We start from the raw sequence: 70110 nt of genomic DNA, 5'->3' as shown, positions 1-70110 counted from the left end.
GGTCAGGAGTTTGAGACCAGCCTGGCCAACATGGTGAAACCCTGTCTCTACAAAAAATACAAAAATTAGATGGGCATGGTGGTGCACGCCTATAATCCCAGCCACTCGGGAGGCTGAAGCAGGAGAGAGAATCGCTTGAACCCGGGAAGTGGAGGTTGCAGTGAGCAGAGATGGTGCCACTGCACTCCAACCTGGGTGACAGAGTGAGACTCCATCTCAAAAACAAAATTTTTTTTTAAAAGGTACCTTGCAGATGTGATTAAATTAAGCATCTTGAGATCGGGAGATTTTCTTGGATTTTCACTGAATATAATGACACAGACTGAGTCAGAGACAGCGATATGATGACACAAGTGTTGGGGGTGTGGGTCCCAGCTCATGAAGTCCTTGCGCTGTTCATGGGAGTATATCCCAGGAGGTGAAATCTCTAATTGTTTGTGCACACCAGTCTGTGGTTGGCTGAATAAAGCATCCCTCAAAGATGTCCAGTGAAAGAGATATGACCAGGGAGCCCTAAATGATGGAAGGGAATGTGATGGTGGAAGCGGAGTCAAAGAAGGAGATGCCACAACAGAGGTAGACATCAGAGAGCATTTTGAAGATGAACTGCTGTCCGCTGTGAAGATGGAGAAAGGGGGAAGGGATGAAGGACTGCAGGCAGCTCTAGAACCCAGAAAAGGCAAAGAAACGTGCTCTTCCTTAGAGTCTCCAGAAAGAAGACAGCTCTGTTGACACCTGACTTTAGTACCCTAAGGCCCATTCTTGGGTTTCTGCCCTACACAGATGTAATATAATAAATAAATTTGTGTTTTTCACAGCACTAAGATTGTGGTGATTTGTTACAACAATAAGAAATGAATACTGTGTCCCAGGTGCATGATGTCTCTGTCTGGTTGTTAGTGCAAGATGTGAATCCCCAATCTGTTTGTGAGTGCATGTCTTTTATTTATTTACTTATTTATTTATTTTTGAGATGGAGTCTTGCTCTGTCGCCCAGGTTGGAGTGCAGTGGCACGATATCGGCTCACTGCAACCTCCGCCTCCTGGGTTCAAGTGATTCTTCTGCCTCAGCTTCCCCAGTAGCTGGGATTACAGGCATGTGCCACCACGCCTGGCTAATTTTTGTATTTTTAGTAGAGGACAGGGTTTCACCATGTTGGTCAGGCTGGTCTCGAACTCCTGACCTCAGGTGATCCACCTGCCTCGGCCTCCCAAAGTGCTGAGATTACAGGTGTGAGGCACCACGCCCCGCCGAGTGCGTGTCTTATGTGGCAGATCTTTCATCTGTGTGTGGGTGTATGAACCAGGGAGGAGGTCTCTGACCTGTCTGAGGGTGTCTATCCCTCAGTTTGTGTTCTCTGAGGTTTCTGCAGGTATATGTCTCAGGATATGAGGTCTCTGACCTGTTTGTGGGTGAATGTCCTAGAATGTGAGGTCTCTTGGCTGATTTGGAGTGTATGTTCTAGTAAGTGAGATCTCTGAGGTAATAATAATATATATAATAACCTATATAATATATAATGTATATGTTCACAATATTTATAATTGTGCATTATAATTATTATATGATTATATTATATCATAATATATCAATATATTAACATATAAGCATATGTTAAGTATATATTATATATACATAATAGTATATATAATATGTTAACATATTAACATGAACAGATAACTATATAGTATATATTATATTTATATATAATATACCATAATATATTATATATTGTATTATATTGTGTAGTAACAATATATATTATATTATGATGTATTTCACAATATACCATTCACAATAAATATTGTGACTACATTATGCATGGCTTGAGGTCTCTGATATTTTTGTGGGTTTATATCCCAAGGATATGAACTCTGAATTCTCTGTGGGTGTATTCTGAAGATGTCAGGTGTATACTCAGTCTCTGGCTGTTTGTTCTAGAATGTGAGATCTCTTCTTTGATTGTGGGTGTATGTTACAGGTTGAGATCTCTGTTCTGTTTGTGGATGTCTTGGAGTGTGAGGTCTCTGATCTGTTTGTGAGTAATGTATTGCAGGAATTGTGGTCTCTCATCTCCTTGTGGGTGTATTTCTCAGATGAGGCCTCCATTCTGCTTTTGCCTTTATATTGCAGTATTTAAGTTTCTAATCTCCTCATGTGTGTTTGTCAAGGGTGTGAAGTATCTTCTGTTTGTGATTATATGTCCCAGTGTGTGAAGTCCCCACCCTCTTTGTGGGTATATGACACAGAACATGTGCTTCACTTCTTTCTTGGATGCATGTCCAAAGGTGGGCGGAGGTCTCTGATCCCTTTGGAATTATATAACATAGGAGGTGGAGTCTTTTAGTTGCTTATGTGTGGATACCTCAGCAAATGATGTTTTTCATTGCTTGTAGATGTATATCTTAGGTTGGTGGAGTGAAGGTCCCCATCCTTATATCCCTGGAATGTGTGACTGTGACCTTACATGTTAAAGGGTCCTTGCAAATGTGATTAAGTAATCATCTTGAGATGCGGGGACGGTTCTGGATTTCCCAGGTGAGCCCAGTGTAATCACAAGGGTCCTTAGAGGAGAGAGGCTGGACAGTCCGAGTCAGAGAAGCAGATGTGATGCCAGAAGCAGATATCAGAGAGATAGAGATTTGAAGATGAAATGCTCCTAGCTTTGAAGGTGGAGGAAGGGGCCACAAGCCAAGGAACGCAAGCAGCTCTAGAAACTGGAAAAGGCAAGGGCACAGATTCTCCCCTAGAGCCTCCAGGAGTAATGCAGCTCTGCTGACACTGTGATTTTAGCCCTTTGAAACCCATTTTTTTCTTCTGACCTGCAGAAAAGTAAGATAATAAATGTGTGTTGTTTTATGACATTATGATTACGATTCGTTACACACTGATCTCTGTTTATTGGTACACATCCCAGGATGTGAACTCCATGATCTGTTTGTGAGTGTATGTCTGATGGTGGAAGTCTCTGATCTGTGTGCAGTTGTATGAACCACATTGAGAGGTCTCTGAATGTTGAGGGTGTGTGTCCCAGAATCCGTGGTCTCTGAGCTGTTTGTGTGTGCATGTACTAGGATGTGACATCTTTGAGCTGATTTTTGGGAGTACATTCCAGTAGGTGAAGTCTTTGAGATATTTAAGGATTATGTTCCAGGTTGTTACGTCTGTCATCTGTTTGGGGGGTATTTCCTGTGACATGAGGTTTCTGATTTGTTTGGTTACATATGTACCAGGATGTTAGGTTGTTACGTCTGTCATCTGTTTGGGGGGTATTTCCTGTGACATGAGGTTTCTGATTTGTTTGGTTACATATGTACCAGGATGTTAGGTTGTTAGGTGTCTGGTCTGTTTAGGTTTATTTGTCTAGGGTGTGAGGTTTCTGAGGTCTTTGTGGATGTATGTCTCAGGATTGAGGCCACTGACCTGCTTACTGGTAAAGAAATGTCCCAGTCCATGAGCTCTCTGATCTGCTCGTGGTTCTGTGTTATGAGATGTCGGGTCTATTTCTGGTGTTTTCCTAACCTGTGAGGTCTCTGACTTCATTGGAGTTGTACATTGAAGGATTTGAGATCTCTGTTTGTGGGTGTGTGTCTCAGGAGTGTATGGTCTGTGCATTGCTTGTGGAGTATATCCCAGAATGTGAACTTTCTGATCAGTTTGTTATATATGACTCAGGGCCTGAGGTTTCTGATCTGTTTGTGGATTGTGTTGCAGAGTTTGATGTCTGTGGTCTCTTTGTGGGTTCATGTACAGGTTGTAAGGCCTCTACTCTGTTTGTGGGTGCATATCCCAGGATTTCAGCTCCCTGACCTGTTTGATGCTGAATGGCACATAATCTGAGGGCTCTGCGCTATTTTTGGTATTTGAGGTCTCTGATCTGTTTGTGGTTACGTGTCCATGTTGTGAGGTCTGTTATCTATTTGTCAGTATATGTGCCAGGATGTGAACTCCCTGATATACACGTAGGGGTGTATCTGATGTGAATTCTGTGATCTGTTTGCAGGAGAATGAACCAGGGTGGAAGGTCTTTAACCTCTTTGAGGGTATGTGTCCCAGAATATGAATTCTCTGGTCTGTTTCTGGATTCATGTCCCAGGATGAGTGATCTCTGATCTAGTTGAGTATGTGTGTCCAGGGAAGAAAGTTTGTGAACCCTTTGTGGTTTCAGGTCCCGTGGCCTGAAGCCTCTGATGTTCGTGGATACATGTCCAGGTTGTTATGTCTCTGATCTGTTGGTATATGTCTCAGGATGTTAATTCCCTGATCTGTTTGTGGGTGGTGTCTGATGGTGTGAAATGTCTGATGTGTTCACTGGTGAATGAACCACTGTGTGAAGTCTTTGACCTTTGTTGAGGGTTTTAACATAGGATCTGAATTTTCTGATCTATTTGTAAAAGCATGCCCTATGAGATGTTTGATCTTTGAGCTCTTTATGGATGTACATCCCAGGATGTGAGTTCTCTGAGCTGTTGGGGCATACATGTTCTAATGTTCTAGGTTATCAGACCTCTGAAGTTTTTTTTTAGTTATATTTCCAAGCATATGTGATTTATATGCTGACATATATATTCATATATATATGTAACAATATAGCTGTCCCTCAGTATCTGTGGGTTGGAGGAATTGGTTCCAGGACCCCTGTGGATACTAAAATCCGTGAACACTCAAGTCCCTTATATAAAATGGTATGGTATTTGCATGTAACCTATGTAAATTCTTCTGTATACTTTAGATAATCTCAAGATTTCTTATAATACCTGATACAATGCTACGTAAGTAGTTGTTATACTACATTGTTTTTGTTTGTATTATTTTTACTATGTTTTTAAATTATTTTTTTCCTCAGTGTTTTTGATCCAGACTTGGTTGAATCCGAGGGCTGATAGTAGATATAACATATATATTGTGTGTGTGTGTGTATGTGTGTGTGTATAATATATATACCTGATTTGTTGAGGTGTGTATGTGTCCAAGCTGTGAAGTTATTGAGCTATTTGTGGGTTATTTCCCTTGGTTTGAAAACCTCTGACCTATTTGGGAGTATGTCTCAGAATATAAGCTCTCTGATCTCTTTATGGGTGTATGTTGCAAGATTTCAGGTCTGTGATCTGTTTCTGGCTCTTTTCCCTAGCATGTGAGGTCTATGGCTTGATTATGGGTCTGTACTGCAGGATTGAGACCTCTGATTTGTTTATGGGTATCTAGCTCAGGTTGTGAGGTCTCTGATCTGTTTGTGGCTTTATGTCTCAAGATGTCAGGTCTGTATACCTATTCTGCATATATATCCTGCAGGTAAGGTCTCTAGGCTGTTTGTAGTTTCATGTTGCAGGATTCAAGGTCTCTGATCTCTTTTTGGTTGTGTTTCTTACATGAGGTCTGTGATCTGTTTGCTAGTGAATGTCACAGTATGTGAGTGTCTCTTTTGTGTGTATTTGTCAAGGATGTGAGGTCTAATTCAACATGTCCTGGATTGTAAGATACCTAACCTGTTAGTGGGTTTATGTCTGAGAATGTTTCTTTCTGCAGTGTGTGTGTGTGTGTGTGTGTGTGTGTGTATGTCCCAGGTTTGGAGATTTGATCTGTTGGGGGTGCATTTTGCAGCATGTGGGGCCCCTGATATCTTCGTGGGTATATATCCTATCATGTCAGGTCCATGTTTTCTTTGAGTGTGTATGTCCCAGATGGTGAGTTCTCTTATGTGTTTGTGAGTTTAATTCCAAGTGATTGAAGACTCTGAGTATTTTTTGGTATATGTCCCAGAATGTGTCTCTGCTCTTTTTGGATGTCTGTTAGAGAGTGGAGGTGTCTGATCTATTTGGAAGTGTATGACTCAGGATGTAAAGTCTGTGAATTGTTTGTGTGTGTATGTAGGTCTCTGGTAGCTAATGGTACCCCAAAGATGTGCACTTCCTAATCCCTGAAACCTACGATTATGCTAATTTACATGGAAAGGGGGACTTTGCAGAGGTGATTGTGAGGGACTTTGCAGAGGTGACTTTGTGGAAGTTAAGCATCCTGAGATGGGGATGCTTATCCTAGATTAACTGGGCAGGCCCAATGTAATCACAGGTGTCCTTATATGAGGGAGGCGTGAAGGCAAGAGTCAGAGAGGGCTATGTAGTGATGGAAGTACAGAAAAGATGATGGACAACATATACAGAGATCAAAGAGAGCTAGAGATAGATGGATACAAGGAGAGACAGATGGAGGAGGAGGAAGAAAGGGGGGTGGGGAGAGAGACAGAGAGAGAGAGAAAGATTTGAAGGTGAAACAGACCTCTGGCTTTGAAGATGGAGGAAGAGGCCATGAGCTCAGAAATGTAGGCAGCCTACAGAGACTGGATTCTCTGGCCAGGCGTGGTGGCCCACGCCTGTAATCCCAGTACTTTAGGAGGCCAAGGTGGGCGGATCACGAGGTCAGGAGATCAAGACCATCCTGGCCGACATGGTGAAAACCTGTCTCTACTAAAAATACAAAAATTAGCTGGGTGTGGTGGCGCGTGCCTGTAATCCCAGCTACTCGGGAGGCTGAGGCAGTAGAATCGCTTTAATCAGGGAGTCGGAGGTTGCAGTGAGCCAAGATCGCGCCACTGCACTCCAGCCTGGCGACAGAGCAAGACTCTGTCTCAAAAAAAAGAAAGAAGAAAAAGAAAAAAGAAATGGGATTCTCCCCAAGGAACTCCAGAAAGAAGTCAGCTCTGCCAACACCTTGACTTTTACCCTGTAAGACTCTTTGTCAGAAATGTAAGATCATAAGTTTTTTTTTATTTTTATTTTTTTGAGACAGAGTCTCACTCTGTCACCTAGGTTGGAGTGCAGTGGTGCCATCTTGGCTCACTGCAACCTCTGCCTCCCAGGCTCAAGCGATTCTCGTACCTCAGCCTCCTGAGTAGCTGGGACTACAGGCGCCCGCCACCACTCCCGGCTTATTTTTGTATTTTTAGTAGAGACGAGGTTTTGCCATGTTGGCCAGGCTGGTCTCGAACTCCTCGGCTCAAGGGATCCACCTACCTCAGCCCCCCAAAAGGCTGGGATTACAGGTATGAGCCACCCCCAGCTGAGATAATAAATTTGCATTGTTTTATGACAAAAAGCTTTTAGTGATTTGTTTCAGCAGCAATAGAAAATCAATAGTGTGTCAGGTTGTGCTGTCTCTATCTGGTTGTCAGGATGTGAACTTCATGATCTATTTGTGAGGGTGTGTGTCTGATAGTGGAGGTCACTGATTTCTGTGCAGGGTCTCTGATCTGATGACCTATTTGGTGGTGTGTGTCCCAGAATTTGTGCTCTCAGCTTTTGTGGAGGAGCGTATGTTCTAGGATGGGACATCTCCAATCTGATTTTGTGTACATGTGCCAGTGTGTGAGTTCTCTGATCTGTTGAGGTGCGTATGTCTAGGGTATAAGGATTCCAAGCTCTGTGTGAGTATATTTCCTTTTGCTTGAAATTCTTGCCCTGTTTCTGGGTTTATGTCCCAAGATGTGAGACTCCCTGATTTGTCTGTCTCTGTGTCATGGTGTGAAGCCTCTGGTATGTCTGCTGGTGAATGAAGCAGAGAGTGAGGTCTCTCACCTCTTTTTTTTGTCTGTTTTTGAGATGGAGTCTCACTCTGTTGCCCAGGCTGGAGTGCAGTGGTGCGATCTTGGCTCACTGCAACTGCTGCCGCCCAGGTTCAAGCAATTCTCCTGCCTCAGCCTCCCAAGTAGCTGGGACCACAGGCCCGTGCTACTATGCCTGGATAATTTTTGTATTTTTAGTAGAGATGAGGTTTTGCCATGTTGACCAGGCTGGTCTCGAACTCCTGACCTCAGGTGATCCGCCCACCTTGGCCTCCCAAAGTGCTGGGATTATAGGCGTGAGCTACCGCGCCCAGCCTCTCACCTCTTTGAGAGGGTTCTCTCAGGAAGTGAGTTCTCTGATGTGATTCTGAATGCTTAGCCTAGGATATGAGGTCTTTGATCTGTTTGTGGGTATATATCCCTGGCATGAATTTTCTGAGCTGTTTTGCCAATATTTGTGGGTACTTACGATATGCATATAAAGTTTCTGGTTTGTGTGCTGGTATTTATAGTAGAAGTCAGGTTTTGTTGTGGTACATGTATCCACAATGTGGTTTTGGAGCACTCTGTGGGAGACCTGTGATCTCCTCTTGGGTCTATACCAAAGACAGCAGGTCTCTGTACTTCTTCAGGAGTATTTTCTGCATATGAGGCCTGTGACCTGGTGTTTCATGTCGTGGTATTAGAGGTCTCTGGTATGGTTTCTGGTTGTGTTTCTCAGATAGGTTCTCAGATAGGTCTCTGATCCATTTGTTCGTGTGTGTCATCGTATGTGAATGTGTCATCTCCTCAGGGTGTTTATAGAGGGTGTGAGTCCCATTCTTTTTGTGGTTTTATGTCCAGTTTGTGAGGTTCCTGACCTGTCTGTGGGTGTCTGTCAATGAATGTGTTTTTTTGTGTTCTTTGTGTCTGTGTCTCAGAGTCAGAGATCTGGTATGTTCGAGGGTGTTTGTCCCAGAATGTGGGGTCCCTGATCTCTTCGCTAGTGTATATCCCAGCGTGTCAGGTTCCGGTTCTCTTTGAGAATGTACTTGGCAGAGTGTGGTTCTCTTATGTCTTTGTGGGTTTAATCCCCAGGGTGTGAGGACTATGAGCATCATTTGGCGTATGCCCCAGAGTGTGTGGCTCTCTGATCTTTTTGGATTGATGTCCAGGAGTGGGAGTTCTCCTATCCCTTTGGAGGTCTATGACTCCAGCTGTGAGATCTGTGAGCAGTTCATGGGTGAAAGTCCCGGGATGTGAGGGTTCTCTTTGTGCATGTATGTTCTGTTTCGTCAGATAATAGATTCCCAAATATGTCCTCACCTCATTCCTGGAGCTTGTTAATATGTTGTCTTATCTGGAAAGGGGGCTTTGCAAATACATATTAGGTAAGCATCCTGAGATGGGGGCAGTTATCCTGGACAATCCAGGTGGGCCCACTGTCATCACAAGAGTCTTTATATGAGGAAGGTAGGACCTTCAGGGTCTGAGAAGACTGTGTGTGTCACATCAGAGAGGACCATGTGACAACAGAAGTAGAGTCACAGAAGGTGATGCGATGACAGAAGCAGAGGTCAGAGAGAAATTTGAAGCCAAAACTGTTGAATCATCTGATCTCTTGGGAGTTATGCTGTAAGATGTCATGTCTACCATCTGTTTCTGGGTGTGTTTTTCAGCACATGAAGTGTGACTGGCTTATGGTTGTATACTGCAGGATTTGAAGTCTCTGATTGTTTTTGTATGCTCCAGGATGTGAGAGCTCTGAGCCATTTGTCCATGTACGTTGCTGGAGTGGAGGTCTCTGATCTGTGTGGGTGCATGTCCACGTTGTAAGGTCTCTAATCCTTTTGTCAGTGTATATCCCATGATGTGAGCCCTCTGATCTGTTTGCAGCTATATTCGCAAGATAGTTATCTGTATGTTTCTGGGTATGCGTGTGTCTCGGGGTCTGTTATCTGTATTCTCTTTATGGGTGTGACCTCCCCTAGATGTGAGGTCTCTGATTTGTTTGTCATTGTATGTTCCAGGATGCAAGATTTGCGAATGGTTTGTGGGTGTGTTTTGCAGGATTTTATGTCTGTGATCTATTTGAGGTTGTGTATCATAGGATGTGAGGTTTCTGATCTTTTTCTGGGCAAATTTCCTAGCATGTGAGGTCTGTGAACATTTTGTCAGTGTCCCAGGCTACGTTATCTCTGATCTCTTCACATGTATTGCCAAGTGTTTAATGTCTCTGATTTGTTTCTTGCTGTTTGTTCCAGGACATGAAATCTCATACTGCCTGTGGATATGTGTCCCAGGGTGTGTGGTCTCTGATCTGTTTGTGGGTTTGTATATCCCAGTGTTTCATTACTGTCTGTGGATTTATTTCCCAGGATTTTTTAGCGTATTTCCTAGGATGTGCATTTCTCTGGTCTTTCTCAATGTATATCCCACAGTGGACAGTATCTGTTCCCTTTGTGGGTGTATATCCCTTGGTTTATGATCTCTGATCCTTTGTGGGTTTATATTTTAGGATGTGAAGTCTCTATTGTGACTGTGGGTGTGTGTCCCAAGACGTAAATTCTCTGGCCTCTTTTTGGGTTTATGTTCCAGGATGACAGGCCGTCCATCTAGCTCTATGTGTATTTCTAGCCTGCAAGGTCTATTACTTATTTGTGGGTGTAAGTCCAAGGGTATGAATTCTCTGATCTCTTTGAGGGTCAGCGTACCAGAATGTCAAGTCTGGTTTGGTTATGGGTGTATGTCAAGATGTGAGCTCTCTGATCTCCTTGTGGTTGTATGTCTCAGGATGTGAGGGTTCTGATCTGTTCCTGTATGTTTGTCAACAGTGTGTAATCTCTGATCTGTTTGTGGCTCTGTGTCCCAGGTTGTGAGGTTCTGACCTGTCTTTATTTCTTTGTCCCAGCATGCGAGATCTCTGAGGTGTTTGGGTTTATGTCCCAGGAATTGAGTCTCTGGTCTCTTTGTGAGTGTGTGCCTCAAGTAATATGTGAGGTCCCTGATGTAGTCTTTGGTTTATTTCCCAAGGTGTGAGTGCTCTGATCTATTCATGGGTATATGTCCTGGCATGTGAAGTGTCTGGTATTTTTATGTGTATATGTCTCAGGGACTGAGTTCTGTGATCTGTTTGTGGGTATAAGGCCCCAGATGTTAGTTCTCTGAAATATTTGTGGGTGTATATCTCAGCTTGTGTGGTTTTTGATCTTTCTGTGAGTATGTCACAGGATGTGAGGTCCCCGTTCTTTTTGGGTGTGTGTTTCCTAGAATTTGGATTTTCTGAGCTGTGTGTGTGTGTGTGTGCGCATGCGCACATGTCACAGGGTTGAGGTCCCTGGTCTGTTTGTTGGTGTATGTCCAGGATGTGAGGTCTCTGATCTCTTTGGGTGTGTACGTCCCACAATTTGAGGCCTCTGAATTAGTTGATACTCTGCATCCAGCATATTAATTCTCTGAAATATATTTTGGGGTCTATACCCTAAGTCTCAGAAGGATTCTGAATCCTGAATGCGAGGGTTCTGCGCTTTTTCTGGTCTACATTCCAGGGGGGTGAGTTCACTGGGCTGTTTTGCGGACTGTGTTTACCTTGTGAGGTCTCTGAGCTGTTTGTCCACTGGTGTCCTAGGATACGTGGTCCCTGAGCTCTTTTGGTTTCCAAGTCCCTTGACCTGTTTGGGATATATTTTCAGGCGTGAAGTCTCTGTTCCTTTTCAGAGGGCTCAGTCCCGGGGTTTGATATATCTGACTCATTAGGGGTTTGTTCCAGGGTTAAGGTCTCTGAGCTTGTAATGGGTGTGTGTGCGCCAGTGAGTGAGTTTTCTGAGTTGTTTGAAGGTCTATAGGTGTGAAATTTCTTAACTCTCTGGTGGTTCCTGTGCAGAGTATGATGTCTCTGAACTATTTAGCAGTCTCTCTTTTCAGGTGTGAGGTGTTTGTACCCTTGTATGAGAACTCTGATGTATTTGAGTATCACCGCCAAACTGTTTTGAGCCAATGTCCCAACGAATGAGTTCTCTGTGATGCCGTGGGTTTTGTCCTAGGGTTGATTTTTCTGAGCAGTTTCAGGATCTGTTTCCAGAGTCTGATGTCTTTGTACTAATAATGTCTTTTTACTGTTTCAAGCCTCTGGAGTGCTTCACCCTCTGTGTCCCAAAGTGTCAGATCTCTGATCTCTGTATTCCTTGGTGTTGAGGTCCCTCAACTGTTATGTTTCCAAGAGTGAGACAGTTCCTATTGAGGGAGTCTCAGTCCCAGGGTATGAGGTCTGTGACTTATTAGGGGTCTGGTTCTAGGGTTTGGGGTCTCTGAGCAGTTTGGGGTTCTGTTATCAGTTTCTGACGTCTCTCTAGTATTTGGGGGTCTATGCCCAGGTTGTATGTCACTGGGTCACTCGGCTGTTAAGGGGTCTGTATCCTAGGGTGTAAAGTTTGTCAACTCTGAGCATTTTTGCATTGTCTGTCTGCTGTGTGAGGTCTTTGGCATGTTTGTGGGTTTACTTTTCAGGTTGTGAGGTTAACTCTTTGAGGGTTTGTGTCCCATAATATGAGGTGCTTGAGCTGTGTGGGCATACTTAGCCAGGATGATATCTCTGAACTGTTTTCATGTCTGTCTCCCAGGTTAGAAGTTCTCTGAGTCATTTGGGAGCCTGTGTCCACAATGTGAGGTCCTAAGCCGTTTTGGGTCTGTGTTCCAGTTATGAAGTGTCTCTACTGTTTGTGGCCAACTTTGCACAAAGGTTTCAAAGCTGTTTGGTGATCTGTGTCCATGACTGTCAGCCATCTGAAATCTTTCTGGATAAGGACAAAGGGCAAGTTCCATGAATGGTTTTGAGGACTGAGTCCAGGATGTGATATTCCTTAAGCATTTAGAGGTCTGCGTTTATAGAGTGGGAAGACTCCGAACTGTTTGGGGGTCTGAGCCTAGGATATGAGGTTTCTAAGCTGTTTGGGGTCCGTGTCCAGGGGGTGTGATCTCAGTTCCTCAGGGTTTTTGTCATAGGGTGTGAAGTCTTTAAGCTCTACAGAGGGTTTGTGTCCACACTTTCAGGTCTGTGGGGCCTCTGAGCTGTTTGGGGATCTGTCTCGGTGTATAAAGGCTGTGAGCTATTTTGGGGAACTCTATGTCCAGTATATAACATCTCTGAACAGGAATCTGTGTCCAGGGTGTGAGCCTCTGAGTAGTTTTCGGGCCTGTGTTCCAGCATAAGTGATTTTAGGGCTCTCTAGCATTGTGTCCGTGGTGCGAGGTCTCTGGGCTGTCTGGTGGTCTGAGAAGAGGTTGTGAGGTCTCTGAACTGTTGGTCCATTTTTGTCCCAGTTTGTGAGTTCTCTGAGAAATTGGTGGATCTTTATCCCTGATTGTGAAGTCTCTGAGTTTCCTGGAGGTCTGTAATCAGATTTCCAGGTCTCTGAGCTCTTTGGGTGTGGGGTTACAAAGTGTGAGGTCTCTGAAGTGTTTGGTATTGTCTGTTACCAATAGAATAGAAATATATTGATTCCTAGGCTGCCTTGGCTTTGAACTGTTGAGGGGTCTGTGTCAGAAGGCGTGAGGTCATGTTTGAGCTGTAAACAGATTTGTTTCCCAGGTATGAGTCCTGTGAGCAGGGTCTGTTTCCAGGCTGTGAGATCTCTAAGCTCTTGGGGTCTGCTTCAAAGACTTGAGTCTGAGTTGTTTGTGGCACTATATTCACGTGTAAGGTCTCTGGGATGTTTACTTGTCTGTTTTCTAGGGTGTCTCTGAGCAATCTGTGGGTCCCTATACAAGGTATGAGTTTTCAGAACCATTTAAGGATCTGTTTTCAAAGGGCGAGGTATCTCGGGTGTTTGGGCAGTCTGTGTCCAGGGTGTGCCAGCTCAGTTGTTTGGGGGTCTGTCCCAGGATACTAAGTCTCTGAGCGGTTTGGAAGTCAATGATCAGGGTGTGGAGCCTCCAAATAGTTTGGGTAGTGACATCTCAAGTTGTAAGGTCTTTGAGATGGTTGTGCATCTCTGTCATCAAAGGAAAGGTCTCTGATGTGTTTGAGGTCTGAATCCCAGTATATGAGGCAGTATGTGAGGTCTAAGAGCTGTTTAAGGGTCTGTAGCCCATAGTTTCAGTGAAGCCTGTGTTACTTGCGGTGTGTCCAATTATGAGAGCTCTGAGATATATGTAGGTGTGTATCCCAGGGTATGAGGTTTCTGAGAAGTTTGGGGTCAATATTCAGGGTATATGGTCTATAAGGCCTTATACCCTAGGTGCCCTGTGTATGTCCTGGTTACCCTGTGTATGAGGTCTCTGGGCTTTTTGGGATCCTGTCACCTCTGTATGAGGTCTTTGAAATATTTGGGTATCTGTCACGGCACGTGAGGTCCCTGAGCAAAAACAAAGAGCGCTGGCTCCCTTTCAGGTTGAGAGATGATGAAAATGAGTAAGTATATCTGAAATGTGGTCTTCGTTCTCCACTTTATACCCTGGCACCATATAGGTGCTCAATAAATATTTGCAGAAAAAGTTTCCCCAGCACACACAAACTTTTCATTTTGAATGCTGGAGGCAGATTTTGGGTTCAAAGCCTTTAAGAGCAGGGAAGGTCCAGCTAGAATATTATCACATTTTAACCTTTCCATTGATGTATTCCTCTGGTTATTTTCGTTTGCTTATGGCAAGTGATTATGGTTTTTCCATTTAGACAGCAGTGGATTTGGTTTTCTCCCTCCCCACTTTGCTCCACTCCTCCTACCCTCCCCCCCACCCCCCCAGTGCTGTATAGTCCCTGAGGCCTGGGCACTTGGTCAGGCAGGAGGTGGCAGGGTCTCAGCCAGACACTACCAGTCATGGCTGGTCACCACCAATCATGGCCAGTCAAGACTGGTCAAAGCTGGTTATGGCTAGTCTAAGTTGGTCAAAGCCGATCACGGCCAGTCAAGGCCAGTTACCAGAGATCATGGCTGGTCAAGGCCAGAAACCACTGGTCATGGCTGGTCAGGATGGGTCAAAGCCAGTCATGGCCAGTCCAAACTAGTCAATTATGGTCACAGCCAGTCACAGCTGGTCCAGGTTAGTCACAGCAGGCCAAGACCAGTCAAGGCTGGTCAAAGCTGGTCAAAACCAATCCATTTCAGTCCCTGCTAGTCCAGGCCAATCCAAGCCAGTCCAGGCTGATCACAGCCAGTTTAAGCAGTCAAAACTGGTCAATCCCAGTCCAAGCCAGTCCTGATTGGTCAAGACGAGTTGAGGCCAGTCACAGCTAGCTACCACCAGTCACAGCCAGTCATGACAAGTCAAAGTCGGCCAACACAGGTCAAGATCGGTCAAGTCCAGTCAAAACCAGTTACGGCCAGTCTAAACCAGTCAATTTAATTGCATTGTTTTGAGACAGGGTTTGGCTCTTTTCTGGAGACAGACAGGCTGGAGTGCAGTGGTGAGATCTTAGCTCACTGCAACCTCCACCTCCCAGGCTCAAGCAATCTTCCCACCTCAGGCTCCTGAGTAGCTGGGACTACAGGCACATGCCCCCACACCTGGCCAATTTTTGTATTTTTAGCAGAGATGTGGTTTCACCACGTTGCCCATGCTGGTCTCGAATTCCTGAGCTCAAGTGATCTGCCTGCCTCGGCCTCCCAAAGTGCTGGGATTAAAGATGTGAGCCACCACACCCAGCCTTAAGTGCATTTTAAAGTTTAAGTATAAAACAAACTTATTTTAGGTCAAGATGTTATATAGATGATGGTGTAAGTGATATGCTGTGGGGGCTGAAATTGTGAGGATTAGAGTCAAATGGCTGAGGTTTGAGGAACATGTTCCTGGGCAAACCCAGCTCCCAGCCTCTATCCCCTCAACCCCCACCCACACAAGCACCTCACATCTTGGTTTGTTCAGTCGACAGTTCATTTTATTGATGCCCACTCCAGGCTGCATAGGGTTGAGGGGTGTACAAGAGGAGAACCAGATTCAGTCCATGCCTGGAGGTTAGTCTGGGGGGCCGGCGGGATGGACACACAGACAGACACATAGATCTGGCATCTGATAGCAGGGCATACAGTCTCATGTAGGGGCACTCTGGGCACAGGTAGTCAGGAAGGACTTCCTAGAGAAGTCCTCACAGGGGGTAGGGGAGCAAGGAGCAAGGCAGCCATCAGAACCTTCGCCTTTTGTACATTTGTAGGCAGGTGACTTTTGAGACCAGTGGAACCAGGGTGAGCACAAAGGGCTGGGGTCTGGGAATGGCAGGCAGCAAGGGCTTCCCTCTCGCCTTGTCATCCCATAGTGGGGAAGCCATCTCCCCCACCCCCAATTCTTGGCCTGTACTTTGCCTTCTGCCACATGGGCCCTTTCCTGGCATCCACCTCCGTGGTTTTCAAGGCTTCCCTGAGACAATCCACGTGGACCAGGTGCTCTACCCAGTGCCTGGCACCTCATCACCACCCCATCAATGCACATTCTTGTCCTAAGTGCTATCTATGGACTATCTAGATCTTGGTTCCAGCTCTGAGTGGTGTCAGCGGTCATGACACCCCAGGTCAGGGCCCCTAGCAACCGCAGAGCTCCCAAGAGCCCTAGGTACCTTCACTGCACTGTGAAGGCAGAGCTTGGTCCCAGCCCACCTCCAGGGCTGGCCAGCTCTGCACTGCCTTCCTCTCACTGCTCAGTGGGCCATGGACACCCACTTCCCTTCCAGTGGCATGTGGGCATCCACTTCTCAGATATGCAGCCCTGAAGAAGAGACCCTACAGCTCTTAGGGCCAACACTACCCAGCACTGTAAGCACGAGCAGAAACCAGCCTCAGCCCGTAGCCCAGGGACCCCCTTTCTTTCACTAGTACAAAGTTTCTGTGGTTGGGGAACCAGCTTCATGTCGGGCTAGGCACTCTGGCCTCTGATGTCTGCCTGCTCTGGGGTTGCTTCCCCATACCTTTGGGGCAGCAGGGAGGAGGCCTGCAGCAGACCCCTCAATCTCCAGGCAGAAGCAGGTGCAAAAACAAATATATTCTGGGGCTGGGCTGGGACTCACCCCTTGGACCTCCTTAATAGGCCATGAATCCCAACGACAGAGAGTCTTGATGTTGAAAAACTATTTCTGAAGGTGGGTGGGGGTTTGTAAGTGCAACCCACAGATGGGGCTGGGACAGGGAAAGGGGACTCCTGGAGTCGGTCCTCACCACGGCCACAGCCCTGAACGTAGAGCAGGTAGGAGCAGGTGGGGGCAGGTGGAGGCAGGCGAGGCCCTGGCAGTCATTCTCGACAGGAGGGCAGCAGTGGGGGAGGTGCATGTAGCTTCAGGCCCCCTCAGTCAGTCTGGCCTCAGACTTCTAAGGGCTAGAAGAGGTATTTGCGGCAGGACTCAGTCCCACACTTGCATTCAATACGGACCCGCTTCTTAGGGGAGCCAGGGAGCCCAGCCAGGCCAAAGTTGGAGTCCATGCGGGTGCTCTCCATGTCCACGGGGTCCACTGTGGAGTCACAGCCAGGGAGGAGAGGAGGGAAGGAGGCAGGGAGGGAGGGGGAGAAGGAGGGAGGGAGGAAGGTAGGGAAGGAGGCAGGGGACTTGTTAGAAGGCCTGGATGAAGGGTCCCACTACCCTTTATACCATGAGACCAAGGATCTTTGGGGCTGGGAGCAACTCTGGGATTTGAGTTGGGAGGAGATCTTAGGGTTGGTGGTTTGGGGCTAGGGCCAGGGCTCAGCACTGGAGGTTGTTCAGGCCAGGGGTTGAGGAATGCTGGGGGAGGCAGGGAGCCGTCAAGGAACCAGGAGGGTCGTTTTAGGTGTGGGGGGGGGCAGGGGCAGGAATAGAGGGCCACCTGGGCATCCAGAGGTACATCTGAACTCTCCTGCCAAAGACCTGCCCTTGAGGGTCTCAGAGGTGGCTAGCTTATCAAGGAGGGGACTGGCTGGAGGCCACAAGGCTGTCCAGAGGCTTGGGATGAAGAAGGCCAAAGGGAGCTAGGAGTGGGGAGGGGCTGGGGGATGAGGGAAACTCAGTCAAGACTGGAGTCAGGAGTTTCTTAACTCTCCAGGAATCTTGGGAGAAGTTGGTATGAATGCCTCAGGGTTAGGGTTCAGGGGCTGGGAATGAGGGGACTCGAGGGGTAGGCAGGGGTCTAGTAGTCCGAATGGGGGACTGGGAGTCAGGAAGAGCATCTTAAAGCTCCCGCTAAAGAATTTTCCTTGGTTCTCTGAGTGACTGGTGTGCCTTTGGGAGGGGTCCTTGTGTCCCAAGTCACAGTGCGCCCCTGCCCCCAGTCCCTTGCCACCCCCACCTTGCATGTTGTAATCAAAGGTGAGCTCCTCGCCTGCCCGGATGGTTCTTGTGGCAAAGAAAGCGATGCGGGGCAGCCGCTCGTCAAGGTTGTCTATGAAGACGTTGTACACCTGCAGGTTGGGGTCACACTGGGCGAGAAAGAACAGTTGGGAGAGTGAGGAGGGGCCCCAGCCTGCCCCTCTCGACCCCTTGCCCGCCTGCCGGGGGTACCCACACTGTGGTTGACAAAGTGGGAGATGTTGCCATAGTAGGCGGCATCCACGGTGTACACGTCCTCCACGTAGTCCAGGTCAAAGAGGTAGGTGGCGCCCTGACGGTCGTAGATCTGGCCCCGCCGCTCTGCCTCCTCTGAGGTAATGATCTAGGGAAAGGGCCATGGGTAAGGGGAGATTGGCCGCGAAGTCTCAGGAAAGCCAGCACTGCTCCTGACTTCCGAAGGACAGGGAGCAGGAGGCACCCCTACCCGTGGACACACATGGGCAGTGACGCAGAGAGTCTGTCGGCCCTTCCTGAGGAGCTGGGCCTCAGCTGGCAACTGCCCGGCCCGCCTCAGGCCTCTGGCTAGCAGGAGGAGTCCCTGGCGGTGAGTGCAGGCTGGCCTGGCTGCAGGGCCCAACTGAGGCCACGCGAGCACCTCCTGCCGCCACCCAGCAAGAGCTGCCCAAGAACCCCTGGAGCCTCCAGTGCCTTGGGACGGAGCAGGAAGGTGATCAGGAGAGACCAAAGCAAGGGCAAGAAAGAAAGTGACCCAGGGTGCCACAGGGAGAGATACTTACTGATCCAGGCAAGGGAGCCTGAGCCCATGCAGGACCCAGCAGGGAGGGCGTGGAGAGAGGGGAAGAAGAGACCCAGGCCATGGGGAAAGGGGGCAAGGGCCTCAGACAAGAGAGGTGGAGGCAGAGGCAGAGGGAGGCCCAGGTTCAGAGAGCCAGAAAGAGGCTGAGGCCACACACTTCAGAGACAGCAGCAGAGGAGGAGGAAAGATGAAGGGAGAGCACAGTGAGAGAAGCTCTCCCTCGGCCCAGGGCTGCGCAGTGCCAACTGGTGCTTCAGACGGCAGTGGGTGCCTCCTCCCCAGCTGGTTCCCTACCTGTCCTAGGAAATGGGAAGCTTTGCTGCCATCCTAGCGCCAGCCTGTCCTTGCCTCCCAATCCACCCCAACAAATCTCCGGCCCCATGGCCCCTCTTCCCTGAGGCCAGCAATGGCAGCCTCCTGCCAATCCCCAAGCGTAGCTGACCAGGCCCTTCCCTGGGTAGGGGTCCCACTGTACCCCAGCCAAGGACAGTGCACAGCACACAGGAGACACATGGGGACTGCTGTTTACTTTGATTCTGCTTCCTGGCTTAGCAGCCTGTCCTCTGTCCAAGTGGCGGCCCTCCAGGTAGCTCCAGTACTCCCCCGCCACACTTCTTCCTTCCCCTCCCTTCTCCAGAGACCCCTCTCGGGCTTCCTTCCTTGCTCACCCTCATGTGGGCCGGTGACCATGCCCTTCTGACTTGGGAATCCATCTCCTTAGCTAGGATGGCCACACTGGTATTCTCCCTGGCTGTCCCCTCAAGGCTGTGTTCCATGCCAAAGGCTGACTAACAATGCCTTGAGGAAACCAAGATTTACCCTGCCTCGGGCCACACTACCCACTGCCCCGTGCTCCAGTTCTGTTCCTTGAGGAACCTGGCTCCCTTGCCAGGGTTTTTATTGAGGCCTTCCTTGTGCCCAGTCCCAGCATGCAGGGCTCACGGTCTGATCAGGGAGACACAGGGACCAGGCCCGGTCCACTCTCAGGGGTCACAGGTGGGTAGGGGATACACAGGAACCAGGATTGGTCCCTGCCCTCAAGGGGTCAAAGTCTGGTCACAGAGAGACAGATTCACACACCCACAGTGTAAGACTGTGATCAGGAAACAGTGCTTAGGGCTTGAGGGGGAATGGAGAAGAGACGGATTCTCTAAAACGAGTTGCAGATCATAAAAGGGCTTTACCACCTGGTGGAAGAGTGGGGACTCTCTCCTAAGGGCCACAACATGAGGGTGGAATATGTCAAGATCAGTCTCCCTTCACCTCCTGGAGAACAGTCTTCCTTGTGGCATCAGCTCAAACAGATGGGACCTCTCTAGGCAGCCTTCCAAGCTTCCCGTTCCTCCCCTACCTCAGAAGCTGGCCACTTGTCTGATCAAGTCCTGGGATCAAAGGGCAGCCTCTCCCAGGCTCACAGGCCTAGTGGGTGGGGTATGAGCCATCTTTTTCACCGTAGGCCCTCCTTGAGCCAGGAGGAGTGCCCACATCCTTCCTAGTCTCCATCTTCATGCCTATTCTGCCACTACCTGCTCTCCCAGTCTCACCAGGAGTGAGTCATACTGCAGGCCCTCCAGGGCACAAACACTTCCTGGTTCCTTCTCATCTTCTTTTCAGTCCCATTCTCTAATGATTGGTCAACCCTGAAAGCTTGGGAACAGATGGGCCTGTCTCTGCTCCCTAACAGCTCTCCAGAATGAATGGAAAAGACAGGCTGTAAGCTGGCAGTTCCGAGAGGGTGCTGACGTGAATGGGAACTAGAAGACTTGGAGTCAGCTGCTGCTCTGCCCCCTCCTGGGTATGGGATCCTGAATGTTCTCTCTGTGCCTGTTTCCTCAGCTAAAAAAAAAAAAAAAAAGCTACAGCCTGGCAGGGTACCAGTTTTAGACATTATTTGGGCCTTTATTTTTTTATCCATTGTACTACTTTTGTGATTTTAATCAAGTTATTCTACCTCTCTGGGCCTCAGTTTTCTCATCTGCAGAATGGGAATGACAGTGACAAAATCCCAACCTGACAGGGGCTGTAAAGATCCATACAAGATCATGGACGTGAAAGGTGTTCCTGTTTCTGATAGGAGAGTGAGCAATGTTAGGAGTGGTTATGAGGACCAGTTATAAATGTAAGGCACACCCTTAATTTTATGTGCCCTTTACCAAGAAAGGAAAAACTGCTGTTAATTATAAATGATACACCATGATTTAATTAAGACATCTTCATTTCCGAGATGTTAAAATAGGAAGAAAATGCATGTTTTAGAATGGATAAAATAGGCTGGCATTGTCTCTTGGGTGAGGATGGGAATGTTCTGCAGGAACGTGAAAGTTCTGACCCAATGTGGGAGGCTGCAAAGGAGGGAAGGGCAGCTCCCGTGGAGGGAGCTCTTGGTACAGACTGTCAGTACATGTCCCAGCTGAAGGACAGTAGATAGCATGGTGTGCAGATAGGCCCTTGATTCCGTAACACCCTGGTAGCATCTGGGACGGCACTACAGAATCAAGTAAATTAGAACTGCTGCAACGAAATGTATGACTATTACCCCAAGTAGGATAAATAAAAACTACAAATAGGACCCTATCCGGTCAGGCTGGGTCCTGTAGCCAGATGGGTTACAAAAAAACTTGGTCTTCCAGACATTTTGGATTTGCTGAAGTTTGAACTATGCTGATAACGTTTGTATCAAACTTACTGTGTACTGAACACTGTTCAAGTGCTTTTTCCAAGTGCTTGATACATAGTAACTCATTTAATTTTTGTAACAAGCCTGTGAGGTGAGTGCTATTATCGTTCCCATTTTACAGAGTAGTAAATGCAGGCACAGAGGTTAGTGATTGCTGATGAGTAGTGGAGCTGGGATTCAGCCTCGGGCAGTCAGGATCCAGAGTCCACCCTCCTAACCATTTGCTATACTGTCTCTTCAGAGGGGGATGCGGGAAGATGAGTTTGGCTCTTTCCGGAGGCCTGTGGCACCATCAGGAGGACCCATGGGTCTGAGGGTGCTGGAGGGCGGTCAGGAAATAGTGCAGCAAGAATGTGTGGAGAGCAGGAAGGGTGAGGACAGGGCTGAGAGGATCCCTGGGAGGATTAAAGACACTGACACTAAGGAAGAGCAGCCAGAAAAGTCTCAGGCCCAGGAGGGTCTGAGGCTGCCCTTGGGGTGTAGTCTTCCTCCTCGACTGTCAGGACCCTGTGTGGTAGACAGTGTTTCCTCCAGATGCCAGTACAGTGAGGCTGAGATACTTCCTGCTCTGTGCAGCCCCTAGGACGGTGGACTGTCTGGGTCCTATGGGGTCTGGACATCTCCTCCAGAGAGTTTGGGTTCCTTCAACCTCTGGACACTTCCTCCAGAGTGTCAGGACATTGAGGGCATGGACACTTCCCCCGATACTGTCAGGGTGCCCTTGGGTGTAGACTAGATCTCCAGGCTGTCCGGATCCCTCTGGGGTGAGGACACTTCTTTTTCCTGTCATGACAACATGGGTGTGAACACTTCCTAAGTCAGACCACCAGGTCCTCTAGAGTGTGGAGAGCACAAGCTCTTCCTCCAGGTCACTGGGGTCACTGTGGGACATGGACTTCCTGCAGATTATCAGGACTCCTTCCCCTGCCCACTGTCAGGAGCCCTCAGGGTGTGGACACCTCCCCCCCTCCTCCTTCCAGATGGCCAGGTCCTGTGGCATGTAGACATCTCCTCCAGCAGGCCAGCAGGGTTATCTGGACAGGGTGTGGCTGTCTCCTTGCCCAGACTGTCAGGGTCCTCTGTGGTGTAGATTGTTCTACCCAAGATTGTCTCTGTCCCTGTCAGATGTGACCCTCTGTACAGTTTCTCAGAGTAGGAGCCTCTCCTTGTCATCAGTATCAGTGCTACAGTGTGGACACCCTCATGTGAGTGTTCCTCAGGCCAGTTTCTGTCACTTTCCAACTATATCACACCCCTAAGGGACCTATGGCTATATATAGAGGTATCTGGGGTTGTCACTATGACAGGGCACACTCATGGATTTAAATGGTCAAGGTCCAGGGATGCTAAATGTCCCCCAATGCATGAGACAGTTCTACATAACAAAAAATCATCTCATCCCAAATGCTAACTGCATCCCATCTTAGAATGTGACATTTTTCTGTTGTAGATACTTGCTAGTTATCTAGTTGCTAGTTATGGCTGTGCTTTAGCCTTGTGCAGCTGGGCGCATGGCTAAAGCACATCCTGTTGCCTCTCTTGCATGGAGGTAAGGCCAGTGACTCAGTTCCAGCCAGTGGAGCATGGGCAGAAGTGATGGGTGCTGCATCTAGGCCTGGCCCACTAGGATGGGCCCCTTCTATCCCCCACTTGGCCCGCCTGCCAGGCAATGCTGAGGATCTGGTAGTGACTCCAAGGCTTCAAGGCACAGCAAAGGCACAGGAGGGAAAGAGCCTAGGTGTCCCAGTTGCTGTGTGAAAGGATACCCACTCAAACCCCCACAATGGACTGTTCCATGAGCAAGCAAACTTGTAATGTGCAAAGTCACTAAGATGAGGGGGTTGTTTTTACAATGGCTGGCTTGCCTAATACACTCGGCCTTCCCCAGTGTCCTGAAAGTCTAAAGGAGTTAGCCAACCTTTGTCCAAGGCATGTCTCATCCTACTCCAGACTGCGTTCCTTCTGTGCAGACTGGTAAAACAATGCTCCTCAGGCAGATACTGCTTGGTGATAAGATGGGCCCTTGTGAAATGAGAAGAGGAAGTGCCTTTCCAGCTGATGCAGCCCTATGCCAGACCACATGGCCTGTTACAAGGAATGCTAAGGCTGCCTGGATCTCAGCTCCCACTTTTCTTCTTTGCTAAGTACCCTGATAAAGTCAACCCAGTGCAGAAGTATTTTGGTGTTCCTGTAACCACCAGCATGGCCATGCTGGTGTGTACCAGCTTGGAATACTAGCCCCTGCCCAATGTCCCTGTGACACTCAGATCAGTCTCCCAGGCCTTTCCCATAGGGAAAGCAGGGAGTTTCAGACACACAGTGAGGAGAGCTGGGTGCACACTGTGAACACAGGGTGGGAAGAGCTGCACACACACACCGGGTCCCATCTCCCTACCTCTCCCACGTACTCCATGACGAAGCTGTTCTTGCGAATCTTCTCCAGGGTGCGGACGCCCCAGCCGCGCCCATCATCCGTGCGGAAGATGCAGAGGTCATATCGGATGCCCTTCTGTACCACGCGATTTGGGCAGTCATAGCCGCAGCGGCAGCGGGAGTTGCACTCGTAGATGGGCAGCCCGGCTCGAAGCCGCACCTGGCCCTGGTCATTGTAGGCAAACTTGTGCAGTGACGCCCCCGGGCAGCAGCCTCCAGTGGGTGCCCACAGACAGTCCTGGCACTCGCAGCCCACAGCCACCTGGTTGAGGGTGATGCCCTCACCAACACGGTACTCATTGATGTACACGAAGGCCCGCGGAGGGCCGTCCAGGTCCACCTCATTCTCTACAGTGATGCGTCCCAGATGGCTGCGCTTGGCATTGAGCTCCTGCTCCCAGCGACGGAGCGCCCGCCTCTGCTTGGCCTTCTGCACCAGGTAGTTGGCCAAGCTTGGGTCCAGGTGCCGGGGGGTCTTTGACCGGTGGTGCCGCCGGAGCAGCTCCCTTTCTAAGTCCTTGTGGAACTGCTTGAGGATACGCACACACTTGAGATTCTGCCGTGGCTCCCAGGTGCTCTCTGAGTCTGGATATCCACGCCATTTCACCAGGTAATATTCCTGTTCCTGTTGGGGGTGGGTAGGGGGACGGGGGTACCGTAAGTAGTGAGATCTTTGGGCCAGCCTTCATGGGGCTTCCATCCCAAAGCTGATGGATAACACCTACCCCACCCCACCCCTTTTCTGGAATGACTTCATGCGGTGGTTAAAAAGCATGGGCTCTAGAGTGAGGATTACTAGGTTCAAATCCTCCTCTCCCCCTTACTGTCTGTCCAAACTGTTCCAACTTTTAATTAATCTCCCAAACCCACTCCTCTCCTTGGTCTTCCCCATCATCAGCTCCCTCCCTTCTAGCTGTTCAGACCGGAACTCCTGGAGTCATCCTTGACTCCTCTTTTGTTCACACTTCCGACACCCACCCTCTGCACATCCCGTTGGCCCCACCTTCAAAATACGTCCAGTGACAAACCATCATCACTGCCACCACCCTGGCTCACCTGGACCCTGACAAATCCTTGCCTGTTCTAGGCAGCTTACATGTATTATTAACTAACTTAATCCTCACAACCCCACATGAGGTAGATGCTCCTAGTTATCCCTCTTTTACGACAAGGAAAATGAAGTACTGAAGGTTTGGGTAGGTAGCCTGGGGTAACACAACCAGGACTGGAACCCAAGCATGCTGACTCCAGTTTGTTCTCCTAACCATCCTGCCACTCCCCCTTCTGGCAATAACTATCCCCATTTCAGTTGTTAGGGGATTAAATGAGTTTCCGAGAGGAAACGCCTGGCACACTGAAAGTGCTCAATAGCCATTAGCTATTGACATTTCCACTCCAGGGTTCAGCATCTCAATCTCTGCAATTACTTTGTATTCCTAGGGAGATGGGAAGAGATTTATTTGGGAATTCATTCCGGCTCCTGCCCAGAAAGCTACTTAGTTTCCCTATCTGTAACATAGGATAAAAGAGTCTATTCATCCTGTGTTTTCAGGGTCAAAGGAGAAAATTCCCTTTGGAAACAGATGTGGGCAGTTGGGGACAAGAGGGCAGGACACTAACTTCCTTGTGACCTGTCCCCTCCCAGAGCATGGTCACCCCAGACTCACGCGGATCTTCTTGTAATCGCACAGGTACTCGACTTCAAAGTCATAGAGGTTCCTCTTAGAGATACCGAGGGCAGGGCAGGAGAGCTTGGCCAGGCGGCACAGGTCCTGCAGCTGATTCCAAGAAGACTTGCAACACACGCTGCAGCCTGGATCAAGCGGGGCAGAAAGAACTATTACTGGGCAGCCTGACTAGGCCAGGAGTCAAAGGGGACCCCAAATCCTCCCTGGGACATCCCAAAGACTGCCTAAGAGTCAGGGAAATTTAATCCACAGGCCTTCCCCAGTGCTGAGACTGTTCTACAACAGAAATGTGCTTTGAACCCCAATACTCACTGCCCAAAGCCGCCCCTGGAGCAGCAGACCTCTAAGCGGGGTTTGCAACATGAATTGTCCTAAAGGAATCTATTTCCAGAGCTTCAAACTCCATGTCATTCCTAAAACTGCCTGCAAACCTGCTTTGGGTTCAGGACCTGATCACCCCTCTCTCCACTTTGCAAAAGAAAGAGAACAACCCCCCATCTCAGTAGGATGCAATGCCCCGAGGTGGGGCGGATAGGAGGACAAGATTAAAACCTCCAGGGCACCAAACAAAGGCGTAACTGGAAAGACTGGTCTTTAATCCCTTATCTCAAACTCCTGGGCCAGATGTGTTTTGGAATTCAAAATTTTTTGGATTTTACAAGACTAGTTCTAGGATATCCCATACATCACCTAACACCCCCAGCGTGGCCAGGGGACATCAAGCTATAATCAAATGCATTAACCGTCCTGCAGCAAAAGTATGAATTTCCCACATTAAATAGGAGAAACAGAGATATAAAATAGCCTCACAGAAGAGTTCCACTTTATAATCTACTTTTGCCATAAATGGTGCCAAATTTAAGAAAAGGATTTCAGTTTTCAGGACTTTTTAGATTTCGGAATTATGAGCAAGAGATTGTGGAATGATACTACATTACAGGAAGGCTCCTTAAATGATCAATCTGGGTGCCTTAAAACCACAAGGTATATTTTTTCACACTGCATTTGGACTTTCTGTCTCATCCATCTTTCTGTGAAGAGTAAAGCTCATCCAAAGGGTTATGCTCTGAATTTATACGCAAAGCGGTACAGATTAGTGACACTGATTCTTTTAAATATACCTGGTATATTTCTGGGACTGCCAAAATTTTGTAAGACACGGATTTTAAAAAACAGATTTCTTTCTGATTCAAGGCACATTCTTAATCAATGTGCTTTAGAAGCCATTTTATCAAATCATGTCTCAAAACACTCCAAGGGCAGTCAGTCCTCATCCTATATCATCTTTTTAAAATGTTTAATATTTTCTGCCTCCCATTGCAAAAATCACACCTAAACTTTAGATGTCAACCTAAAAACGTACAAGAGCTTTTCAAAATTATTTCGTGTGCAAGCCCTACCCCCCCTACTTAGGCAAGACCAAGTGGAGACTGAGCCCGCCTGTGCCCACGCTTTCCTCTCCCTACAGCCTGTCCTCGCAAACCCCTTCCTTCACTTGCATTTGAAACCCCACTTAAGTGGTCCCAATTAACACCCTCCAGCTGCTGGCTCCGGAACTGGCCACAGGTGGACTCTCCTGAACCCCTCAGAGGTCCTCCCACTTGTGGAACCCATCCTCCCTGCGGCTTTCGTCACATAGAGGGGCCCCCCAACATAACTGAGTCACCCCTCTTTCCCTGCACATGGGGGAGTCCAGCTGTCCTATTAGGAAGGCCCCATTTCTCTCTTCTGGGAGATCCTCTATTCCAAACCCTTCCCCCATCACGCCGAGAGGCGATACGTTCCCCCAGAAGAGTTCCCTGTCCCCGCACTCTGAAGGGGGGGTCTGTCCCCCTTATCTTCCCTCCCCTTCCGGCGTCTCGCGTGGACACCGAATGGGTAACGGTCACCAGGGGCCGATTTTCCCGCGCGCGGGCGCGGCCTCCCCGACAAGCCCCCGCGCGTGCGCGCGCCGGTCCGGCCGCGATCTGCAGCGCGCGCCCCCCTCCTGCGTCCCCACTTAGCCCCAGGCCCGCTGCGTTCCGAGGCGCGCGCCCCCTCCCCTGAGCCCCGCCCAGCCCCGCGCACCAGGCCCGCGCTCCCCGAGCCTCATCCCTTCCGCGCCGAGCTTCCGGCTCCCGGCGCCGGGGCCTCGGACGCCGGGGCCCCGAGCCGGCAACGCCACCCCTCCAGCCCACCCGGCCCGGCCAGCGGGCCCGCGCCTCTGCCTCCACTGCTTCACCTTTTAAATTTTCCGCCATCTTTCCCCACGGCTAACGACATTCGGGCCTAGCCGGCCTCGCGAGAAGAGCGCTCGCGCGGGCGTGGCCGGGAACGCGCAGCCTATTGGCCGCGGCTCGCGACTCGCAGCACCCGCGCGGACCAACCGGAGAGCCGTGACCGAACCCCTCCCTGCCGCCCGGCTCGGTCCCGGAGGCGGGTGCTCGCCGCGCTTTCCCAGAGTGCGTCTGGGCGGCGGCGGCAGCGGGAGCGACAGCGGCGGTAGCTAAAGTTGCCAGAGGCCCTGCCCGTGCGCTGGTCTGTCTGTCACACTGCTAGCCAATCACGTTATCAGCCAGTCGCAGTGGTTCCTCAGTCCTGTCATACTCCCTGTTATCACCGTCAGTCAGCCCGTCATCTCATTTTAACCCCAAGCAGGCCGGGGCTCCCAGGTGGACTAGTGCCGTATCCAACCGCTCAGGCGGTCGCCCCAGACAGGTGCCTAGTCAGACCCCCGGCCCCCATCCACACTGCTGGGCAGTCAGTACTGGCTTCCATTTGTGCCCTGGCCAGCAGCGACTCCCTGGAGGCAGGCAGACAGCACTGTTAGCCAGCCTGCCTTATCATTCCCTAAGACCATCCTGTCCTCACGTTGTCAGCAGATCAATCAGTCCTCCTCTCCACCCACCATAGCCCTGGGACCAGCTGCGATTCTCCCTGGCTAAATCCTCTCATAGACTGCAGCATCCAGCCATGCCCCCAGGCGGGCTGTGATTAGGTCGGGACAAGCTGTCACTGTCAGCATCTAATACAGCCCTGTCGGGCACTATCAGTTGGTCACTGTCTTTCCCTCAGATTACTTCTCATTCACACCACGATCAGTCACAACACCCAGCTAGGCCCTCAAAGCAAATAGTCACAGCAACTAGAGGTACGATTAAGCCTCCACACCACCTGTCAGTGGGTCAGCCAGTCTGTCATTTCTCAGGCGACTCATCCCCACCATTGGTCAGTCAGTCTCCTCTGATGCGTTGAAGCTGAGATTCTATCAGGGCAGACAGTCTGTAACCACGTACAGCCATCGAGTCAGACAGCTATGCCGATTTTGCTCCTGGCCAGCTGGCCTGTGACTCGTTCAATCCGCCCCTCATCACATCGTCAGTCATTCTCAGCATCCGACTGACCGCACCGTCTGTCAGGTGATCAGTCAGTCAGAGCACCCAGCCAGGCCCTCCAGCATGCTGTGATTCGAGCAGCGTGGATAGTTGATCACCAGATACAGCTGCCTAGCAAGCAGCCACGGATCTGTTGATCAGTTAGCCTGAAGTTTCCCCAGGTGGCCCTCCTTTACACGGTGCCAGACAGTATAACATCTAGACATTCCCCCGCCAGCTGTGATTCCTGACAATAGTCATTCACAACATCCGGCCACCCAGGCAGGCAGTAGCACCACGGGCCATCAGTCAGCCAGCCTGCAAGGTCCTCAGGAGGCTGCCTGTCTTTTCCACTGTCAGGCTACCAGCCCCAGCCAGTCCTAGGCAGGCTGTCATTCAGTTAGATGTTCAGGAAACTGCGCTGTCACGTTCTCAAATTGCGCCTTCTCCCTGTCACTCCATGAGTTCTGTAGTCAACCCAACAGTTATACAGTTAACCAAACGGATATTCTGTCTGCCTGCCAGTCCAGCTGTGAGCTCATTAAGAAGTGACTGGCTGGTCTGAGGTTCCGTCAGCCCCAGCTTGCCCTGAGGGGACAGACAGGAGCGAAAGTCCCACCATGCATCCCCTTCCCTCCCTTATTCCTTCTCGAGCAGAGTCAGGTGCTCATCCTCATGTACCCCCAGTCTCCTCGGGCAGCAGGGCTCTCCCACTCCCGGGTGTCCAGGAGACCTGTCCAACCCACAAGAGTGATTTAAGACAGGACCTCTGCCTGTCTGGATCTGAGGGGGAGACAAAAGGGTCTGTCGCCAGTAGTGCCCCCAAACACTATAAAGTAGTGGGCAAAAGCCTGGATTCTGGAGCCTGACTACCTGGACTCATATCCAGGCTCTGCCATTTACTAAATTACTTGATCTTAGGCAGTTTCTTAAACTGGTCTGTAAAACCTCCAGTAAGTGACCTTGGGGTGGGTGTCTCCTGCTCATCTGGAAAGTGAATCATTCTGGACTAGCACTTTTTCAGGAGACCTCAAAAGTTAAGAGGCCATCTTATTGCTACCGTGTCCCACTCCCAGCCAGTTGTCTGTTCATTCAGCATTAATTTAATGATTACTGCGTTGCCCAGTGCCGGAGCCAATATAAGGTTTTATTCATTGCAGGCTTCACAGGTTTGACCTATTGTAATGTAGACCTCAGATTGGAGTGTAACACAAATACAGAAGGGTACACAGACCAGGGGTGAACACTGTAATGAGTTTTCACAAGCAGACCTACATGTGGAACCAGAATGCAGGCTGAGCAACCATTAAGCCAGATCTCAGAAGCATTTAATTGTTTCGTATAAATTTATTGGGTACAAATATAACATTTTTTTTTTTTGAGACAGAGTCTCACTCTGTCGCCCAGGCTGGAGTGCAGTGGCGTGATTTCGGTTCACTGCAACCTCTGTCTCCCGGGTTCAAGCGATTTTCCTGCCTCTGCCTCCTGAGTAGGTGGGATTACAGGCGTGTGCCACCACACCTGGCTAATTTTTGTATTTTTAGTAGAGATGATGGGGTTTCACCACGTTGGCCAGGCAGGTCTCAAACTCCTGGCCTCCAGTGATCCACCTGCCTTGGTCTCCCAAAGTGCTCGGATTACAGACATGAGCCACCATGCCAGGCCACAAGTGTAATTTTGTTACACAGATACATTGTGTAGTGGTGAAGTCAGGCATTTTACTGTATCCATCATCTGAATAATGTACATTGGCCTCCCAAAGTGCTAGGATTACAGGCATGAGCCACAGCGCCAGGCCACAAGTGTAATTTTTTTACATGGATACGTTGTGTAGTGGTGAAGTCAGGCATTTTACTGTATCCATCAACTGAATAATGTGCATTGGCCTCCCAAAGTGCTGGGATTGCAGGCATGAGCCACAGTGCCAGGCCACAAGTGTAATTTTGTTACACAGATACATTGTGTAGTGGTGAAGTCAGGCATTTTACTGTATCCATAGCCTGAATAATGCACATTGTACTCGTTAAGTAATTTCCTCATCATGTACTTCCTTCCCACCTCCCCACCCTTCCAAGTTTCTGTTGTTTATAATTCCACATGCTATGTCCATGTGTACACATTATTTAGCTCCCACTTACAAGTGAAAAGATTCAGTATTTGTCTTTCTGTTTCTGAGTTGTTTCACTCAAATTAGTGGCCTTCAGTTTCATCCATGTTGCTGCAAAAGACATGATTTCATTGTTTTTTATGGCCGAATAGTATTCCATTGTGTATACCACATTTTTTTTTTGAGACGGAGTCTCGCTCTGTTGCCCAGGCTGGAGTGCAGTAGCGTGATCTCAGCTCACCACAACTCTGCCTCCCGGGTTCAAGCAATTCCCCTGTCTCAGCCTCCTGAGTAGCTGGGACTACAGGCGTGTGCCACTACGCCCAGCTAATTTTTTGTATTTTTAGTAGAGATGAGGTTTCACCATGTTAGCCAGGATGGTCTCTATTTCTTGACTTCATGATCCGCCCATCTCGGCCTCCCGAAGTGCTGGGATTACAGGCGTGAGCCACCGCGCCCGGCCAACCAGAACACTGGATTTCTAAGATTTCTGTGGGGGACTGGGAGTAGGGATAAATGATGCTGATGGATCCTTCCTAGGCTCAGTGCCCATCTGGGGACCTGGTCAGGGTGGGGTGGGGAGTGGTGTTGCGGTGTAAAGAATAATGAATTAAAGGAAACCTGAGACTCCCTCCTTCTCTAGCTTGGGGGAGTTCCCCTTTCCACCTAGAAATTCTTCCGTTGCTCTTGCAGACTGAAGAAGCCTGCCCTCTCTGGAGTCTCCCTCACCTTTATCTTCCTCCCCACTACCTTTCTCTTTTTCTCCTCCTCTAAAGGTAGGATGTCTGAGATCTCGAATTCACCAGATTTCAGAAATCGGAAGGGGCAGGGAGCTCAATTCTAGGCTTTGCTGTGCAACAGTTTCTAATTATGCCCTTGGAAATAGCTGTAAACGCCAAGGACGCTTTTGAGTTACTCCTTTGTTTCTGGGAGAGCAAGTCCTGAGGAGGCAGAGAGGTGACTCAGTGGGATCCCCGTTGGAAATCAGTTACCTCCGTTGTATAGATGCGGAAACCAAAGCTCAGAGGTGAGGCATCTTTCCCGGGTTCTAGAGCAGATCTGTCTGATTATTCAGTCTTTGCCTTTTCCATTGCAATTGGCCAGTGCTTGATTTGAACTGGGAACTGGGCAGAGCCAAATTTTAAAAATGAGAGGGGGATCCTGCCCATCAAGATCCTGGTGTGTGAGTTGTTATGGGCATGGAGAATGGGGAGGTCTGCTCATTGAGTATGCTGCTCTTAATCTAGTATTGTGTTGATTGAATGATTTTTTTTTTTGAGACGGAGTCTCGCTCTGTTGCCCAGGCTAGAGTGCAGTGGCACGATCTCGGCTCACTGCAACCTCTGCCTCCCGGGTTCAAGCAGTTCTCTTGCCTCAGCCCCCATTAGGAGCTGGGATTACAGGTGTGCACCACCATACCCAGCTAATTTTTATATTTTTTAGTAGAGACAGGGTTTCACCATGTTGCCCAGGCTGGTCTCGAACTCCTGACCTCAGGTGATCTGCCCACCTCGGCCTCCCAAAGTGCTGGAATTACAGGCATGAGCCACTGCACCCAGCCGATTGAATTATTTTTTAAAAAATAATTAAATGCATGACATCTGGTCTCATGCCAAGCCTTTTCTCACCTCAGGGCCTTTGCACTGGCTGCTCCCTCAGCCTGGAACCCCTTTTCCCCAAATATTAACTGGGCCGACATTTCTCTCTCTTTAGGTCCAGCACCACCATCACCTACTCCAAGTGACCGTCCCTGACTGCTCCATCTGAATGTTGTTTCATCTGTATCTCTGCCTTACCACTCCACAGCATTTATCATGATCTGCAACTATCTTTTATTTCTATTTGATTTCTTGTTTCTTGTCTGTCTCTTCCCCTAGAATGTGGATTTCACCCCCTAAGGGCAGGAATTCTTGTCTGTTTTTTTTTCCACTTCTTGATTCCTAGCCCCTAAAATAGTACCTGACAATAAATGTTGAAAGACAGAGGGGCAGAAGGAAACAAAGAAATACAGGCTAAATGACTGAGGGAATAAATGAATGAATGAATATATACATGTAAGGCTAAATAAATAAAATGGGATAAATGAATAAAAGGGACTTTGGGGGAAAGGGACCCCATTCCCACATTTGGAATGTAAACAGACTGAGATTTATAGAGAGACAGAAAGACAATTCTTTTATTTTTCTTTAAAAATCCTTGAGTGAAGAGAACTGAGAATTTTTGTATAAAAAGGGCCTTGGGATTGTTGGGTGAGTGTGAGGACCAGGCAGGGATAACAGCATTGGAGGGGTTGGTGGGGAAGAAATGGGGGGTTGGGGGCCTGGAAGAGGAGAGTGGAGGGTGGGCACAGAGCAGGTGGAGGGGGAGCCATGTCCTGCGGGGAGGAGCACAGGGCAGCAAGTAACTCAGCCACTCAGTCATCCCATTCATCATCTTCATCTTCATCGCCAGCCTGGTCCTCCCCTTCGTCTGGAGGGAAAGAGAAAGATAAGATGCCCTGGGAGGTTGGTGGGGGGCTTCATAGGGCCTGGGAGGTGAGGACTGGACCCTGGGGTTCTGAGGTCTCATGCTAGAGGAGGGCAAGTTAGAGTTTCCATTTGGGACAAGAAAGGGATTATAGTTGGGGTCTGAGTTCTAGTTGGAGTTGAAGTTTATGCTGTCAAAAATGTGGTTAGTCGAGATATTGTCAAACAAAGGGTTAATGTTAACCTATTTATCACATAATAGGGTGAATTTAAATAATATTAGCAAAGGTGTGATAATATATTATTGCTTCCTGTCTGGTTAACGCTAATATTTTTGACACATAATGGGGTTAATGACAATAACATCAAAATTAGCTGGGCGTAGTGGCGTGCCTGTAGTCCCAGCTACTCGGGAGGCTGAGGCAGGAGAATCGCTTGAACCCAGGAGGCAGAGTCTGCAGTTAGCCAAGATCGCGCCACTGCACTCCAGCCTGGGTGACAGAGCAAGACTCCGTCTCAAAAGAAAAAAAAAATCATTGTCGAAAGATGAAGTTCCTATAGTAGGTTGATACTAATATTTGCATCATATAATGGATTAGTGACAGTATTGCTGACAGATTAAGAGAGTAATAGTAACATTATTATAAAAAGATTAGGTTAACAGCCAGGCCTGGTGGCTCATGCCTGTAATCCCAGCACTCTGGGAGGCTGAGGCGGGGCAGATCGCTTGAGCCCTGGAGTTGCAGAGCAGCCTGGGCAACATGAGAGTAGTGAGAGCTTGGTAGTGAGAGCTCATCACTACCAAAAAAACACCAAAAATTAGCCAGGTATGGTGGCACACGCCTGTAGTCCCAGCTACTTTGGGAGCTGAGGCGGGAGGATCGCTTGAGCCTGGGAGGTTGAGGCTGCAGTGAGCCATGATTGCACCACTGTACTCCAGCCTGGGACACAGAGCGAGACCCTGTTTCAAAAAATTTTTTTAAAAGATTAGATTAGGTTATGTCATAATGAGTTAATGTAAATCTGTTAATACATGGAATTAAAATTAATATTGTCAACAATAGTGTTCTTCATAATATTGTCATCACATAATGGGTTAATTTTTTTTTTTTTGAGATAGGATCTCTGTCACCCAGGCTGGAGTGCAGTGGCACAATCATGGATCACTGCTGCCTTGACCTCCCAGGGTCAAGCAATCCTCCCACCTCAGCCTCCCAAGTAGCTGGGACCACAGGCACACACCACTATGCTTGACTACTTTTTTTTGAATTTAGTTTTTATGGAAACGAGGTCTCACTATATTGCCCAGGCTGGCCTCGAACTCCTGGGCTCAAGTGATCCTCCTGCCTTAGCCTCCCAAAGTTCCTGGATTATAGGCATGAGCCACCGCGCCCGGCCAGCTGATGTTAATAGTACTGAACATGTGGGAATGACATTAATATTGTGGACACACCCTGGCATTAATGTTAATATTACTGTCAAAGTTGGAGTTAATTATATTATTGTCACATAATGACTTAATGTTAACATTGTCAAAAAGGAGGCTGACACAAGATTCATGTTAATGCTGTCAAACAGATGGGGCTGATGTCACTATTGGTGGTGACTGCTGGGATTGTTTTGAGGCCAGTGCTAGCCCTGGGAGCCAGGTTTGAGGCCCCGGCAGGATCAGCTCACCGGAGGAGTGGATGGCTCTGCTTCTCTTCTGCATCACGTGCATCAGGGCCCCCACCAGTCCCTCTGAGCTCTGAGGTGGTGGCTGCAGCGCTGAGCTCTCTGGGGCCCCAGGGGTCTGCAGCAGGCAGGGATCAGCACAGAGGGCTTAGGGCCTGGGAAAGGAGCATTTCTCCCCGCCCCTCCATCAATATTTTCTCTCCCACACACTCCAGTCCCCTTCAAGGCTTCCCACCAACCTTTCAACCCTATCACTGAATCCCTAAGGCCTGGCACTCTCCTCAGTCCTGGCCTCAGCCCCCCAGTATCCTGACTTAGACGGGACACCCCAGAGTCCTAGACCCCCAATCCTCCATCCTGCCTGTCCTCACCTTGTTCAGCTGAATTCCCTGCCGGATTTGATCCAAAAGTGCTCCCCGACCCCCACCAGGGGCCAGGCCCCCGGCAGGCACCAGAGCAGGAGGGAGTGGGGGAGGGGCTGGTCCATTCCCGGAGCTGGGCGGCGGTGGCGGTGGTGGCGGTGGTGGTGGCATGGGTGGCCCACCAGCTCCAGGGGGTGGAGGGGGCAGTGGTCCAGAACGTCCAGTAGCTGGAGGGGGTGGTGGTGGAGGGCCCCCTCGGCCTGGGGGTGGGGGTCCCCGGGGTGTTGGTGGGGGTGGGGCAACCCCCAAAGGTACAGGGGGCAGTGGACCAGAACGACCCTTGTTACCCCCCACAATAGGGGGCCGGGGGAGCTGGTTCCCTCCTCGAGATGGCGGTGGGGGCGGCGGAAGTGGCTCTGTGGAGGGGGTATAACACATAGCTGTAACTCTCATTGATTTCTTCTGAGCCTCAGTTTTGCTCATTTGTAAAATGGGTACCCCCACTGACCAACTCCTGACTGAAGCAGTATAGGTGCTCCCATAAGGACTGAGTGACTTAGTGCGTATCTTAGCTATGAGCTGCTAGGGCTAGAGAAGGGAGCGTATGGAAGCAGGGGCTCACCCTGGCGCCTCATCTCCTGCCGCACAGCCTCCAGCCCACCCTGGTCCTCAATGAAGTCGTAGATAAGTTTAGAGGTCTCGGCGTCGGTGAGCTGGGCCTCGCTGATTCCTGCCCTGGAGAACAGACTCCGCAGATCCGGGTCGAGGTTGTTCACCTGCCCAGGAGGAAAAAGGCCAGGGGCAGGAGTAGAGGAATAAGGCGAGGAGACAAGCAACATGGATTGTCGTTGGGTCCATCCCAGCAAGGGATCTGAGAGGGGTGTGGGAAGGGCACGGTCTGGGGGTGGGGTCTCAGCAGTGGTCTTTGGAAGGGTGGGTGGAAGTTTAGTGGAGTCCAAGAGACTCTGAAGTTACTCACGTCAAATCCATTCTGGGGGTCCCACCCCACGTGGCTGACATGCCTGGGAGAGGTGAAGAGACTCCAGTGAATCCTCACTGCCCTTCCTTCCCTCCCTTCATAGTGAAACCCTCTTGCCCTCTCCTGCCCAAAGAGACTCTGAGGGGCCAGAATTAATGAATGAGACTGAATGAGTGAATGAGTATAGGCAGGAGTTATGGAATTAGAAGGGCTCCATAGTTTGTGGTGCTGATCCATCCACCCATCCCTCTTTCCCCATCTATTCACCCATGCATTTGTCCACCTATTCATTCACATTCATCTGTTGGACTACTGATCTGTCCATACATCTGTCTCTGCAACTACCTGCGCACATATGTCTGTTCACCCATTTGTCCACCAGTCTGTCCTCACACACACTTGTCCATCCACCCATCCACCTACCCATGTGCCCACCTTTCCATCTATCCATCCACTCATTTTTCTACCCATGCAACCACACACTTCTGTTCACTTATCCATTGAACTGTCCATTCATCCACGTATCTGTCCACCTGTCCATCCCCATCCACCTTGTCTGTGAGCCAATCAGCCTGCATATCAATCTGTCCACACACCTATCCACTCACCCATCTATCTATCCACGCACCTCCCATCAACCCATCCACCCATAAACTCGTCCATCCAACCACTTATCCATTCATTCTTCAGCCCATTCATTCATCCATTCATTTATCCATCCATCCACCCATCCACTCACCCACCTACCCACCAGCTCTTCTCATCCATCATCTACCTCATCTATCTATCCATTCATTCACCTGCCCACCCACCTGCTCTCCTAACAGCCCACCCAGAGTGGGCCCAGGGTGAGGCAAGTAAGGTGCCTAGGGTGCAAAATTTAAGTGAGTCACTCTCAGAGTCAGGAATTACAGTTGCATGCCTCTGAGAGTGAGTGCCTCCTTAAATTTTGTACCCTTGGTGCCTTATTTACCTCTCCCTAGACCCAGCCCTGCACCTACCTATCCAACCACCCATTTACCCACTCAGCCACCCAGCCATCTGCCCATCTGCCCATCCTTCCATTCACTCAGCTGTCCACTTGTTCATGTGCCCCTCCGCCCCCAGGAATCTGTGGGTCCACTGAGGAGTGGCTCTCACTTGAATCCGCTGGGTGCACCAATATCAGCTTTGCTGATCTTCTTCTTCCCTGAGCGTTTCTTATCAGCTGGGCTAGGTCCAGGTGCTGGGAGCCCACGGTATCGTGAACTCGTGATGTCAGGGTTCTGGATGTCCACTGTCGCCAGCCCCAGGGAGAGCGGACCCACTGGAGGGCCTGTGGGGAAAATAGGGTGGTTGGCTCATTGACCCACTTACCAACCAACCAAAGCACAGGGGCAAGAAATGGAAGCCTTGAGGGAAATCTGTGTGTGTGTTGGATGGTCATGGAGGTAGTGGGTGAAGGGTTCAAGTAGGGTCTATGGAGAAGTGGGTGGATCCCACAAACCATTCATACATTCACTGATTCATTCATGTTTTCATTCCCTCATGCTTTATCATTCACTGGCTCATTGACTAATGAATTTGTTAAAATATTCATTTACTCATTTATTCATTCAATCATGCTTTCTTCACTGACTGAAACTTGTCATTTAGTCGTTTATTCACTGTTCATTCATTCACTCATTGATTAATTTACTCAGTCATCCATCTACCTTTTCATTCATTTATCCACATACCCATTCACCTATGCATCTATCTACTTAGACTTTCATCCTCCCATCAATTCATCCCTCCACTCAGCCATCTACCGCCAATCCATCCACCCATCCATCAGTCCACACATCCATGCACCCGCTCGTCCATCCACATACCTATCAATCTACCCATCCATTCACCCACTTACGCACCCATCCAACTCCTCATTCCTCCATCCACTCTTACCCATCCATCCAGAGACACAGGGAAGAATCAGCACGCACCTCCTTGGTCTCCACCTGGATGCGGGGGCAGGGGTGGGAGCCCTCCTCTTCTCTCTGGGAAGATGGAATGTGTAGAGAGCTATCACAGCCCTGCCACAGGTTCCTGGGCTAGCCCCTTATTACCCCTACTTGCACTAGAGGACTCACCTTCATTGGCTGGTGTTGGTGGTGGGGGTAGCTGGCGTCTGTCTGTGGATAGATGGATTGGGAGCCAGGACCATGAGAGGGGACTTTTCTAGTTCCCCACGCTTGCACTCACCTCTGCCCAACTTCCTTTCCTCCCCTGTGGCCTCCTCACCTCCACTTTGCCTCTGATTCCTTTTTTGTATCTTCTCCTGCACGAGGGCCCGGAAGGCCTGGGCCTCGTCCTCGTCTGCAAAGTTCAGCCCTGCTTGGCAGTCCTGCACATACCTTGGGGTCAGCCGCCTCCCAGGTCCCCCGCAACTTTCCCATCTCCTCTCCACACCCCAAGTGAGGCCCGAGGGCTGGTTGATCACTTACATCTCCAGCGAAGGTGTGGAAGAAGGGGGTGGGGGTGGAGTAGACAAGCTGTGAGTACAGCTCCTGTTCCCAGAGCAGCCGACCAGCCTGGAGAGGTGTAGGGTGGGAGGCACAATGGCACTGAGGCACGCCGGGGGTGGCAGGCTTTTGTTAGCTGGGCAAGGAGCAGGGTGTCTGGATTTGGGGGCCTCATAGTCTGGTTTGGAGATTTTCAGCTCAGCACCAGAGAGTTGGGGTCTAAGGGTGTGGATTGTGGGGTATAGTCTGGGAGCCATACACTTTTGTGAGAGGTTTGGATTTGGGGTTTGGGGCCCTAGATCTGGGACTTGGGGGCTTGAATTTCATAATTTAGGACTCTAGTCTTAGGAAGTTGAGGCTCATTCACAGATTCAATCCATGCCCTCCCCCACCACCCCAGCCCCAATTCATGACAAGTAGGATTCTAGTATTTGGGGGTTGGAGTTGAGATTTGAAGTTCAGACACATAGACTTGGGAGTTTCGCGGGGAGTCCAGCTAAAGTAAGTGCAATTTGGGGTTTGTGGAGAGAGTTATGGTTTAGGAGTTTCGTGGATATTTGATAGCCTTGGGATCTGGAAGTTATGCTGGGTCCATCTTTATGGGTTTAAAAGGATGAATTTGGGGCTTAAACCTAGAAAGTTCAGGTCAGGGGATTGTGGAAAAGACTTTTTGCGTAAGAACTACCTCGGTATTTGAGTGTTCAGGAATTTTAATATGGGAATTCTGGGGTCTGTGCTGTGGATTTAGAAGGACAGATTTGGAGTTCAAGGATCAATGGAATATTCAACTTTGGGGTTTGTTGAACAGATTTATGACTTAGGAGCTTGGCAAACATCTGGGGTTCAGGAGTTTTGATGAGAGATTCCTGGGATGCAAAATGTTGAGTTTAGAATAGATTTGAGGTTCAGGTACAAATACAGTGCTCATTTATTGGAATTTGTGGAAAAGATTAGGCTTAGGCAGCAGACTAATACTGGGGGCTTTAGAGATCTTGATACGGAGACTGGGGCCAGTCATTGCAGACTTAGAAAGGCAAGTCAGAGTTTGCCATCTGGATGAGTCTTTGGTTCTGGGGCTCAGGGATTCACTGATCAGGTCTGAGGTCTTGAAGCTATGGACACATATGGACACAGATCTGGGTTTGCGGGTTGAGAACTGGCTTGCAAGTCCAGTTGGGGGTGGGGGGGTCACCTGAAGGCCGTAAAGGCGGATGAAGTAGGACTTCTGGGGGTTATCCTTCACGAAGCACACAGCCCCACAATGCTCCTTGGTCCAGTGCTCAGCTCCAGGGGGCAGCGCCAGGTACAGCTGAACAACTGCAGTGGCCAGCGTCTGGGAGAGGAAAGCAGGGGTCAGTGGAGTCTGGTCAGGGGTAGCCACAAGGTCTTGGAGCCAGACCTGGTCCTTCCTGCCTCATGACAGTCATGGGCCCAAAGGAAGAGCTGCAGCCAGAGGGAAGGCAAGTAGACATTGAGATCTTCCTGGGAAGGGTGGATGATGACGGGAGATTCTAGGAGAGGAGATGATGGAGAGGGAAAGGAGGAGCGGGAGGAGGGGAAGAGAGAGAAGGAGGAGAGGAAGAGGAAGAAACGGTGGGGACGGGGCGGGGGCAGGAGATCCCCAGCTCACCAAGCATTTTCGTCCAAGCATCTCAAAGAGTCGCTGGTTCTCGTGGTCCTGGAGGAGGGTGGAGGGTATGTTCTGCTGAACCGTTGGTGCTCCTCGGCCCCCGGGCCTTCCTCCCATTGGGCCCCCACTCATGGTGCTTTCTGCCCTTGTCTTCTCTGGCGAGGCTCTGGGTGCAGGGTAAGAAAAGGAACTTCCGCAATGAGCAGCAAGGGAACAGGAAATGCAAAAAACCACAAGGGACAAGGGAAACAAGTCCTCCAGGGGCCCCTTGGTGGGCCTGGCCTCCTCGTTAGGCTGAGCTTGGGCCCTCCGCCATCAGATTGGAACCCTCCTCCACTTGACTGCTTAGACCCACCTTTTGGATCAGCTTGGGTCCTCCTCCCACTTTCTTACTCTCTGGGGCCCATCTCCTTCTGACTGGCTCAGACCCTCCTCCCTCTGGCTGGCAGCGAGAGCTTAGCCATCGGCAGCACATCTGTGTGCAGGGCTCCCTGTGGCAAGGAGTAGTCATGGGCCTGGGTGGCCTCCTTCCTAAAGCACCTAGGTAGCCTGAGGCTGAGGCCCGAGGTCCCTAGTCCTGAAGGGTTACTACAGTAAAACTTTTCCTTTTGGCTGGGGACAATAGCTCACACCTGTAATCCCAGCACTTTGGGAGGCCGAGATGAGTGGATCACTTGAGGTCAGGAGTTCAAGACGAGCCTGGGCAACATGGCAAAACCCCATTTCCACTAAAAAATACAAAAATTAGCCAGGCATGGTGGCACACACCTGTAGTCCTAGCTGCTCAGGAGGCTGAGGCAGGAGAATCGCTTGAACCCAGGAGGCGGAGGTTGCAGTGAGCTGAGACTGCACCACTGCACTCCAGCCTGGATGATGACAGAGCAAGACCCTTGTCTCAAAAACAGCAACAACAACAACACAACAAAAACCCTTTTCCTTTTAATTACAGAGCGAGCCCCTGTGATCCACGCCTATCCTGAGTGCTTAGACACTGCCAATGACGCATATGCCTCTGGTCCACTTCCCCATCCCTTACCCTTGCCTCCCCGCAGCTCCCAAATTACTTTCTGCTTGTCATACTTTTTTTTTTCTTTCTTTTTTTGAGATGGAGTCTCACTCTGTCGCCAGGCTGGAGTGCAGTGGCACGATCTCGGCTCACTGCAACCTTTGCCTCCCGGGTTCAAGTGACTCTCCTGCCTCAGCCTCCCAAGTAGCTGGGACTACAGGCACACGCCACCACGCCCAGCTAATTTTTTTGTATTTTTAGTAGAGACAGGGTTTCACCATGTTGGCCAGGATGGTCTCGATTTCTCGACCTCGTGATCCACCTGCCTCGGCCTCCCAAAGTATTAGAATTACAGGCTTGAGCCACCGTGCCCAGCCCATCCCTTTTTTAAAGAAAGGAACTTTATATCATATATGAATGCCTGAACAACATCTTGTTTAGTTTTCATTGCACTTGAAGTTTGTAAAAGCACATAATCTTCAAAGGCTTACTTTCTCCCCACTGGACATCCTAGTTTTATCTTAACACTCACATAGCACTTAACGTGTGTGCCAGTCACTGTTCTGACCCCTTTGCCCGGAGTGCGAGCCAGGCAGGCCAGGTGTGAGTGCATGGTCTCGTCCCTCCACGCCTTCACTCTTGGCTGTTGCTGTGATTCCTGTTTGCCTATAGCGGTAGCTGTTCATTTATTTCCACTGCCATACAGCATTCCATGGTGTGCATGTGCAGCCTGGGTGTCCATATTCTCCTGTAACAGCCCTTTGGGCTGTTTCTGGTTCTTGCTGTTGGGAGCAACACTGCAGTGTTCACTCCCGCACACATCTCCTGGTCCACATAGGCACGCAGACTCTCAGACGGGAATCTGAGGGCTGTAGGGTTTGCATGTCTCTAACTTCTCCAGATGATGCCAGACTATTTCCACAAGTGAATGCTAGCTCAGTCCCCGGCCTCCCCAGGCCTCAGTTTCCCCATGTATGAGGTAGGCCATTTGGAGACTTGAAGCTCTCAGATACAGGAACAGCAGTTTGGGGGAGCTGAGCAGGTCTGGGGTGTGACTGACATTCCCAGGTACCTGAAGGAGGAACGGCACATCTCCAGTTGGGACCTGCAGTCCTTCCTGGAAACTTCCATGGCTTCCCACACGTGCAGGTTCAAAGCCTCTCTCCTGAACCTAGGTTCAGACCCCCTTCTGCAGTGGCAGTTCCAACCTCCCTCCCGTGTCCCCACTCACAGCTAAGCTTCGGGCCTGGAGCACCTCCAACCTGCTGATCAGGGCAAGCCCCGATGTGGCCTTCAAGGCCATTGCACGTGTTCATTGTGACACTGCTCACTGAGCAGTCAGTGTGTGCTAGGCGTATCTCCAGCATTTGGACAGATGACACTAAATGGGTATTGAAGCATTGAATGAAGGTTCAGTAATGATATCCAATTTGATTCAGTGGTTCCAGAGGTTTTTCTAAGTGCTTTCCATTTATTAACTCATTTCACATTCACAGATGACCCCACAAAGTAAGCACTACTGGCCGGGTGCGGTGGCTTACGCCTGTAATCCCAGCACTTTGGGAGGCCGAGGCAGCCAGATCACGAGGTCAGGAGTTCGAGACCAGCCTGACCAACATGATGAAACCCCGTCTCTACTAAAAATACAAAAATTACCCTGGTGTGGTGGTGCACACCTGTAATCCCAGCTACTCAGGAGGCTGAGGCAGGAGAATCACTTGAACCTGGGAGGCGGAGGTTGCAGTGAGCCGAGATCGTGCCATTGCACTTCAGCCTGGGTGACAAGAGCAAGACTCCATCTCAAAAAAAAAAACAAAAAACGTAAGCACTACTGTTACCCCATTGTACTGACTGGGAAGCTGAGGCCCAGAGGAGCTTGGGTGCCTTGCCCGAGGTCACACAGCTTGTGAGTGGTGGAGCTGAGGAAAATTATGAGAGAAATTGTTGTTCCCAAGCTGTGAGGTGCCACATGGAGGCTAAGATAAAATTCTTCTGCTCCTTTGTGTCTTTTGTTCTCCACCTTTCTACTTCTTTCTCAGCCTCCAGAACTGTCCCCTTGAATAGGGGATGCTAAGCCTCTGATATATTTGCTGGTTGTTGGTGTTGTTGTTGTTGTTTTTAATGTGAAAGCAAGTTTATTAAGAAAGTAAAGGAATAAAGAATGGCTACTCCATAGGCAGAGCAGCAGCTTGGGCTGCTGGACTAAGGATACTTACAGTTATTTCTTAATTATATGCTAAACAAGGGGTGGATTATTCATGAGTTTTCCAGGAAAGGGGTGGGCAATTCCAGGAACTGAAGGTTCCTCCCCTTTTTAGACCATGTGGGGTGACTTCTTGACGTTGCCATGGCACTGTCATGGCGCTGGTGGGAGTGTCTCTTAGCATGCTAGTGCATCATAATTAGTGTATAATGAGCAGTTAGGAAGACCAGAGGTTACTTTCATTGCTGTCTTGGTTTTGGTGGCTTTTAGCCAGCTTCTTTACTGCAACCTGTTTTATCAGCAAGATCTTTGTGACCTGTATCTTGTGCTGACCTCCTATCTCATCCTGTGACTTAGAATGCCTAACCTCCTGGGAGTAGCCCAGGAGCAGCCCAGTAGGTCTCAGCCTTATTTTACCCAGCCCCTATTCAAGATAGAATCACTCTGGTTCAAACGCCTCTGACATATTTGCCCTTCCCTTTTACAAGGAAACCCTTAATCCTAACGGTTTAGAGGGAGGAAGATTCATCTTCTGTAACTTCTTCAGGCGGAATAGGGGCGATGATATTCCTGCCTATTAGGGTCTCTTGTATTCAGGGTAGAAGGGAGCTCAGTCATAACTGAGCCACTCATAACTGAGCTCCAACAAAAGGTGTTGTCCATCCCTCTTGTTTCTTCTGAGGAGCCGTCACAGGTCACTGATTGGTTCACAGGAATAAGCAGGGTCAGTCCAAAGTTGGCCAATCAGTGCTGCAGTCTTTTTCCTTTGGGTCGAGGGTCTCCTCAGTATCATCCTTTCGTGGTTCACCAGGAAGATGTTACCGGAAAGGGGTCCTGATCCAGACCCAAGAGAGGGTTTCTGGATCTCACACAAGAAAGAATTCGGAGGCAAGTCCATAGAATAAAGTGAAAGCAAATGTATTAAGAAAGTAAAGGAATAAAAAATGACTACTCCATAGGCAGAGCAGCTGCTGGTTGTTTTATTTAACTCTTTATTTATTTTTGAGACAAAGTCTCACTCTGCTGCCTAGGCTGAAGTGCAGTGGTGCAATCACGGCTCAATACAGCCTCGACCTCCTGGGCTCAAGGGATCCTCCTGCCTTAGCCTCTCAAGTAGCTGGGACTACAGGTGTGCACCACCATGCCTCGCTAATTATCATATTTTTTGTAGCGATGGGGTCTCACTATGTTGCCCAGCCTGGTCTGAATCTCCTGGGCTCAAGCAGTCTGCCCTCCTCCACCTCCCAAAGTGCTGGGATTACAGGTGTGAGCCACAACAGCCTTGCTGGTTGTGCTGGTTGTTTTATAAATTAACATTTAAAGGTGGATATTTCGTTACCAAGGTATGAGAATGAATTTTTTAAAGTTGTATATTTCCTGTTCTTATTTCTAAGTAGCAGACAAGTGTAAAATGTATATTTTTCTCTAAAAAACAAAACAAAACAAAAAAACCTGAAGCAGGCTGGGCGTGGTGGCTCACCCCTGTAATCCAGCACTTTGGGAGGCCAAGACAGGTGGATCGCTTGAGCCCAGGAGTTTGAGACCAGCCTGGGCAACATAGCAAAACCCCATCTCTACAAAAAGTTTTTTAAAAATTAGCTGGGTGTGGTGGCATATGCCTGTAGTCGGGGAGGCTGAGGCGGGATGATTGCTTGAGCCTAGGAAATCGAGGCTGCAGTGAGCTGTGATTGCCTCAGTGCACTCTAGCCTGGGCAACAGAACAAGATGTCGGCTCTTGAAAAAAAAAAAAAGAAAGAAAGAAAAACTTAAAGCACATTTTTGTTATTTTAGTCCCTAATAGAATGAGTTTTCCCATTATAGACTATAGTGATTTACTAATCATTTTAGTATCACTTTTCATATTCATATTTTTTGATTACTCCATTGACTGGCATCAATAATTTGGAGCTGGTTTATTACGTTTATATGTATCCACAAACTCTTTTTAAAAAAAATTTAAATTTTTTTCACTCCGTTCTTCTAGTCTGATGTTCTCATCAACTCTTGCTGTTCTGCACTGGATGCCAGTACTTGGTGAGGTGATGACCTCAAAGATAATTTGCTTTCCTGGGCCTTCAAATAGACTCAAAAACAAAAACAGGAACTTTAATCCAGCTTTTCTGGTTGCTCTCAGCAGGAGAGTTGGTCTAATGCAAGCCAGTTCACACAGCTGGAAGCAGAAGTGTTAATTTACTTCACAGTAATACAGCAAACACCAGGAACCCCCAAGAACCAGGATGGACCCCATCACCTTCCCCTCCAACCCCTAGGGGCACCAGATGAATCACCTCCTGTTTATATCTTGTTCTTATTTTGCTTCTTGTTGGGAAGATATTGACTACAAGGTCCTGATCACCACACCCCAAGCCCAGAGTAGGTAATAAGACATGGGGGTGTCTTCCACACCTGGGCCACCACTGATTGAATCCATGCAGGAGACCTAGGCATGGGGAGGGTCCAACTGCTGTCCTTTAAAACCAAACTGAGGCCAAGATGGCAAAATTTACGTTGCTGTATCTTCCTCCTCCCCTCGCCGTACTATCTTCATGGTCCTCCGTATCCCTGACTGAGGGTTGCTTCCTGGGACAGGCCTGACCTAAGGAAATATCATTTCCCAACCCTCAGACCCAATGCTCCCTTTTAATAAGAAACATTTTGGGAGGCCTCCTTTTACCATCCTGAAATGACATTCACATTCATGTACATTACAAGTCTTGCTGGTGTGGGACAGCCCCCCAGCACCAGACCTCTGCCCATTCAATGCCAAAGCACCCTCAAGGAGGAATTCCCAAAACACACCCCGAGGGCAGGCAGGAACAGGACCCTTGTCTGTCTGGTTCAGTGCGGTATCCCCACCACCTAGCACAAGACCCTGAATGCACTAAGTAAATAATTGCAGTCTGGATAACTATGCTGTGATTTACTGCCCTCTTCCAACAAGGCTTCCCTCTCCTCTGTTCACTGCCCCTGCGTGGGGAGCCAGGGAAGAAAAACGACTCAGGGTGCGCAGGGGCCAGCTCCCTTGCACAGAGAGTTCTACACAGTTCACTGACGCTGTGGGCAAATGGATGCTTCAGGGGCCCTCTGTCCTGCCGGGGGCGGAATGAGGACAGGGTGAGCACAGAAAGCAGAGACATCTGTAGAGTCAGTGACGCAGTGGTCAGAACACAGAGTCCAGAGTGCACAGCGTGACCCTTGCCCTGGCCCTGGCGCTTCTCAGCTGTGTGCCTTCTGGTAACCTCTACAGGGCCTCAGGTCTCTCATCCAGAACGCGAAGATGATAATAGTAGTTAAGGTTGTTGTGAAGATGCAATGAGATGATTTGTGTAAAGTGATCAGGAGAGCTTGGCACGTGTTATAATTATTCATTACTGTTGCCGTTTCTATGAAATAGCTGAGTAACTTGGATCAATGAACTATCATCCCTGACGCCTAGATTCCCCCCTCCCTCAAGCGCCTCCTCACCTTCCTCCCTCAGGCTTCCAGGTTCCACCACCATTGGTGGATGGTCAGGAAGCCAGTATGCGCGACCTCCCTTTTCTTTCCCCTGCTGCAAAGCCCATCTCAGAGCTCCCTTCTGTGGGGCTCAGCCAGACACCCCCAGGGCTGGGACAGGCTCCTGGAGCCCTCCCCGCCAACCAGAGACCCCGCCCTACTCCCCGCACCTGCACAGGAAAACCCTGGCCCAGTCAGGCCCCACCAGGACCAACCAGGGAACCAGAAGTCTCCTCCCAGTCCCTACCTTGCCCTCACCCTCAGCCACCACCAACTCCCTCTGGGCGGGCGCGCCCTACCTTCCTGCGCCTCAGTCTGTGTGAGCCCAGGAGTGCCCACTCCCCAATGTGTGTGCCCCTGTGGGTGTCCAGAGCCTTGTCTGTGTGACCCTAGGGGTGTCTACAGCCCTGTGGGTGGACCCGGCAACGTGCACTCCCCAGCGTGTGCGACCCTTGGAGCCCGCAGCCCGCAATGGCTGGGCATGGACGCGCGCACGGAAGCGTCCACCCGGGGCCGCACCACTGGGGAGGGGCGGCCAACCCGGGCGCACCGTTTTGTGTTGTGGGAGGAAGGCGCCCCCTTCCCCGCGCGGGGCCGGGTCGGCCAGTCCTGGTCCCGTCCTACCGGCTCCCCCCGCCCCGGGCGGCCGTTGGCCTCTCTCCCGCCCACCGCGTTGCCCTCTCCTCCTTTGACTTAGTCTTGACCCGGCCCTCCCGCACCCGAGCTGGCAATTGGCTCAGGGCCGGGGGGGAGGGGGCGTGGGGGGCTGTGAGCTCTGATTGGTCGATGACCGAAGTCGGGTCCCTGTGCTTCTCGATAGCGGCCCGGGCCCGCCTCCGCCCCTGCGCGCCGGGCTCCCATTGGTCGTCGCTCTGGGGCATGCGCAGTGGGTGCCAGTCCAGAGCCCGGGCTCCGGGAAAGCCGTGCTTTTGCGGTTCCGGTTGCTGGTTCTCACACCGCTGCGTCGTGTGGGGTTGTTGGCCCGTGAAGGGGCAGGACAGGGTGCGCGCTGGCGGAGGTTAGTGAGGTCACATACCGGGCCGTGGCGCCTGGTGCACTGGGCGCCTCCACCGCAACCTTCGTAGCAAACCCGGCGGGGTTCTCTGCCTGGGCACCATGGTTCTTGCGTTCATTTACTGTCCAGTTTCTCATTCCGAAAAGTGGCTGTGAGTTTGATCTGCAGGAGTAGGACGGGCACAGGGGGTGTCTGGTCCTCCTCGCACCATAAATCGCAGAGCGAGCCCCCTGGGGTCTCTGGATATAGTATACCAAAGTTAGATTAATTGTACTCCTTATCACAGGCCGGTCTAACGTTCGCAGCAGTGAAAAAGCCCTACGTGCCAGGGCCTTTGGCGAAGCGTGTGTAAGGGAATAAACACTTTCCTCAGTTTTCCAGGCGCAAACGGATGGTTTTGGAGCATTAAGGTCTGGTCGGCTGGGGCAGGATGGCTGCGTTGACACGTCTTATTTACCACATCGTAGGTGAGGTAGCCACTTACCTCTTTACAGATTGAAATTTTTACATTTCATGTTTATGTAAGTTGAAATAGAAGTATATATTACAAGCATTATGAAAGTATGTAACAAGGCTGGGCGCGGAGGCTGACGCCTGTAATCCCAGCACTTTGGGAGGCCGAGGTGGGCAGATCACTTGAAGCCAGGAGTTCGAGACCAGCCTGGCCAACATGGTGAAACCCCGTCTCTACTAAAAATACGAAAATTAGCCGGGCATGGTGGTGCACGCCTGTAGTCCCAGCTACTCGGGAGGCCGAGGCAGGAGAATCATTTGAACGCGGGTTGCGAAGGTTGCAGTGAGCCGAGATTGCGCCACTGCACTCCAGCCTGGGTGACACAGCAAGACTATGTCTCACAAATAAATGAATAAAATATGTAACAGTATGTATGAATGTATGATTTATAGGGATGGAGCAGAGGGGACCCAATTCATTGCCCTGGGGTAAGTCACATGATGAAGGGAAGGGGGACTGTTGATTTTTTAACTTGGTGCCCAAAATGTTAGGAAGACTGACCCCTAAGGCATCTGCCTTCACCAACTGGGACAAATTTCCCTTAATTAGCTTGGAAACTCAAAGAGCCCAGTGCTGCCTCCACTGCTGAAAACACACACTGATCTTTGTATCAGGTCTTGTCCCGAGGAAGATCGTGTGCAGAGGATTAGAGAGCTGGGTACAACACATCAAAGGTTCAGATAAAGTGTGAGCATTTAGTCATCATTGAATGTTTCTGAGGGTGGCTGGCCTTGTAACATGCATACTTCACTTTAGTACCTCTGCGCAGGCGCCGTAGGAGGTGAGAGGTGCATTGTTTTTCTTTGGGATCTTGCCCTAATGGTTGTAATATGGTATAGTCAAGCAGAATAAACTATATAACCTCTTTTAGAGAAACACAAACAAAAGTAATACAATTAAAGAAGGCAAGAGAGAAGAAAAGAAAATCTTTAGCTTATGAATAAAAGAAAAAGCCTATTTGAATAGAATAAAATGCTAAAAAGAATCCCACATTCCAATAAATATAGCTTGCCTTATAAATCAGTAGCCATTTAAATAGTAAGAATTTTATCACCATCATCAACCCCATTTTAGACCTTTATTATGGCAACTTGAAGAGAAAGAGTTTTTTTGGTGGGGGTTGGTGGGGGGAGGAGACTAAGTTTGGCAACTTAGGGAAAAATGCAGTATGTGTGTTTATAATCTTATGATCAATTGAGTTTTCAGAAGATTAGGTGATAAATATGTACATATACGTAGTGTTAGCATAGCATGTGTGAGTGATGTAAGTTGCTCATGGAAGCTTTAAAAAGTTATTAACTGGCTGGGCGCAGTGGCTCACGCCTGTAATCCCAGCACTTTGGGAGGCCAGGGTGGGCGAATCACCTGAGGGCAGGAGTTCAAGACCAGCCTGGCCAAGATGGTGAAACCCCGTCTCTACTAAAAATACAAAAATTAGCCAGGCGTGGTGGCGAGCACCTGTAATTCCAGGTACTTGGGAGGCTGAGGCAGGAGAATTGCTTGAACCCGGGAGGCGGAGTTTGCAGTGAGCAGAGATTGCGCCATTGCACTCTAGCCTGGGCAAAAAGAGTGAAACTCTGGGTCGGGCGCAGTGGCTCACGCCTATAATCCCAGCATTTTGGGAGGCTGAGGTGGGCAGATCACCTGAGGTCAGGAATTTGAGACCGGCCTGGCCAACATGGCGAAACCCTGTCTCTACTAAAAATTAAAAAATTAGCCGGGCATGTAATCCCAGCTACTGGAGAGGCTAAGGCAGGAGAATCGCTTGAACCTGGGAGGCGGAGGTTACAGTGAGCCAAGATCTCTCTGAATACTTACTTGTAGTATCCCTGAACAACCTACTGTAGGTTTAGGTTTCACAAAGAGTAAAAACAGATGCCAGCCTATAGGGCAGTTAGTAGCCATAGAGGTCCAGCCAGCTTTTGGACCACTTTCTTCATCCCAAAGATTTTATTTTCCCAGAAGAAACCATGTACTGAAATCAAAGCAAGTAAATGGAGTAAAACATCTTGTGTATCACTAGATGCATTTGGGGTAGATTGTTTGCAAAGGGGGTGCTATGGACTGAATTGTGTCTCCCCTCCCTTAATTCATATATTGAAGCTCTAACCCCAGATGTGACCGTATTTGAGATAGGGACTTTAGGGAGGTAATTCAGGTTAAATGAGGTCATAAAAGGAGGGTCCTAATCCAATAGGACTGGTGTCCTTATAAGAAGAGACATGATGGACGCTCATGCACGGGGAAAAGACCATGTGAGGCCACACAGCAAGAAGGCAGCCGTTTGAAAGCTAAGGAGAGAGGCCTCACCAGAAACCAACCCTGATGACACAACAGCCTTTCTTGTCTTAGAAATTGTGGTGATAACTACTGGAAATTCAAAAAAGTTTTTTAAAGCAATTATGAACTTTCACCAAGTAAGTGTCTCTACAAGGTATACTGTGGGCAAGTGATGGTGTACAATTTGAATGCCTAATTAGTGTGAATAACCAATGTGAAGGTGCTAATTGTTTTGTTTTGTTTTTTTTTTTTTGAGACGGAGTCTCGTTCTGTCGCCCAGGCTGGAGTGTAGTGGCATGATCTCGATTCACTGCAACCTCTGCCTCCTGGGTTCAAGCGTTCTCCTCCTTCAGCCTGCCAAGTAGCTGGGATTACAGATGGACACCACCATGCCCAGCTAATTTTTGTATTTTTAGTAGAGACGGGGTTTCACCGTGTTGGCCAGGCTGGTCTCGAACTCCTGACCTCAGGTGATCCGCCCACCTCAGCCTCCCAAAGTGGTGGCATTACAGGCATGAGCCACCACGTCCAGTCAAAAATCACCTGTTTTGATATGTTTGCTCAGTCTATTACAAAATTCTTTCTATTGCCAAAGAGTAGTTGGAATTTTCAGTTGGTCTCAAAACCAAACCCATAATGTTAAATTGTAATCTCCATCAGGAACTTGTTGGCACTAAGTGGCTGGAAATCTCTCCTCATACAAAGAAGTATCATTTTTGCTGAAGATTTTCAAAAACATTCTCTAGTACAGTATTATTATATTGCTGGGCACCATGGCTCATGCTTGTAAGCCCAGTGCTTTGGGAGGCAAGGCAAGATAATCACTTGAGGCCAGGAGTTTGAGGCTAGCCTGGGCAACATAGCAAGACCCTGTGTCCACTAAAAAAAAAAAAATTGGCGGGGTGCGGTGGCACATGCCTGTAGTCCCAGCTACTTGGGAGGCTGCGGTAGGAGTATTCCTTGAGCCCAGGAGTTGGAGGTTGCAGTGAACTATCATTGCACCACTGCACTCTAGCCTGGGTGACAGCAAGACCCCGTCTCTCTTTTTATTTTTTTTTGAGACGGAGTCTCGCTCTGTTGCCCAGGCTGGAGTACAGTGGCATGATCTCAGCTTACTGCAACCTCCGCCTGCCAGGTTCAAGCGATTCTTCTGCCTCAGCCTCCCGAGTAGCTGAGACTACAGGTGTGTGACACCACGCCTGGGTAATTTTTGTATTTTTAGTAGAAACAGGGTTTCACCATGTTAGCCAGGATGATCTCGATCTCCTGACCTCGTGATTCACCCACCTCAGCCTCCCAAAGTGCTGGGGTTACAGGCGTGAGCCACTGTGCCCGGCCAACCCCATCTCTTAAAAAAAAAAAATACAAGCCAGGTGCGATGGCTCATGCCTGTAATCTCAGCATTTTGGGAGGCTGAAGCAGGAGGATCGCTTGAGCCCAGGAGTTTGAGAGCAGCCTGGGCAACATGGGAAGACCCCCATCTCTACAAAGTATAAATTAAAAAATAATTAGCTGGGCATCGTGGTGCATGCCTGTGGTCCCAGCTACTCAGGAGGCTGAGGTGGAAGGATCATGTTAGTCTGGGAGTTCGAGGCTGCTGTGAGCCATGATTGTGTCCCTGGAGTCTAGCCTGGGCAGCCAAGCAAGACCCTGTCTCAAAAACAAAAACCCCGGCTTGGCGCGGTGGCTCACACCTGTAATCCCAGCACTTTGGGAGGCCAAGGCGGACAGATCACGAGGTCAGGAGATGGAGACCATCCTGGCTAACATGGTGAAACCCCGTCTCTACTAAAAATACAAAAAATTAGCTGGGCATGGTGGCGGGCACCTGTAGTCCCAGCTACTCGGGAGGCTGAGGCAGGAGAATGATGTGAACCCAGGAGGCAGAGCTTGCAGTGAGCCGAGATTGTGCCACTGCACTCCAGCCTGGGCAACAGAGCGAGTCTCTGTCTCAAAAACAAACAAACAAAAAAACCCAAGATTATTTAAACAGTCTTTTCCCCCCACCAAAATGAGCATTGTATTTCAGGATATGAGTTCACATTTCATATTTGTTTTTGTTTTTTGAGATGGGAGTCTCGCACTTGTCGCCCAGGCTGGAGTGCGGTGGTGTGATCTTGGCTCACTGCAATCTCTGCCTCCTGGGTTCAAGGGATTCTCCCGCCTCAGCCTCCAAAGTAGCTGAGATTACAGGCACCTGTCACCACACCCGGCTACTTTTTGTACTTTTTGTAGAGATGGGGTTTCACCATGTTGGCCAGGCTGGTCTCCAACTCCTGACCTCAGGTGATCCACCCACCTGGCCTCTCAAAGTGCTGGGATTACAGGCGTGAGCCACTGCGCCTGGCCCACATTTCATATTTTGATTAAGCAGTGAGTAGGTTTGCTTTTGATCAACATAAAGGCATACATCTTGGCCAGGCGCGGTGGCTCACGCCTGCAATCCCAGAACTTTGGGAGGCCGAGGCGGGCAGATCACGAGGTCAAGAGTTCAAGACTAGCCTGACCAACATGATGAAACCCCATCTCTACTAAAAATACAAAAATTATCCAGGTGTGGCTGGGCGCGGTGGCTCACGCCCGTAATCCCAGCACTTTGGGAGGCCGAGGCGGGCAGATCACGAGGTCAGGAGATTGAGACCATCCTGGCTAACACGGTGAAACCCCATATCTACTAAAAATACAAAAAATTAGCCGGGTGTGGTGGCGGGCGCCTGTAGTCCCAGCTACTCGGGAGGCTGAGGCAGGAGAATGGTGTGAACCTGGGAGGCGGAGCTTGCAGTGAGCCGAGATTGTGAAACTGCACTCCAGCCTGGGTGACAGAGCGAGACTCCATCTCAAAAAAAAAAATTAGCCAGGTGTGGTGGTGTGCGCCTGTAATCCCAGCTACTTAGGAGGCTGAGGCAGGAGAATTGCTTGAACCCGGGAGGCAGAGGTTGCAGTGAGCCAAGATTGTGCCACCGCACTCCAGCCTAGGCTACAGAGTAAGACTCCGTCTCAAAAAAAAAAAAAAAAAGGCGTACATCTTAATATTGCTTTGTAATATAAATTTTCAATTTTTGATCTTCAGTTTCCTAGAAGGAATTCCCTGCAGCTAAGTGGACATTTGTCATTCAGGAAAATGATGTCACGATAATTCTTCTAAACTTTCACTGAAATAGGAAACTGAAATACATCTCCACTTTGCAGGGGGAAAGCTGAACCACAGAGTTAAGAGATGTCCAGGAACCCATCTAATGAGCTGGAAAGGCTCTTGACAGTTACACAATCTTTATATGGCCGTTGTTCGGACAAACAGATGTGTGTACATTATATGCATACACACACAGACACGTGTGTTCCTATGGATCACGGAGCCATGTCAGGGTTCTCAAAGAGAGAAGTCTAATATGATGGAGTGATTTGGTAGCTGACACACCCATCCTTGATATCCAATTATTCTGCTAAAATAATTCAATGAGGTTATTATTACACAAGAATTCAGGATTGGACTTAGGAGAGAAACACTTATGAACGTTATACAATGTATTAGATCTATCTAATCAAAATTCACTCATTCAACAAAATTTTTTTTTCCTTTTTTTGTTAGAGACGGGGTCTCACTCTGTCGCCCGGGTTGGAGAACAAACAATTTTGAATGCCAAGTATGTGGCACGGTGTTCAGCCCTGTGGTGAACAACATGGGCAGAGCTGCTGTCCTCACAGAGCCATGATCTAGAAGGAAGATGCCCAGGTCACCAGGCAGCTATTGATTACTTGGCTCCAAAATAACAAATTTAGGATCAATTACATTACCTGATTTTATTCTGAAGATATTGCTACAGCATTATGTCTTTGAAAACACAGTTTACTGTTTGCAAACTCAGCTAACTCACCAAAAATGTAGGATTTCTCAGTCTCAATAACTTGTTTCTCTTTTTGGCAGAGCTGAGCATTTCCCTGCTTGAGAAGGTGTGATCTGCTCACTTCCATACAGAGAAATTCAGGATCCTAAACTTGAAATCTGCCCTCTTAGAACATGAAGCTGCTGGCTTAGAACATGGCTGCTGACATGGCTCATGTCTGTAATCCCAGCACTTTGGGAGGCCGAGGCAGGAGGCTCACTTGAGCCCAGGAGTTCAAGAGCAGCCCGGGCAACATAGTGAGACCTTGTCTCTATTTTCAATAAAAATTTTTAAAAGGAAGATGAAGCTGCTGCTGGTGGCAGGAGCTGAAAATGATGTGAGCAGAGCACCATCAGCAGCCCCTTCCCCAGGCTTCAGGTAGAGATTTCTTTAGTGTGTTCTCGCATCCACACACTGGAACTTTCAGGCTCAATTTCCCTTTTGGTCTATATAATTTGCAAAACAAAATTTTTTGGCATCTGATGGCCTGGCGTGTGCAGTAACTACCTATTGGTTTGCTCAGCTGTCATCACTAGCTGAACACTTGAGGCCTTCTTAGTCTACTCTCAGCTTGAGAGCCAAGGTGAATAGGATCTCAAAATGGATCTTTGGCAAAACACAAGAGATCTGCCTGGCTTTAATACAGGGTGTCATGCTGAGGGATTGCTGAGGCGCCCCTATGCCATCAGATGTCCATTGAGCATCTACTATATGCCAGGCACTTGGCCCACATGATCTCATTTAACCCTCACAACGGATGCACGAGGAAGCTCCTTTTCTTTTTCTTTTTCTTTTCTTTTTTCTTTTTTTTTTTTTTTTTGACACGGAGTCTCACACTGTCGCCCAGGCTGGAGTGCAGTGGTGCGATCTCGGCTCACTGTAACCGCCGCCTCCTGGGTTCAAGCAATTCTCCTGCCTCAGCCTCCTGAGTAGCTGGGATTACAGGCACCCGGCACTATGCCCAGCTAAGTTTTTGTATTTTTAGTAGAGACAGGGTTTCACCATGTTAGCCAGGCTGGTCTCGAACTCCTCACCTCCTGATCTGCCCGCCTCGGCCTCCCAAAGTGCTGGGATTAAAGGCATGAGCTGCTGCGCCCGGCCGAGGCAGCTCCTTTTATCCCCATTTTAGTAATGGGAATCTGAGAGAATTTTTGTGACTTGTTTGCTCAAAGCCACACGGCCAGCTGAAATAAAGCTGAACTGTTTCCTCAGATATCCGGCCCCCAGCTCCCACATCCCCTCACCCCATTCATATGTCAAACTCCTGTTCAGCCTTCAGATGTTAGCTGAGACCTCACTTTCCCCAGGACTCCTTCCCTGACACCCTGGGTTCAAGTTCTGTGCCTCTCCTGTGTGTTCCTAGGGCCCCCTGGACTTACTTGTCACATTTACTATAAACCCATATATCCCTTCTCTGTAATTGCTAAGTGGGCAAGAGACTTCCCGGCCTTATTTCAGTTTCAGGCGTGTATAGACATTTAAGAAATCGCTGGTGGCCAGACGCCGTGGCTCACGTCTATAATCCCAACACTTTGGGAGGCCAGGCAGGCGGATCACATGAGCCCAGGAGTTCAAGACCAGCCTGGGCAACATAGCGAGACCTCATCTCTACTGAAAATGAAAAAATTAGCCAGGCATAGCGTTGTGTGCCTGTGGTCCCAGCTACTCGGGAGGCTGAGGTGGGGGGATTGCTTGAGCCCGGGAGGTCGAGGTTGCAGTGAGTCATGATTGCACCACTGCACTCCAGCCTGGGTGACAGAGTGAGACCCTGTCTCAAAAAAAAAAAAATGCTGTTGGATGAGTGAGTAAATGAACAAATGAACATGTGAATGAGGTACTCCAAAAGTTTCAACAAACCTTCAGCCTCCCTTAACACTCATTTGCCTCCTTACATGGGTCCAGGCCCCATGCTGAGCCCAGGATGTAATACAAAAGTGAATGTGCCTGACCTTGTGGGTTCAGGTCCAGAGCCTGACCCCAGAAAACAACTGATGGTTGTGCAGTGTGCCCTGGGCTGGAGGAGAGGTGAGCCATGCTCAAGGAATTGAGAGAGGGCAGTGCTATTATCTGAATGTCTGTGTCCCTCCAGAAGTAGTACCTTGAAACCTTATTCCCAATATAATCATATTAGGAGGTAGGGCCTTGAACGATGATTAGTGAGTGACATCAGTGAGAAGAGGACCCAGAGAGTTCCCTTGCCCCTTCCACCATGTGAGGACACAACGAGGAGGCACCAACTGTGACCCAGAAAGTGGCCCTCACCAGACACTGAATCTGCGGCACTTCAATTGTGGATTTCCCAGGCTCCGGAACTGTTTCTCAAGTTCTGTCATTTATGAGCTAGTCAGCCTATCATATTTTGTTTTGGCAGCCCAAATGGCCTAAGAGGAAGGAGGGAGGGCAGCTGAAGGAAGGGAAGTGAACTGATGTCATTCGAGAAGGAGGCAACTAAAGTTTGGTTAGTCTAAATTAATTTCCCAATTCAAACATGAGAATGATCGCTTTGGTGGTGTTTTTTTTGTTTTGTTTTGTTTTTTTTGACAGAGTCTCACTCTCTCGCCCAGGCTGGGTGCAGTGGTGTGATCTTGAATCACTGCAACCTCTGCCTCCTGGGTTCAAGCAATTCTCCTGCCTCAGTCTCCCTAGTAGCTGGAACTACAGGCACGCACCACCACACCCAGCTAATTTTTTTTTTTTTTGTATTTTTAGTGGAGATGGGGTTTCGCCATGTTGGCCAGGTTGGTCTCGAACTCCTAACCTCAAGTGATCCTCTGGCCTTGGCCTCCCAAAGTGCTGGGATTACAGGTGTGAGCCATTGCGCCCGGCCGAGAACAATCACTTTAATTTAAGTTGTGAAATGGAGACTCTGGCCTGACACCTTTATAGTCAGGTGCTGATGAGTAGGCTAAATATGAACTACTTTGATCTGTGAAGTGATTAATTACAAGTGGCTATTACTACAAGTGACTTACTACTTCCCACATGGCTCTGCTAGTCCCCTCTTTGTTATTTATTTTTATTTTTTTTAGACAGGGTCTTGCTCTGTCACCCAGGCTGGCGTGCAGTGTTGTGATAGCCTACTGTAGTCTCAGACTCCTGGGCTCAAGCGATCCTCTCACCTCAGCTTCCCAAGTAGCCGTGACTACAGGTGTGTGCCACCATGCCCAGCTAATTTCTAAAAATTTTTTTGTAAAGGTGGTGTCTCGCTATATTGCCCAGGCTGGTAGTCCTCTCTTTGGACGGTACAGGGCTGAGCTCCCTGAAGAGGCAGGAAGCAGTTGGAGGACAGGAACAGTGACTCATATTTGTGTTCCCTCCACAGTGCCTGGGGAAACCAGACCAAAAGATAGAGCAAAGTGAGGCTGGGCACAGTGGCTCGCACCTGTAATCCCAGCACTTTGGGAAGCCAAGGTGGGGGGGCAGATCATCTGAGGCCAGGAGTTCGAGACCAGCCTGGCCAACATGGTGAAACCCTGTCTCTACTAAAAATACAAAAATTAGCCGGGCTTGGTGGTGCACACCTATAGTCCCAGCTACTTGGGGGACTGAGGCAGGAAAATCACTTGAACCTGGGAGGCGGAGGTTGCAGTGAGCCGAGATCGTGCCACTGCACTCCAGCCTGGGTGACAGAACAAGGCTATGTCTCAAAAAAAAAAAAAAGATCAAAGTGTATCATATGGGTGTGCTAATGGCTGTTTCCTTATAAATGTCTATGGCAACCTGTTTGTCTTGCAGACCCTTAATTCAGAAGAGTTTTCTGCTCTAATCATTTAGGATTTTACTCTTACAGGCACCAACAGTTTGTCTCTGCCCAAGGCACAGATTAACTTCAGCCTGAGCCAAAACAGCTCTGCTCTTAGTCACTGACTGGGCAGCCAGCTGGGTGAGCTGGGAGGATGACCGTCTAGAGGGAGTAGAATTAGAACTTTGATGAAAGGTTTCTGTTTCAGGATTTTAGGAAAGTATGCCGCTTAATTCTGTATGTTCTCTTTGCAATCCTGAAAGGAAAAGGACTATTCTATTTTTTTTGGTTGTTTGTTTTTGTTTTGTTTTGTTTTGTTTTTAGATGGAGTCTTGCTCTGTCACCCAGGCTGGAGTGCAGTGACATGATCTCAGCTCACTGCAACCTCCGCCTCCCGGGTTCAAGTGTTTCTCCTGCCTCAGCCTCCCGAGTAGCTGGGATTACAGGCACCCGCCATCATGCCCGGCTAATTTTTGTATTTTTAATAGAGACGGGGTTTCACCATGTTGGCTAGGCTGGTCTCGAACTCCCGACCTCACGTGATCCGCCTGCCTCTGACTCCCAAAGTGCTGGGATTGCACGCATGAGCCACCGCGCCCAGCCTACCATCCTATGTTTTTATCTCGCTTTTTCTTCTGTAATAAATTGTTTTTTTTCCCTTTGCTGATAAGAATAGATAATACCACATCTTTTAATTTAGGAAAATAAAAGCAATTTTGGCACATTGCTTCAACAGTGCAACTCGAGATCTGAATTAGAAGGAAAAAGGAGAGAATTCCCTTTTGATCATTTTTAATAAAATTCTTAAGATATGTAGATATAGGTATAGATTGATAGGTATTTACTGTCTGTAATTGTTCTAAAATACCCAGGGTAAGGCTGGATGTGGTGGCTCACACTTGTAATGCCAGCCAGAGAATCGCTTGAACCCAGGAGGTGGAGGTTGCAGTGAGCTGAGACCGTGCCATTGCACTCCAGCCTGGGCAACAAGGGTGAAACTCCATCTCAAAAAAAAAAAAAAAGATCCAGCGTAGTATATACAGGCTGCTGACCATTATGTGTATGAAATACAAGAATATAAGAAAAGGTATGCATATTAAATGTAAAAATATATAAATAATAAACATAGGCCTGGCACGGTGGCTCACACTTGTAATCCCAGCACTTTAGGAGGCCGAGGCTGGCAGATCACTTGAGGCCAGGAGTTCGAGACCAGCCTGGCCAACATGGCAAAACCCCATCTCCACTAAAAATACAAAAATTAGCCGGGCATGTTAATCCCAGTTACTCAGGAAGCTGAGGTAGGAGGATCACTGAGCCCAGGAGGTCGAGGCTGCAATGAGCCATGATCAGGTCACTACACTCCTGGGTGACAGCACAAGACCCTGTCTCTAAAAATACAAATTATGAGCAGCTGAGGAGAGCAGGAAAATAAAAAAATTAAAAATTAAAAAAAATTAAAAATGAAAAGAATTAAGCATAAGAGAATGTAAGGTTTAGAAGATAATCTAAGACTGTAATAGGTTTTATGTTCATTTTGTTTATCATTGGCAGGGATTTGCTTTTTATCTGCAAAGGTTGTCTGTATAAGTCTGTGTATATGCATAACATACTATTTGTGAATGCAGTTTCCATGAGCAGGCACAAAATTACAGAGAGATTTAGTACAGGGAAAAGCCAGACTTCAGCAGTGCATTCATGAAGATCTAGTAATGTAGATGTTCTCACATCCTCCTTCCCTCTCAGATATGAGCCACTGCTGTTCAGAGGATTTCATATGAGGTTCATTCACATAGAAACTGCAATGATTCTTTGATTGTGTTTTTGTCTTAGTATAAAAAAAAAAAAAGGATTTTCAGCATGATTTAATGTTGGATGGCAGGCCATTGCTTAGAGGCTCCAGGCCTAATTCACCATCCCCTGTACCATGGTTGAATTAGAGTCTATGTGTGGCATTGATTTTGAGAATGGGAGATACTCATTTGAGAGGTAGTACTTTCAGGTGCTTTATGAATACTATCACACAATGGACTGAGTGAAATCTTCATGATAAAGCAAAGTTTTAGTGGTGGGGACTTTTTGCAGAACCCAGAACACTGAAATTGGAATGAGCATCAGATTTACAAGAATGGAGGTCATAAAGATGATGACCTACTGTGTGCCATGCCCTCTTAAACCTTATTAACAATCTGAAAAGCTCATATGCAAGGCAGGCATTGTTAGCTTAGATTTACAAGTGAGGCCTATAATCCCAGCACTTTGGGAGGCCGAGGTGGGTGGATCACTTGAGGCCAGGAGTTCGAGATCAGCCTGGCCAATATGGCAAAACCTCATCTCTACTAAAAATACAAAAATTAGCCAGGCGTGGTGGCACATGCCTATAGTCCCAGTTACTTGGGAGGCTGAGACATGAGAATCGCTTGAGCCTGGGAAGTGGAGGTTACAGTGAACCGAGATCATGCCACTGCACTCCAGCCTGGGCAACAGAGCAAGACTCTGTCAAGAAAAAAAAAGAAAAAAAAAAGAAGGAAGGAGGGAGGGAGGGAGGAAGGGGAAGAAAACAAAAAAGATTTACAAGTGAGAAGACTGAGCTCAGAGATTGCATAACCTGCCCAAGGCAAGAGACAGCCACGTTTGGCTGATTGTAGAGTCTGTGCCACCTTTGCCTCTCCATATGATAAAAAAGTTGTCAGAAAAAAAAAATCTTTGTATTAGCCATGTATTGATGTGTAACAAATTACCTAGAATTTAGCAGCTTAAAACAACAGACATTTATTATCTCATAGTTTCTGTGAGTCAGGAATCTAGTCACAGATTAGCTAGGTTCTCTGTCTCTGGATCTCTCATGAAGTTGGAATCAAGGTGGCAGCCGGGGCTGTGGTCTCATCTGAAAGCTTGATGGGTAATGGATCCACTTCCAAGCTGACTCATGTGGTTGTTGGCAGGTTTCAGTTGCTTGAGGGTTGCTGGACTGAAGGCCTCACTTTCTTGCTATAGAGGCCTCTCCATAGGGCAGCTCACACTGTGGCAGCTGGCTTCATCAGAGGGAGCAAAGAAGAGGGCAAGAGATAGTGACAGAGAGAGAGAACTAGCACATCAGAAGTCACAATCTTTTGGAGCCTAATCATAGAAGTGACATCCTACATCCTATCACTTTTGCCATATTCTATTCATTAGAAGCTGGTCACTAGGTTCAGCCCACACTCAAGTGCAAGGATTTCCACATGGGTGTAAATTTCAGAAGGCAGAAATCATTGGGGCCATGTCAGAAGCTGCCTATCACAGGCCTCTTCTTGGCTCTGCTTTTAAAGAACTTGATTCACTGTGTCTTTATTCTTTTTTTTTTTTTGAGATGGACTCTTGCTCTGTCACTGAGGCTGGAGTGCAGTGGCGAAATCTTGGCTTACTGCAAGCTCCACCTCCCAGGTTCACGCCATTCTCCTGCCTCAGCCTCCCAAGTAGCTGGGACTACAGGCATCTGTCACCATGCCTGGCTAATTTTTTTGTATTTTTAGTAGAGACGGGGTTTCACCATGTTAGCCAGGATGGTCTTAATCTCCTGACCTCGTGATCCACCTGCCTCGGCCTCCCAAAGTGCTGGGATTACAGGCGTGAGCCACTGCGCCTGGCCTTTATTCTTTTAAGAGTAGGTAGATAATACATATACTGATGAACTGGAGACAATACATTTTTTTTTTTTTTGAGACGGAGTCTCGCTCTGTCGCCCAGGCTGGAGTGCAGTGGCACGATCTCGGCTCACTGCAAGCTCCGCCTCCCAGGTTCACGCCATTCTCCTGCCTCAGCCTCCTAAGTAGCTGGGACTACAGGCGCCCACCACCATGCCTGGCTAATTTTTTTTATATTTAGTAGAGACGGGGTTTCACCGTGTTAGCCAGGGTGGTCTCGATCTCCTGACCTCGTGATCCACCTGCCTCGGCCTCCCGAAGTGCTGGGATTACAGGCATGAGCCACCATGTCTGGCTGAGACAATACATTTTTAAAGATATATTTTTTGGATATTGGTTTGTGTGTGTATGTGTGTATGTATATTTTTATATATATATATATATTTTTTTTTTTTTAAAGAAATGGGGTCTCATTATGTTGCCTAGGCTGGCCTCGAAATCCTGGACTCAAGAAATCCTGCCAGCTTAGCCTCCCAAGTAGCTGGGACTACAGGTGTGTGCCACTATAGCTGGCTTTAATATATTTTTAATATTTATCTATGTATGTAAATTTATAGAAACATAAGTATTTATTTTTAATTTGTTTCACTCTGTTATCCAGGCTGGAGTGCAGTGCTGCAATCCTAGCTCACTATAGCCTCAAATTCCTGGGCTCAAGGGATCCTCCCACCTCAACCTCCCAAGTAGTTAGGACTACAGGCATGTGCCACCACACCTGGCTCATTGAAAAAAAATTTTGTATAGATGGGATCTCTCTATGTTACCCAGTTTGATCTTAAACTCCTGGCCTCAAACGATCCTCCCAACTCAGCCTTCAAAGTCACTGGGATTACAGGTGTGAGCCACTGTGCCTGGCTCTTAAATTTATAATTTAGAACATATATTTAAAAATTAATGGAGGCCCTGCTGGTTAGGCATGTTGATACTGGAAGCATGAGATTCAGGAACTTTAAAAATTAATGGAAACCACTAAATGAGGAGAAATACCATCTATAACTTCAGAACCAGCAAAGGAAAAAATAAAATGTGTAATGGGGCAATTTCAAAAACTTTATCCATCTAACATATAATGGGAAAAGATGAGGGGGAATGGGGTAGTAAACAGCAAACATAAGATGGTAGAAATAAGTTCCAATACATAAGTAATCAAAATAAATATAAATGATTACATGCCTGTTGAAAACAGAGGTTATCAGATTGGATTTGTTGTTGTTGTTGTTAATTCAACTACAGACCTGTGACAGGAAACACGCTTAGAATAAAACCACAAAGAAAGGTTGAAAATAGAGGGATGGAAAAAGATACACCAAGCAAATATGAACCAAAAGAGAGTTGGACCACATAAACAACTGCCTAGTAGACCTTTCCATTTTTATGTGCTTTGACACCTCAAACTCAGTGTGCCCACAGAGAACTCATCATGTCACAGAGAGGAATGTCAGTGAACAAGTGCGGACCAAAGCCAGACTGGAGTAGGATAAGAGAGAGAAGGATATATGGCTAGGCACAGTGGCTCATGCCTATAATCCCAGTACTTTGGGAGGCCGAGGTAGGAAGATTGCTTGAGCCCAGGAATTTGAGATCAACCTGGGCAACATAGTGAAACCCCATCTCTGCAAAAAATACAAAAATTAACCAGGCACTGTGGCACATGCCTGTAGTCCCAGCTACTCAGGAGGCTGAGGTGACAAGATCACTTGAGCCCTGGGAGGTGGAGGTTTCAGTGACCCATGATCTTGCCACTGCATTCCAGCCTGGGTGACAGAGTGAGACCCTGTCTGAGAGAGAGAGAGACAGAGAGAGAGAGAGAGAGAAGAGTGGAGTTCATGAGGGAGGATGACTCTATTTAAGGTACTGACGTCCAGGAGAAGAGAACATGAATAGTGCTAAAGAAAGAGGTTTCCTCTCCCTCTCCCTCTCCCTCTCCCTCTCGGTCTCCCTCTCTTTCCACGGTCTCCCTCTCATGCCGAGCCGAAGCTGGACTGTGCTGCTGCCATCTCGGCTCACTGCAGCCTCCCTGCCTGATTCTCCTGCCTCAGCCTGCCGAGTGCCTGCGATTGCAGGCGCGCGCCGCCATGCCTGACTGGTTTTCGTATTTTTTTGGTGGAGACGGGGTTTCGCTGTGTTGGCCGGGCTGGTCTCCAGCTCCTAACCGCGAGTGATCCGCCAGCCTCGGCCTCCCGAGGTGCCGGGATTGCAGATGGAGTCTCGTTCACTCAGTGCTCAATGGTGCCCAGGCTGGAGTGCAGTGGCGTGATCTCGGCTCGCTACAACCTCCACCTCCCAGCCGCCTGCCTTGGCCCCCCAAAGTGCCGAGATTCCAGCCTCTGCCCGGCCGCCACCCCATCTGGGAAGTGAGGAGCGTCTCTGCCTGGCCGCCCATCGTCTGGGATGTGAGGAGCCCCTCCGCCTGGCTGCCCAGTCTGGAAAGTGAGGAGTGTCTCTGCCCGGCCGCCGTCCCACCTAGGAAGTGAGGAGCGCCTCTTCCCGGCCGCCATCCCATCTAGGAAGTGAGGAGCGTCTCTGCCTGGCCGCCCATTGTCTGAGATGTGGGGAGCGCCTCTTCCCCGCCGCCCCGTCTGGGATGTGAGGAGCGCCTCGGCCCGGCCGCGACCCCGTCTGGGAGGTGAGGAGCGTCTCTGTCCCGTCGCCCCGTCTGAGAAGTGAGGAGACCCTCTGCCTGGCAACCGCCCCATCTGAGAAGTGAGGAGTCCCTCCGCCCGGCAGCCACCCCGTCTGGGAAGTGAGGAGCGTCTCCGCCTGGCAGCCGCCCCGTCCGGGAGGGAGGTGGGGGGGTCAGCCCCCCGCCCGGCCAGCCGCCCCGTCCGGGAGGTGAGGGGCGCCTCTGCCCGGCCGCCCCTACTGGGAAGTGAGGAGCCCCTCTGCCCGGCCACCACCCCGTCTGGGAGGTGTACCCAACAGCTCGTTGAGAACGGGCCATGATGACAATGGCGGTTTTGTGGAATAGAAAAGGGGGAAAGGTGGGGAAAAGATTGAGAAATCGGATGGTTGCTGTGTCTGTGTAGAAAGAAGTAGACATGGGAGACTTTTCATTTTGTTCTGTACTAAGAAAAATTCTTCTGCCTTGGGATCCTGTTGATCTATGACCTTACCCCCAACCCTGTGCTCTCTGAAACATGTGCTGTGTCCACTCAGGGTTAAATGGATTAAGGGTGGTGCAAGATGTGCTTTGTTAAACAGATGCTTGAAGGCAGCATGCTCGTTAAGAGTCATCACCACTCCCTAATCTCAAGTACCCAGGGACACAAACACTCTGCCTAGGAAAACCAGAAAAAAAAAAAAAAAAAAAAAAAAAAAGAAAGAGGTTTTAGTACAGCTTTGGGTATACTGGAAGCAGTTTTATTTGCAGAAGGTAAAAGGCTGTGCAATAGACTGAATGTTTGTGTCTCCCCAAACATGTTGATATCCTAACCCCTAATGTGATAGTATTAGAAGGTGGGACCTTTGGGAGGTGATTAAGTCATGACAGTGGAGCCCTCATGAATGGGATTGGTGCCCTTATGAAAGGGACCCCAGGCTGGGCGCAGTGGCACACGCCTGTAATCCCAGCACTGTGGGAGGCTGAAGCAGGTGGATCACCTGAGGCCAGAAGTTCAAGACCAGCCTGGCCAACATGGCGAAACCCTGTCTCTACTAAAAATACAAAAATTAGCTGGGCATAGTGGTGTTTTCCTGTAATCCCAGCTACTCAGGAGGCTGAGGCAGGAGAATCGCTTGAACCCAGGAGGCGGAGGTTGCAGTGAATGGAGATGGTGCCACTGCAGTCCAGCCTGGACGACAAGAGTGAGACTCTGTCTCAGAAAAATATAAATAAATAAATAAATAAATAAAAGGGACCCCAGAGAGTTCTTTCCACAATGTGAGGATACAATGAAAATTTAGCTGTCAGCAACCCTAAACAGCATCCCTACCAGAACCTGACCATGCTGGAACCGTAATGTCAGACTTCCAACCAGAAGTGTTAAGAGAGAAATTTCTGTTTATAAGCCACCCAGTCTATGGCACTTTGTTATACCAGTCAGAACTGACTAAGACAGAAATTGGTACTGAGAAGTGAGGGGTGCTATGTAACGAATACCTAAAAATGTGGAAGTGGCCTTGTAATTGTAATGACTAGAGGCTGGAAGAGTGCCATGGTTTGAATGTTCCCTCCAAAACTCATGTTGACCTTTAATTGCCATTGTAACAGTATTGAGAGGTGGGGTCTTTAAGAAGACATTAGGTCATGGGGCTGTCACCTTCATGAATGGACTAATGCTGTTATTGTGGGAGTGGCTTTGTTATAAAAGTGAGCTGTCTCTCGCATGCACCCTCTTGCCATTCTGTCTACCCATGATGGGATGATGCAGCATGAAGGCCTCATCTGATGCTAGCACCATGCTCTCAGACTTCCCAGCCTCCAGAACTGTGAGCTTATTAAGCTTCTTTTTAAAATTATTTTTATTTTTTATTTTTTTGAGACAGAATCTCACTCTGTCACCCAGGCTGGAGTGCAGTGGCACAATCTCTGCTCACTGCAACCTCTGCCTCCCAGGTTCAAGCAATACTCCTGCCTCAGCCTCCCGACTAGCTGGGATTACACGCATTCATCACCAGGCCCAGCTAATTTTTGTATTTTTAGTAGAGATGGTGTTTCACCATGTTAGTCAGGCTGGTCTCAAACTCCTGACCTCAAGTGATCCACCCACCTTGGCCTCCCAAAGTGCTGGGATTATAGGTGTGAGCCACTGCACCTGGCTGAGCTTCTTTTCTTTATAAATTACCTGGTCTGTGGTATTCTGTTATAGCAACAGAAAACAGACTAAGACATAAATGTGGGTGCATGCGCTAGAAAAATCCTATATTGCCACCAGGTGCGGTGGCTCACACCTGTAATCCCAGCACTTTGGGAGGCCGAGGTGGATGGATTATGAGGTCAGGAGTTTGAGACCAACTTGACCACCACGGTGAAACCCCATCTCTACTAAAAATACAAAAAAAAAAAAAAATTAGCCAGGCGTGGTGGCACACACCTGTAATCTCAGCTACTCAGGAGGCTGAGGCAGGAGAATTGCTTGAACCAGGGAGGTGGAGGTTGCAGTGAGCCAAGATTGCGCCACTGCACTCCAGCCTGGGCAACAGAGCAAGACTCCATCTAAAAAAAAGAAAAAAGAAAAAAAGAAAAATCCTATATTGCCATTGAATGGACCTTTAAAGGTGATTCTGATGAGCAGTCAGAAAGAAATGAGGAGAGCTGTAGAGAAAGCTTCTGCTTTCTTAAAGAATACATAAGTAATCATGAACAGATTGGTGGTAGAAATATGGGTGGTTAAAGGCTGTTCTGATGTGGTCTCAGGTAGAAATGAGGAACGTGTTATTGGACAATGGAGAAAAGGTGATCCTTGTTATAAAGTAGCAAAGAACCTGGCTGAATTGTGTTTACGTTTTAGTGTTTTGTAGAGGGTAGGACTTGTGAACAGTGAAATGGAGATTTAGCTGAGGAGATCTCTAAGCAAAGTGTTGAAAGGAGAGGCTTGGTTCCTCCTGACTGCTTATAGTAAAATTTGAGAAGAGAGATATGAATTGAAAACAGAATTGTTATGCAAAAAGGAACCAGAACTTAAACTTACCCAAGCTATGAGGGTGACATTGCTCCCTCAGTGGGTCTGGAAAATTCTCAGCCTGTCCCTGTCCATATTACAAAACATGACAAAGCATGTTTGGAAGAGAACACTAAGGGTCTGCTGGACTATTTGACAAGGAGATTACTGTGAATGTGAACTGTGGACTTCATTAACCATCTCAACAAAACAGCAATAGCGATGGGATTGTACTGGAAATGGCACTGCTGACTGGGACTAAAGGAAACAGAGAAAATGGGACAAAATGGCTGGGCACAGTGGCTCATGCCTGTAATCCCAACACTTTGGGATGCTGAGGCGGGTGGATCACCTGAGATCAGGAGTTCAAGACCAGCCTCGCCAACATGGTGAAACCCTGTCTCTACTGAAAATACAAAAATTAGCTGGGTGTGGTGGTGCACGCCTGTAATCCCAGCTACTTGGGAGGCTGAGGCAGGAGAATCACTTGAACCCAGGAGGTGGAGGTTGCAGTGAGCTGAGATTGCGCCACTGCACTCTAGCCTGGGTGCTGGGCAACAGAGGGAGACTCTGTCTCAAAAAAAAAAAAAGAAAAAAAGAAAATGGGACAAAATGAAGGAAGATGATTAAACTTCTTAGATCCTATAGGACCAAACCATAGAACTATTCGGCTGTGAACACACACTGTTCTTCAAGATAAGGGAAGAAGAACCCTGAAGGTGATTCAGAGACCGTCCAGGTCACCACTCCCATCAGAGGCCCAGAGTACATGGGCTTAGGGCATAGGACTACCTGCACCTCCATTTCTTTTTTTTTTTTTTGAGACAGAGTCTCGCTCTGTCACCCAGGCTGGAGTGCAGTGGCACAATCTTGGCTCACTGCAAACTCCGCCTCCCAGGTTCATGCCATTCTCCCACCTCAGCCTCCCGAGTAGCTGGGACTACAGGCGCCCACCACCACGCCCAGCTAATTTTTTGTATTTTTAGTAGAGACGGGGTTTCACCCTGTTAGCCAGGATGGTCTCAATCTCCTGACCTTGTGACTGGCCTGTCCTGGCCTCCCAAAGTGCTGGGATTACAGGTGTGAGCCACCACTCCCAGCCTCCACTTCCATTTCAAAGGGTGAGACCAATGCCCAGTAGAGCGGTGGGGATGGAGGCTCCCAGCAGAGCCCTGAGGCTACAACTCCTGCCCTGACAACCGCAGCATGAGCAGTGAGTGCTGCCAAACTGTTGTTACCGGGCCGGGGGGTGGGGGTCCTTGCTTCCAGAGCTCCCAAGATGGTGGTGGGCTGCTTCCAAGATGGTGGCAAGCCTCGTGTTATCTGACCTGGGGTTCTTGGCCTCACGGATTCCAAGGAATGGAGTCTTGGGCCATGCGTGAGTGTTATAGCTCTATTAAAAGCCGTGGGTCACGGAAGAGAACCGTGGAACCCAGTGACTAGTGTTCAGCTCGATTAGGACAAACAGAGGCACTTAGCCGTGCAGGAACAATGGCAAGCCTTTAGCCCGATCGGGAGCAGCAGTGGGCGGCTTGCTGGATCAGGAGCACAGCGGACACCCTGCCGGATCTGGAGGGATGGAAGTCAGTGGCGGGTCTGCGACGGCGGCAAACAGCAGTGGTGGACTGCGAGTGAAAGCTCAGCTCGAGCCGTAACAAACACGGACCAGAAGAGAGTGCAGCTGCAAGATTTAATAGAGTGAAAACAGAGCTCCCATACAAAGGGAGGAGACCCAAAGAGGGTAGCCGCTGCGGGCTCGAATGCCTGGGTTTATATCCCGATCATTGTCCCTCCCGCTGTGCTCTCAGGTGATAGATGATTAGCTATTTCTTTACCTCCTGTTTTTGCCTAATTAGCATTTCAGTGAGCTCTCTTTACTCCCTGATTGGTCGGGTGTAAGCTAAGTTGCAAGCCCCGTGTTTAAAGGTGGATTGCAGTCACCTTCCCACCTAGGCTTAGGGATTCTTAGCCTAGGAAATCCAGCTAGTCCTGTCTCTCACTGTGAGGGTGACATTGCCCCCTCAGTGGGTCTGGCATGAGGGACTGACACCCCAGTAGGTCTGGAGGCAAAGCTTCAAGCCAAAGAAGATTACCTGAGTCTCAAGATCTCACAGAACTTCCCTTGCTAGGTTTTGGACTTGCTTGGGACTTGTCACCCCGTCCTCCTTCCCTGTTTCTCCCTTTTGGAATGGGAATGTTTATAGACCCTCTTTGCATCCCATCATTGTATTTTGGAAGCAAATACTTTGGTTTCTTTTAA

At 48.9% G+C, this 70110-nt stretch overlaps 2 protein-coding genes across 4 annotated transcripts; both read right to left on the bottom strand.

Annotated features, from left to right (window-relative positions):
• Positions 1-15389: 15389 nt before the first annotated feature.
• SUV39H1 (SUV39H1 histone lysine methyltransferase) lies at positions 15390-28845 on the bottom strand. Of its 3 annotated transcripts, none has more exons than XM_034949497.3 (6): positions 28529-28845; positions 25355-25500; positions 23650-24312; positions 17996-18142; positions 17780-17909; positions 15390-16969 (listed from the first exon to the last, which is right to left on the bottom strand). In XM_034949497.3, exons 1-6 carry the CDS (start codon positions 28578-28580, stop codon positions 16836-16838), a joined length of 1272 nt encoding a protein of 423 aa, XP_034805388.1. In that variant the 5' UTR covers positions 28581-28845; the 3' UTR covers positions 15390-16835. The 3 variants fall into 3 exon arrangements, with proteins under 3 accessions (XP_034805388.1, XP_003807267.1, XP_063457960.1); XM_003807219.3 differs by lacking the exon at positions 28529-28845 and adding an exon at positions 27597-28028; XM_063601890.1 differs by lacking the exon at positions 28529-28845 and adding an exon at positions 26497-26648.
• A 4125-nt stretch (positions 28846-32970) lies between these two features.
• Positions 32971-41079, bottom strand: WAS (WASP actin nucleation promoting factor). The gene is made up of 13 exons (XM_003807218.6): positions 41058-41079; positions 40426-40591; positions 39988-40128; positions 38778-38864; positions 38575-38677; positions 38424-38465; positions 38277-38330; positions 37456-37630; positions 36316-36358; positions 35959-36112; positions 35346-35752; positions 34978-35092; positions 32971-33304 (listed from the first exon to the last, which is right to left on the bottom strand). The coding sequence occupies exons 2-13, from the start codon at positions 40555-40557 to the stop codon at positions 33249-33251; spliced, it is 1509 nt and encodes a 502-aa protein (XP_003807266.1). The 5' UTR covers positions 40558-40591; positions 41058-41079; the 3' UTR covers positions 32971-33248.
• Between the last annotated feature and the right edge of the window lie 29031 nt (positions 41080-70110).

The sequence above is a fragment of the Pan paniscus genome, chromosome X (genome assembly GCF_029289425.2).
Source record: "Pan paniscus chromosome X, NHGRI_mPanPan1-v2.0_pri, whole genome shotgun sequence".
Classification (NCBI taxonomy): domain Eukaryota; kingdom Metazoa; phylum Chordata; class Mammalia; order Primates; family Hominidae; genus Pan; species Pan paniscus.
This window is presented reverse-complemented; position numbering and strand designations above follow the sequence as displayed.

Coding starts and splice junctions, on each gene's coding strand:
- SUV39H1 (XM_063601890.1), bottom strand. CDS start 26,575: ATGTGCCTTGAATCAGAAAGAAATCTGTTTTTTAAAATCCGTGTCTTA. Junction 25,501..26,496: donor CAGTCCCAGAAATATACCAG/GTATATTTAAAA, acceptor CGCTTGATCCAG/GCTGCAGCGTGTGTTGCAAG. Junction 24,313..25,354: donor GCGATTACAAGAAGATCCGC/GTGAGTCTGGGG, acceptor CACCCCCAACAG/GAACAGGAATATTACCTGGT.
- WAS (XM_003807218.6), bottom strand. CDS start 40,557: ATGAGTGGGGGCCCAATGGGAGGAAGGCCCGGGGGCCGAGGAGCACCA. Junction 38,678..38,777: donor TCCACACCTTCGCTGGAGAT/GTAAGTGATCAA, acceptor AGGTATGTGCAG/GACTGCCAAGCAGGGCTGAA. Junction 37,631..38,276: donor TCCAGGTGGAGACCAAGGAG/GTGCGTGCTGAT, acceptor TTTTCCCCACAG/GCCCTCCAGTGGGTCCGCTC.